Source organism: Dreissena polymorpha, chromosome 3 (assembly GCF_020536995.1).
Source record: "Dreissena polymorpha isolate Duluth1 chromosome 3, UMN_Dpol_1.0, whole genome shotgun sequence".
In the NCBI taxonomy this organism is placed as follows: Eukaryota; Metazoa; Mollusca; class Bivalvia; order Myida; family Dreissenidae; genus Dreissena; species Dreissena polymorpha.
In genome coordinates, this window is record NC_068357.1 from 7132108 (window position 1) to 7204196 (window position 72089).

Genomic DNA, 72089 nt, shown 5'->3' on the forward strand with positions numbered 1-72089 from the left:
TAAGGCTACGATATTTTCTTTTTACAGAAAGTCTCTTCATAGCCAAAATCTAGTAGTGGCGGACAGCGTCGTCCTTGCTCAGTATGGGACGACACTTTACGCACATGCATTAAATCCCTTTATCACAGAGCATGGTCCATGTTTTAACTTGCCGATTTATTAAAAAAAAATCTTAAATACTAATTAATAATCAAACTGTTTATTATAAATACGTTATTTTGAAAATATTTTGACATAATGCTCTGTTTAATTATATAACATATCGCGAAAAAGTAAACAACATAAACAGAATAAGTAATAATTATGCAGTCATTATTTGTGCAAAAGTATAAGCAAAATATGCAAGAATAAAGAAACGTTTTGAACAATAAATAATTTGAACATACTTGTTCTTCTATGTATAAACAAATAACGTTTAAACGTGCACAATATGTACATGGCCCACGGAGCCTTACACAAAGTATTTTAACACTGTTAAATACCCGAACTTGTTTCCTACCCACAAATCACCGTCGCTATCGATAGTCAACGAGAATGGGGAGCTGGTGCCCATAAATATTGATCGACGCTCAATTTCCGTGTCCATGATAAGAAACCCGCGGAACCTTCCGATAGGATCCAACACGTGTACGGTATGATTGGTATAGTCCACGCAGAGTATCTGGCCGAAACGGTCGCACCGGATCGATTCTGGGGCGAACCGATGGCGCGTAGAAAGACTAGGGCCCGAATATTCCGATTTCAATGAGCCATCTTGGTGGAATATCACGATACAGCCCTTGTTTCGATCCGAGACGCAAATTTCGTCGTTGTCGTTTACAGTTATTCTACACGGTTGCAATAGATTGTCTCCGCATGGTATTACAGTCTTTGATCCTGAGGAGACGTCCAACCGCACAATTTTGTTCTTATCGTTGGCTTTTCTATGCATATTCTCAACCTCGCATATAAAAACCTCGTTTTGACTGTTTGAGAAAATCCCTCTGGGAATAAGAGCCGTTTCGAACGTTCGCAGCACAACAAAATCGTGACTTAGCACTTTGATACATTTCTGCAAGTGGCAAGACACGGCGTAGCCTTCTTTCAACGTACAGATGCAGTCCATTTTACTTTCCATATCCACCGATTTCTTTATAGTTCCATCTTTGTTTACAAGGTAAATAAGGGGACCCCATTGCCATACCACTAAAACTTCGCCATTTTCCGCGCGACACATGGTGGTAACGCATCGGGCACTTATCCCATCGGGCCGAAAAGATGTTATTCTTTTAACTTCTATTCGCCAAGGCACGATATCCTTAGAATAAATGCCCAAAATTTCTTCTGGAGTCAATATCACATCATTTTTCACTTCTGGAATGGAAGTTATTTGTGATATAGAACGTTCGGAAAGGCATTCTGGTAAAGAAATTTCAACATCGCGAATTGATTTCACCATAGATGTACAATCCGATATTAAACCTTCGCTATTTAAAGATGCAACCAAGCGTTCGGAAGTTAATATGCATGACTTTGCGGTTGATATAAAACTGTTAAATTCCTGTATTTTGGTTTCCATTCGCGCTAATTCGGTATCATGGTCTAGTTTGATATAATTTAATAAATCATCGACCATACCCATGTCATCTTCGGACAGCATTTGAGCTCGGGTAAACAACTCTTTTGAGATTTCTAAATAATGAGAATGAGACCGGTCAATATTATGTTGTAAATCATGAATAACTATACTTGCGTAGCGTAGAAGGTTTTTCAATTTCTCCAGCTCTTTGTCGATTCTCTTTGAAGTTAAACAAATCGCCTTCTTTGTAGTTATAACATTATGTTCCTGGTGCGTATGTTCGCATTCCGGACGTATTATCCGCTCACATTCAAGGCAATAGCGATCCGAAAGTAGATCACTGTGAAGGTCATGGCCACTGGGAAAAGATATTGTATCGATACTTAATTTTACCTCAGTTTCATATTCACTCGATTTTCGTCTGCTACCACCACACTCTTGATTTCCATTTGAATGACCGTTATCCATAATTCCAATTATATCAAACTTGATTTTTGTCTTCATAGTAATCTATTTATATATTCATTCATGGTTTAATCAACACTAGCTTACTCTACAACGAACCTGATGCAAGCTCGGTACTTCACTGTGTATTTTCGTTTCGCTTTCAACACTCGATCATCTTAAGAAGCATTCGAACGAATGTTTTGCTCGTTATCAACTCGTTTATGATACGCATATACATGGTTTAAATATCCACAATACATAAACGCGGTTAGTTTTTTTTAACTCTCATTCGTGTTTAATAAAACATCTCGATTTAATTTATTTACGTTTTATTTCTTACAGTTATTTCTTCACCATTACTTCATTGTTTGGCAAACAATATATTATTCAACGATATACGCAGTGTTTATCATCAAACTATTTTGCTAAAGCCAATTGCCGTACTAAGAATCTGCGATATCGATTCTTAATGCAGAGTGATTCTGTACTTGCTTATAAGACTAAATATATGTGGGCGACACATCGATCTGTTGTTGAATATACACTCCCAGCAGTTAGATCCATACATGATCTGGAAAGAAACAAAAGCGGAGTTCACTGCAAGGTTAATAGAGACATATTGAAATAAATAAACTCATTAAAAGTTTGAACAAACTCCAAATTGACATACTCCTTTTCAATCACATTTTTCATGTATTCATAATCGCCAAACTGATCATCATCATCATCATCATCATCATCATCATCATCATCATCACCATCACCATCATCGTCATCGTCATCGTCATCATCATCGCCATCATCATCATCATCATCATCATCATCATCATCATCATCATCATCATCATCATCATCATCATCACCATCACCGTCACCGTCACCGTCATCGTCATCGTCATCGCCATCGTCATCATCATCATCATCATCACCATCATCATCATCATCATCATCATCATCATCATCATCATCATCATCAACATCACTATCATCATCATCATCATCATCGTCATCATCATCATCATCATCATCATCATCATCATCATCATCATCATCATCATCATCATCATCATCACCATCACTATCATCATCATCATTATCGTCATCGTCATCGTCGTCGTCGTCGTCGTTCTAAGCATAATCATCATCATCACCATCATCATCATCATCATCATCATCATCATCATCATCATCATCATCATCATCAATCATCGTCATCATCATCATCATCATCATCATCATCATCATCATCATCATCATCATAAAAATCACACAAAAACACCAGCGATATCAAAAGTTATTGTTATTTTATATTTTTAAATAATTAATATATTACACATCATTTGAATACATGCTCGATTCATCAATCTGAAATGATACTCAACGACAAGTCCCGGGGGGGGGGGTAACTTCCTATATACGGGTATATAGGGGTGTGCCGATTTTATGGGGTGTGTTTTTCGACTAAAATTATAGATATGGGTATGATTTTGAGCATCTTAGTATAGATATGGGTATTGAAATCAGAAATTTGCTTGTATATAAATGCATTTAGATTTGAAAGTATCAGTATCACAATGGGTATGATAAATGTCATTTTTGTATATAAATGGGTATCAAAAAGTAAATTTCAGAAGCGGGAAAGATATAATAGCAAATTCAATAAGTATACTGTCCTGATATTAAAGAGATTAAAATTCTAGTATGAAATGTGTCCACTTTATCAAATTCTAGTATTTTAATGGGTCCAATTTATCAAACTTCTTGTATTGAAATGGGTCCAATTTCTCAAAGCGGGTATATACGATCTTGTCAAATATTTATTAATTAATATACAATGTGTAAAAAAACTTATTAAACATATATTTCAATATAAACTAAAATAAAATTTAAGAAGAACATGTGTCGAAAAATGCTAAATATGCTAGATATTTAATTCTGAAATCGAAAAAGGCTGTACAGCCGAATTCGCCAGCATGTATATCATGCATGTACGATGTGAATCTAAATTTAGTTTAACGGTTCATTTGAAATTCTTGCAGCGATATCGATTCATAAGACACACGAACACTTAATTAAAAGACGAATGCATCGGTTATTGTAGGAAAATATTACGAATTATCTTTGTCACAATCGGCTCGGGGCGCTAATTTGTATTTGCTGCATTTTATGAAATTCGTCTTAAATGTATCATTTTTCTTGCATATTGTGTGTTATTATAACATATTTGTATCAATATATTACAATTCAACACATATAAAAATCGTATAATCTCGCTTCAATGGTATCGTATACAAATGGGTATGCTTTTTCAAAAATCTTGTATCAAAATGGGTCTACTTTATCAGAGTTCCGGTATAAAAATGGGTCATATTTCGGAAGTTTTAGCGGGAGACCCCTACCCTAAAATTTGGGACGTTACCCCCCGGGCGAGAAGTGTTTGTTTCAACTTGTATTCATCCGTGCCGTTATTATATATTACAGATATTTTTGTTTTTCTAAACAAACTCTGCTTTCTTCTGCATTAAAATGCTATGTGATATCGATGCTATGTATATCAGCATATTGCATCGAAAGTGCGCAAGATTACTAGACAGCATCGCAGATCAGTAGCTACTTTGATTCAGATTTATTTACTTTACGCATTCGTTTCATTCACGTATTTACCTCCGTCATGATAATCTTCTTCTTTATCGTATGCATAATTATCACCATAACTATATCTTCGACGCACACCCGTCCGGTAATTATCGATAACTGAAACTAAAATAAGTCTTGTCCCAGGTATTGTATTATGTCACAATTGCTTTCTCTACAAATGCCTACAAATACATGGGCACTTTCATTCCAACGGAAATGACGTCATCATTGCGTCATTAAATATCGCGGCAATAATTCCGCGTCCGCATGTTGATGCGATGCTGACGAGGATCTGGGTGCGTATTTAGTCCTGTCATATTTTGCGTGAGAGTTGTTTCTTTTTAAAATTAACAACTCTATGCACAGACATATATTTATTTTATTAATTTAAACGTATCTTTCATATTTTGGAATTATTATTGACGTAATGGATTAGAAATAAATGTGTTTTTTCAAAGAGGCTGAAATACACTTGTATTTTGTAAATTTGTTGTAATTATCGTGTTTTTGTGTGTGTTAACTTTAGTTTTATATGCTTCATCAAACGACAAGTAACACTTTCTCGCTTGTTGTGTTTAGTGATTAGATATATGCTAAAATGATTTTATTTATGCCTTTATATTGAACTTTTTCTTATGAGTTTTGTTCAGTGCACACATTTTATGCAGACGCCATGGTGCTGTATGTATTTTCACATTGTTAAATACTGCAAATCGCTAAATATTTGAGATTTGTTTACTTATTTTTGGTTTTGATCAATATTTTGTGCCTAGACAAGTTGAATAATAAATATAATAACTGGTTATTGTCATATGATAACATATTAATATCGGACTCGGATTCCATGTGTCGTTATCCCCTTTGTGACCATGCATTCTCTACGGGCAATGGTGTTACATACTCGCTACATGCTATTCGATAATAATATAATTAATAAATATTATACTTAGAATATTGACGTGTTTATCCGTAAACAAACAACGAATGTTTAACTTAATGCACATGAATTCTCCATGTAATTGCCAGCAAATCGAAACATCCACGCTACAATCAATTTGATTTCCGTTTGATACAACGATATTATTAGGAAAATCTCGACTAACAGTTAATGCTATAATTATAGAAATACTTCATCAATCGCATGTTGAAGTTAAATGTCCATACATATGTTAACTACGAATATGGCGTGCGAGCGTGCACAAGGGAAGAAAGTACATTCTTTAGAAAGCTTTATCAATATACGGTCAGGTATTAGCAGCATAACTCACGAGCACTATAACAGCACTTGGTGTCTTTTAGAGGAATTGTAGAAATATCAACTCATGTATTTTCAAACAGCATGAGAACATGAGAAATTTCAGTTTTACATTATTAATCACGCTACTTCAACCTCTTAAACTGGTCATCCCAGTTTCTTCTAATTTTGTTATAAATATTTCATCTTAAGAGGCTAGTACAAACAGCTCGCGTATATTTATAAATAAATAATTTTAGCTTTAAGCATGTTTTTAAGTGTACATGTATATAATAATGAAAGACGATGTCAGGGGGTCATACTAAATGATATCTCTAATTACATCAATACCTCAATTGTGAAAAAAGTACTAGTATACATGTCAGTAACATTATACATTTCTATCTGAGTATCTTCAGGATAGAAACTGAAACATAGAACCACTTAAAATGTACCTAAATACCTTGCTTTGATAAAAGAAATGTTACCATTTTAAGCATGGATTACTTTCAAGATAAAACTATACACAAACAACAAGTTTATACTCTTCAGACTTAAAAATTTAATGATAAGAGAAAATGTAAAAAGGCGATCGTTAATTTAGTTTAGCATGCTTGCTGAAAACGGCGGACGAATCTGCCTGTTTGGTCATACTCATTGTATTGTTCGCCTTCATTAACAACACATGTGTGAAATTGAGTCTTGTTCTGAGAAAACTGGGCTAATGCATGTGCGTAAAGTGGCGTCCCAGATTAGCCTGTGTCCGCACAGGAAATCCAGTTCCTCTTTTGCAACGTCGTATATAGAACAAAAAATATCGTTATTTGCTGAATATCTTTACTTTGTCGTATTTCGAATTACTACAGAACACGCAATCCAAGTCAGAAATACAATACCCCCATAACAGCTTAATAAATACATACCCATTAATTTAGCATATTATTCAAGGGTCCAAAAAACGGCTCGAATACAAGTAAAGCTCTCGTGACAACAATTATTGCGATTCTTCCCAGAGGATTTCGTTCAAAAGCCTCTTATGTCTCCGAGATTACTGAGAAATGGAAGATGTATGAGACCTTTCTGAGCCCAGGGATATCAATGAATGAATTAACCTTTTGCATGCTGGGAAATTTGTCGTCTGCTAAAATGCTGCTGAGTTTCTAAAAGCATTTTCTTCGATATTTTCAAAGAATACTATCAGAATAGCAAACAGTTTGGATCCAGATGAGACGCCACGTTCTGTGGCGTCTCATCTGGATCCAAACTGTTTGCAAAGGCCTTCAAAATTCGGTTCCCGCACTGAAAGAGTTAACAGCTACGCTATATTTGCATCACTTGGTATTCAATTACGCTCTTTCAAATACGGTAGTAAAAATAGTTGGATTACTCATGATCCCTATGCTTTAATTAAAGAAAAAAATGCTTCTTCATCGATTAAAAGCGGACGATATTCGAGAACAAAGTTTAGGACAAATACGCATATGTGATGATCAATCGTGTAAAGTGCCTTTTTAAAATCTAATCTTACTTTTATTTATTTAAAACAGTATTAATTAGTAGTTTTTATAGGTCCCTTTAAACTACAGAATACCACATATCCAACTTAAACGACTGCTATTATAAAAATATGACTTATGTCCAATGTTTAATTGCAAATGGTGGTTTAATGTGTCAAGTTCAATGTGAACGAACCATACTTAGCATTTTATTTAACCATTTAACAAGTGTTTCAGACTAAACCATTTGAATAAGTTCGGATGGATGCTCATGGTTTTTATTCTCATGAAATCGGGGGGGGGGGGTACGAAATGTATACTGTGCCATCTCTATGGCTGCACATGCGTGGTACACACATAATTAATTCGATGTTTAGTATATGTACTTGTTTATTTAGTTTATTAATAATATAATACCAAAATAATGCATACACGTTGATTTGTATAAGTGATGAAACAAGGTATAACATATTTTGAACATAAAGTTGTGTTGTAAATTGCTGCACGTATCAATAGCAACGAATTTCCTTGATGGCAAATTCAAACATTCAAAACATTTAGTCATCGTAATAATAAATTGATGAAATATTAAAGTGATGCAAATGAGAAGCGATGGAATCAGTTGGAGAAGTTCTATTATGCTCGATATATGTTGTGACAATACAATGATAGCTTATATTAATTATTAAAAGTATCATGTATTTCATTCAGGCAATAGCTTTTAATGAAATGGTCGATAGTTCAAGCCAATTTCGAGAAATCTGTTTGTTTAGGTTTTCGTTTAAAATGAAGCTCTATAGTTTAACAGTTTTTACAGTTAGCAATTGAAACTATTTAATGACGAATTAAAAAAAAAGCCAAAATGTGTGTACACGTCCCTTTACCATCTGAACTTATTTTATATTAGCCACAGAAACATGTTTGTGTATATAACAGAACTTACACAAAATTGTGTTATATTTAACGGTAGAGCCTCATAATCAAGTTCAGTTATATAACAATAAATACTAGAAAACAGAAAAAACACTGTATGATAAAGTTCCGACTTATATTATGCTGAAAACAGGCCTCGTTTGCAATCGAAAATCGATTGTGCTTGTCATTGAAAATGGATTTCTATTGTAGTTGATAGGCAAAACTGAAAATCGATTTCAGTTTAAATCGATTTTCGATTGCAAAAATGTTTTGTGAACACGAGGCCGGTTATAACAACATTTCGCAGTGGTTTCCCATTGTTCGATGGATACAAGAAAAACAACTGTCCTGAGTGCGAATTTTATAACGTTGGATTACAGCCCTTTGTTCATCTTTGTAAAGTAGTCGCATTATTGTTTTGATGTAATACTTGAACATATTTGCGTTCTGAAAAGGTTTTTAATACTGTTTTACATTGATTAATTTACATGAAAAAATCCCTCGTGAACAGTAATGATGCAAAATTGTTAAATTAAAATAAAAACTTAACTATAGCACACAAATTAGCCATTCTTTGATGTGATCGTCTGATACATTGTTTTGCATCAAATATGAAAGTGAAATAAGAAATCTAGTGTGTAATCATTTATGTTGGCGGTGGAGGAGTATAGATAATTGTTTATTTGAACTCTCTATTATGTTGTCAATGAGAACGTTACTTGACAATATTATTTATCTGTTGGTTACTATAGTTAAAATCACGAGTTTACACTTCAATTTTTATCTGAATGGTCTTAAATTTTGTGAGCGCCGCTGTGGTTTGTGCGACTCTGGCAAGTATTTCAAGCTTTGAGCTGCATCTTGCATCTGTGTTGATTGCTCCCAGGTATTTGAAGGTGTTTACGGTTTCTAGCTTCTCGCCACATACCATGACGTTAGTGCTGATGCCGTTGGTGTTGTTGGTCATCAGTATTTTTTTTTTTGCACTAGGTACTTATAAATCAAAACGGGTTATATTTGGAATGTAAATTAATATAGTAGAAAATAATGTAGAACAAGTTTGTCCAAATCAAGTGGCTGGCAACGCCCAGTGGTAAAATTTTATATACTGACATATTCTTTAAAAACAAAACGTGCATATTTATTTGGTAGGTTTTATGTCCCTGTGGTCGATTTGGCTACGCCATGGCTCGTGGTGAATTGCGCTGTGGTCATTAAAATAGCAATAACATTTAAAAAAAACACCCTCGATGAAACTACAAGACCCCCCCATGTTTGATATTTGATAAATGACATCAGATAGTTCATTGGAATAGGTTGGTCAAATCATGCTCCGATTAAAACAAGTCACGGTCAATAGGCCACTCGATTTATATAGATTTTAATTGCAAAATAACTTTAAATATTCTTGCCTAAATCCAGGGGACCAAGGAATATTACCTTTGGCAATTGATATAGTCGTATTGTAGATTTGAAATTAGTTTGCTGAAAATTGTTAGATGACCCTTGTGTTAAAATTTACTAAGCCCGGAGAGATAAATGTTTAAAATTACTATATAGCAACATCAGTTGATACATTTTCTGTCCTTTAAACACGATGCCTTTACATTTAATGTGTGACATCAAATAGTGGTCCTATACAGAGTTTGTTCGAAGTATGTCCTTGTACTCAAAGGACACGGCGCACGCGTCACATGATTTATATTTACGCATGTAGAACATTAGTTTGAATATCTTTTCCACGACGAGACGGATCAGAACTGTAATATTTGGTTTGCAGCACTCGAGGTTGTCCTCCAGCATGTTTGCTCATATTTTGTCCCTGTGATTAAAACTGGTTGCAATCGCAATTACATACTGTTTAAGCAAAATAAATTAGAAAGTTATCTATAAAGTTTGTGCAAATGTTACTTCTGTGGTAATAACTCGTCGCGACCTGGGGATTGAATGCTTTAAATAGTATAAAAGCACAATGAATGTAAAATAGCTCGGTTGAATGTACAAGGCCAAGTAACATTCATTTATAATGTCCTTTACCAGTTTTATTTAAATTGTAACCATGAGGAAAATTGTCAACGGAAGTATTTCAAATAGTGTATGTATATATGTCTTGAGCAAACGTATGTCAAATATCACCTTCTAAAGAATATTACTCGGTAGCGAATCAATTACATGTAATATGGTTTAATTTTGTAAACTTGGGTGCAGTAAATAATATTTGAAGATAAATATATGTGATTCATATTGTGTATATTTCAACAAACCCTAATGATTTTACATTGATTACTAATCGTGATGATTTTTACTGGAATAAGGCAAAGATCGAAATAAACAACATATGACGAATTGCGAACAAAAAAAGAACTGTCCCTGTTTGATTAGTTTTTCGCTCTTTCTTTGATGTTTACACGTCCGAAGACTAACCTGATGTTAAAAATGTTCCTGAAAATCTCTCCGACATAATGTACCGTGCTGATGATTGAACATCCAGGTAATTAGAGGAAAATCTGTTCTGCGTCATGAAAATAAATGTTGGCAGTTTTTGAAGGAGAAATGTTTATACTGGCTTCAACTTGTTTCTGAGGAATGTTTGTTTGCTATACAATCAGTGACAGATCATCCGGTGTATGTTCAATACCGGTGCAGTATTTTATTCGTCTGAGGTTCAAGGATATTCCAGAAAATCCAGAACGCATAACAAATAATACATATAATGAGAGTTCTACGAGTTGTGTGAACCTAATCAAAATAATGCAGATACCTTTAGTAGATTAGGAAATAGAGTTAAACACCATACACTTTTCTTATTAAGCTTTTAGGTTCTGGCTGATTTTTTTTCTTATCCCATATTGATCATAGTTAATTTACCTTAACTATAATACGCGAGAGCATATACCTAGTTTGCATACGATCGACGATTTACATCCGAATCGCAAACGCAAGATAGGTATTTATTTATATAATATGATCGCAAATTAACATAAATGATATATCGCATTGCTATCGATTTAATTATACAATATGCATATGAAGTTTTCCGTCGATGGTCAAAACGTAAATATTGGTTGACACTGTTCCCCTATCGCACAGATGTTTCACAGTTCCTGTTCGGGTTTCCGAAACATTTTTGCAAAAATGTTCTTAGATTTTACAAACGCATATATGTATCATATAAATATATATCTTGGTATCAAAATAATCAATTGTTTATAGACGCCACGAATAACGACTTCACTTGATAACGTCACAATGAAACGCATTGCATTGACGTCATGACATATGCTACGTTCCTGATTTAAAATATTAGCTATATTTGTTAACCCTTTGCATGCTGGGAAATTTGTCATCTGCTAAAATGTCGTCTGCTAAATTTCTAAAATTAGCATTTTTTTCGATTTTTTTCAAATAATTCTATCAGAATAGCAAACAGTTTGGATCCTGATGAGACGCCACGTTTTGTGGTGTCTCATCTGGATCCAAACTGTTTGCACAGGCCTTCAAAAATCGGTTCCCGCACTGAAAGGGTTAAGTATGTTGTTTTTTTTGACGTGCGTGTTATCTTAAAAGAACAAAGACTTTGAAATGTTACACAATTGCAAAACGGTACTAAATGGCCATAAATTATAGTTACGCAATAATAAGTGTCAAGTAAAAACATTTATGTTGAGTTGCTCAAAATATTAACGAGCATATAAGCAAACGGCTGTCAACTTATGTGTTCTCAATTTTGGATAAAGGCATTTGCTCAAATGAATTAGTTCTATCTTAATCTATGCTTTTATTGTAGAATCTAAAGTAAAATCAATGTTTTTGCTAAAGGTTTGATAAGTTTGTTCCTGATAATCTTAATTTTCGTGATGTCTGACGTTATCAGACTTTTAGTCTAACTGGAAGAAAACGTTTTGAGCACTCATGCAGCTGCTATATTTTAGTTGGAAAAGCATTCCTTAAATTGTTGTGATTGCGAGTGTTTTTTAAGCCATAAATTGTAAAATGCTTCTACATAAAAATGTTTATAAACTTAATCGGTCATGTATTTAGAAAACAATTTATTTTAAACTTATTTGCAAAATACAGTATGCAAATACATAATAAATTCATTTACAAATAAGCCAAAAAGCAAATAGCAAAGCTATAAAGAAAGTCTTTTTTAAACAAAAAAATGGCAAAAGTGTATACCTTGAAAAAAGTCGATCTTAATACTGATTTCAAACAATGTCTTTAAAGACAGCAACAATAACAGTTTATACCAATTACTTGTTAATGTAAATGCAATAGCTTAAACGCAAAACGTGCGTTATACCGATGCGCCCAGTTTTAACACGGACAATACAATCAATAAAATAATATAAATGTTCCAGAAAAGTATTAAAATGCGACGTGAAACCACACAATTCAAACTGCAATAAATACGTAATAACTGCACAAACACAATTTGTAAAGAAATTTGAAAGTGAAAAAAAAGAATATCACACGCAAGTGTATAAATAAAAAATGAAAATCAAATAAATCGTCTCAAAAATCTAACATGATTGCCCAATACGGGGTAATAAATGAGGTAATAAAGAGCACAATAATTAACGTTCTCGCATTTTCGTTTCAATTACATTTATTAAAGCAAGCTTGATTTATCTGATAACGAAAACAAACTTCTTAATATTTTAAATGCATTCAGAAGAAGATATTTAGTCCGAAACAAAATATGGAGCTCGCGTTTAAACTTATTAACCTTGTATCTTAAGTTGTTGAACTAATATAGTATCTTAATCTTCCATCAAACATTCCATTTCTGCAAACTTGTTGATGCATTTTATCATATCCTGCACCAGTTCGTGTTCCGGGAATCCCAGACGACGCCAGTTGGAAACGTCCACGGTATCCGTGACCTCCGAATGCTCGCCCATGGTTCCACGAGCCTGGCACTTCATCGATCGCGCCAGCTCGTCGATCTTCTGAAATCCAATGTTCTTGATAAGCTTCGGCACCCTGCAGTGGACAGAGGCTCTAAGGCCCGTTCCTATGTTACTAGGGCAGCATGTGATCATCCCAAGTATAGGATCGCTAATGAAGACGTCCTTCACATCGTACTTTTTCTTCAGGTATTGCTCGATCGCTACAGCGCCCCTGTGGAGACGACGTAGAACTCCCTTTATGTCGCCGCTCTGCTCCATACTAATGATTCTAAGGTGATCACCTTCGTTGATCCAGAGAAAGAACTTCTTGTCGTTGGAACAAAATATGCCGCTGCCATGTGGCCAAAAGCGATGGTATCCAGACGCGGCTTGCATTTTGTCTTTGCCTTTAAACAGGAAATGATCATCGATAAGCTTTTGTCTCTCTTCCTTGGTCATCGTCGTGTGCCTGAAAAAGGTTCCTCCTAAATCTTTATATTCATCTCTACTGGACATTTCTTTAAAAATAGCTTCCATTGAATCTGAAATTTCCATTCTCGTTCTCAGAGATCCGCTTGTGTTTAGCGGAAACATGGCCAGATTGCGGGCGCAACGTATCCTAGTGGAAACAATGATAGACTTGGCTTCGTCCGTCAAATCAACCTTGATGTGTTCCGGATCCATACTTGTGACATGTTTCATCGAGCCATCTAGCTTGTATCCAACATGGTACTTTTCTATGACCGGATAAAACAGATCTTTAAAGACTTTGTACGAATCCAAATCACCCGCATGGCAGCCAACGAACGAGTCGGGGAAGCAGACTCCCGTATTGATTGCCCGAGCAATGGTCCAACCACTGCTTGACTGAACGTTTTTAAGCTTGTCGAACAAAGCCTTACTCATGGTTTGAGCCAAAAGTGAATGCTTTGGTTGCTTCTTGTACTCGTCAAAGACCTTCGGCCAGTTGTTCTCGGCTAGATCGTCGTTCAAGATGAGGTGGAAATATGGGTCAATCGATGCATCCTCTTTTGCCATTGACTGCGTCACAGTGCCTGCTAATTCAGAAGATTCCATTTGTCTTCAGTGTACGATGCTTACGATCTTACTGAAAATACATTTAAAAAAATACATACTTAATATATCTTATTTCATGGCATTAAGTTATCAGTAAACGAGCATATGTTGACCTACCCCTTTTCTTTGTACAATAAATATCCTTGACTTATACAAACCGTACGCATTTGATGGACTTACTAACAGCACTGGTGATGCAGTAATAATACAGGATGATTATGACCACAAACACAGAGTACTACCCCATGCAATAACATGCGACGCTATGCTTTATTCGTTATACATCTCAAACAATAAACCGTGATTGAGAACGCTAAGTATAACATATACCACTGTAACCGCTCAATAATTTGCTTTCAAAACTGTTGCAATCGAATAACAAATTATGATAAGCTTCAAAATGGTGTTTTGTTGAAGAATACATAACTACGCTTATGTAATCATTTTCAAAGAATGATAAAACGCTTAGTACAATGTAAAAGAAAAACAAGTTTAGATTTAGTAAATCAAAGGATGATCACACAGTATATTTTAAACGTAATCGATTGAATGGTAAATCCGTGTCTATTTACATATACTTTATCATATCTGTTCTATACACATGTTCTAGAACCAGCTATTTATTGATCACTGTATATAGAGAACACTATGGTAGTGTGCTTGTGTACTTAAATTTATCCCCCTCGTCTCAGAAAGGCTTACAAGGCTCGGCAAGCATCGCCATGTAAACCTGTCTTCACTCGTGTGATAAATTTAAGTACACAATCACACTTACATAGTATTCTATTTGACCTACAATATTATTTTATTTAATTAATTCCTGATGCAATCAAAATAGTAGTCTTTAATTGGTAAAATAAAAGCAAAAACACATTAAATTGACTGAATCTGACATTGCGTAGTAATATTAATTGTGATCTTTCCCGTTTACGGAATTCTAAATAGTCCTTAAGAATTCCACGCAAAAGAAAAGTAACGAGACAAAATATCACTATACGATTCGATTCAAATTTAATTAGCGTTCAAAATGTTACACACTCAAGTAGAACACAGTTAATTTTTGTTTCAACACTGTAAAATACCAACACACAAAAATGGCTGCTATCTTGAAATTTACAAAATGTGTATACACCTAGGCCTACGTGAAGCATGATTCAGCATTTATCACCGCCGATATTGTTAATTTTAGTCTATAAACAACTCTTCTTTTTACACACTTTTTACTAACTGACATAAAAAAGTAAAACATCTATTATTATTATCTATGATTGTTCTACTCACCGAAGTTTAATTTGCTTTCACGACTAGTAAAAATTCTGGACACATTTCTTCATCGCCATCCATGTTATTCATTTTAAAGCACTGGGTGTAAGCAGGCACTTCTTTGTGGAGATACATTATTTGATCGACTGACAAAGGAACGACTTATTCATCCAAGAAATTACCATTTTAATTCAACATCGATTTCCTTCGAAAAGTTAAAGAACAAGTCACTGACACTTTTCTTAAATTTAATCCATCAATTGTTCAACAAAACATCGCGTTATTCGAGTACATTCGCCATTTTAACGAAATCGAAAATGCAGACTCGCCAGTTTCATTCCAGTTTCATATCCAAACAATGTTATTCAAATTCATAATATTATAATCCATCGTAAAACACACACACACACACTTGTTAACTCGTTAAACGACTGCGGACCCAATGACCTGAATGACGCAATCAGGGGTGAAAGGCCAAAAAAGCCTCTCTATGTACATGTTCTAAAAATATCTGTGGGATAAACCTTATCTAAAAATATCCGTGGATAAAACTTTATCTTTTCTGCATGGGTCCTATTATGTTATATAAAGTCATTTAGCTGTAGGATCAAACATTTGCCTTGACTGATGATCGATTAGGCAAAGCGGAATTCAACAGCTTAATGGATAACAAAGACGCTTCTGCTGTTACTAGGAAAGAATCTTTGATCAACTTACTCTTTTCAGATACATCAGATTTATTTTCATCACACGAAGTATTCCTTTAATAAATCTATACAGGATTGTACGTACGATATATGCATCTCAAATGTGTCCATTGTTTATATTTGCAATTTAATGTTATAAACAGCTACACGTTATACTCTTATGTTCAAGTTATATTATGAGCATCTAACGGTATATAGGCGGCTATCGCAACCGTTGTTTATTTTTGGTGTTTTCACTTCATATATACTTATATTTGTTGATGCAGCATCAACATACTCAAACAATATCCCGGAAAGAGAAAAATAATCCATTTGATTTACAAAAATAATCCATTTGATTATCAACCGTATTTTCGTTTTGACAACTGACGACAGAAATGATTCGATGTACGATATGAGTCTAAATGCAGTTTTTATCCATATTTGTTCATACGACACAAAGACACAATTTTGTTTTACGGTTCATTTTGGCTTAGAGGACTGGGTGAGTCATGTAAAATATTCAAATTAATATATTATTTTATAAACAACTGGTAGCAAGATTAGTTTTAGATAATTGGTCAGTTAACACATTTTAACTAATTCCTTTGACCTATTAATCTTTTCAGCTTAATTCAACAGTGAAAAATGCTCATACTATCACTTTAAGTTACATAAAAGGTTATGTTTTCTCTAAATTCTGTATACATTAGGACGAAGTATCTTCTTGTCTTTTTATGTCATACTAAACATCGTGTTGACTCAGATGTAAAATGTTGCGGTGGTTCATTTATGATCGCTTTATATGCAAACACCATGTTAGCTATGAGTTAGTTGTTCTCAAAAAACAAACAACAATATTATCGTCTTTATGCGTGTTTTATAATTAAACGTAACTAACCCAATTATTTGCTTGTAATAGCGTGACGATTAAAAACCAATAGTTATGTGCATGTTTACACTTACATTGAAAAGTTAGAACTACAAGGATGTCCCCCCTTGAACAGTAGGGAATCATATTTAAGAGGGCTCTCGGCGGTTGTCGTTTACTCAGGCTACTTGTTTACAAGCGCGTCGCAGATGTAAATATTTGCATCTTATTTTCATTAATTTGCTGTCCACAAACCGTAAAAAGGGAAGGTGAATTATTCAAGTATGAACCCCACTGATGCAGCTGTGATTCATGATCAGTCTACATGTGATGTTTAAGGGATTGATATCTTAAATTTTGTGTTTGCTCCACTGGAATGCTTAAATGTTGATGTTCTGACAAAAACAGACTAATCAATTATATGTATCCATCGTATGTACTAAATACATACATCTACCAAGTGATCTTTGAACATGAAAACAAGTTTAAACGACCAGTTCAAACCAACAAAGCTTTTCAAGAAACCATCCAATGCCGGACTCTTTTCTTCTTGCATGTTTTTAACTTCGACAAATTGTTGACAATTGGTAACCTGTCATAACTAAATGACCTCGTATTGATAACCAAACTGTTTTTACAAAGAATCGGCGTTGAAATCAATATTGAGCTGGCTGACTTAAAATTAAATAATAGTGCATAGTCACAAACTGACCTAAATACCTTTACACTGCTTTGTCTGAGGCATAGCAGCCATGCCAATGATTAGCATCACGGGCAAATAAGATAGAAGTAAATGAATACATACTCGCGAAAAGTATGTCTTGTACATCTACAGTTTATGGTTATTACATATTTTAATTTGCAAGTAAGTCGCTTGAGAAATAATGCACGCCACAAATTTAGGACATCTTATACTTATGCAACAAAATGTCTCATGCAAGGGAACATAACCCAGGAAAGTGTGTCACACTATGCATGTAAATTGAGTGTTGTACATCTACCTCTACAATTTCAATCGTTACAAATCTGTAAAATCGTATAATTTTATAAGGACAGACCGACAACCCTACAACACTACGATCCGACTGGCAGACATACAGCGTTACTCCGATAAACTCAAATGTCAAGCTTTGTGCGATAGATATATTGTTTGAAAACCCGATACAACGCATACAAATATATATATTTCAAGTTCATAACAACCAGATGTTCAATGAAATAAAGAGTTTCTTTACTAATTTCAATATTTTTGGTTAATTATTCATTTGCAAACGACATGTACATTGATGTGAACCACCACCTTATCAATCTGTGCAGGTCTCTTAATACGACACAAAAACACAGTTTTTGGTCCGATTAAACGTGTCGGAATAAATGTGTTCGTTTTCAATATCATTGTGATTTGCAACAATTGATGTATGGTTTCATTAAGTAAGCTGAATTAATGTTATATAAGCAGTAAGATTCGTCGTTCATAGTCATGTTTTTGCTTACGAGTGATAAAATAACATGTTGACATTAAAAAAGTATATGCTATCGTTTAACAAAGCAGCAGAGTCGTTTAAATGAATACACTTAAAACATACATCGAGAGAAAAAATGGAAGAGCGTATAGCTCAGTCAACGTGTTAAAGAGATATAATGTTTGTAAACGATTCGCCCTGACAGAAACGTTATACTAAACGAAAGCTCCCGGTACGTCACTATCGGTCAAACCGACAATGTACTCTAGGCAAAACGAGATGCGAAACTAACTGACATGATCTCTTAACACTAGCCCCGCAGACATGTTTCCTGCATGTATCAAGGTAAATGTTCTATTCATGAATATTGCGCGCGTTCCTCGACCATGCCAGTAATAGTTAATACTGATTTTTCCGTTACCAACTATTTTACTCGCGTTTACCACGAATTATTTTAGATTTAGAAGGATATTGCTTTATTTTTTTCTGAATATCGTATATACAATTTGATGTTTAACACATTTTTTAGTATTTTATAAACACATGTAACCTTATAAAAAGATATGTCAGGAACATGTACTTGTATTTGGTAAATTGATTTAAGTGTGCTATTCAAATCGAGTTTATTAAATGTTTTGTATAAACCTGTAATTTCGAACCACATTTACCTTATCATTGTGTACTACCTTTTTATTTCAATTACGATGTAATAAGGTATATGTGTATTTACACGTGCGTGTTTTGTGATTATTCTTGGGCTCAGTGTACGATAAGAATTGGGATATTATTTCAACCGGTTTAAACCCCGAATGCTTTACATTGACCATTCGGAGGCGATGACCCAAGCTTTAATCATTATTTTGTTAAATTTCACCTTAAATGTATTGTCTTAAATTGTTTAGTAATTTGGTCATTAAACGTGAATAACAAGGTTAGTGGACAATAAACGTTCCCCCCATAACGTGTCTGTAGTTTCAATATTTCTATATGTTCAAATTTTACAGAAGACCGTAAATGTGTTTGTTTGGATGTACTAATAGTTCTCAAAAAACATAGGCGTTCGATGCAATATAACGAAACTAAATATATTTAAACCCAAACTTAAAAAATGTCAGAACCTTTGAACTTCTGTCGCCTATGGGTCCCGTTTCAATCGTTTGATGATGTCTACTATGGCAGCAAATTGAATCAAACAAACCACATAGAGCTTTGAGTTACAGTACTTTGTCACGACAAATACAACTCACAGTGATACAATTGTGAATAACGAAAATGCATGTTTAATGTTTACTTACGAAAACTTGTTTTGATGTGTCATAAAACAGTAAACCAGTGCGAACTTCGGTAAAATCACAGTGTAATTGAAGAGCATAACACATTATTAAACGCACATATTTTCATCCCTATTTTGTATATGGTATATGTGAGTATGCGCGCTTTGCTATTCATGAAACATATATGTCAGAACCATTTGTTGCAGAAACCCTTGAACCGGCAGTAAACGTTTTGATCACTCACCCAACGGGTATGATTTGCTACTGCGTGTATTTTTATGTTATAGCAAGTGTTATTATTAAGTCATTAATTGTAAAATGCTTCCAAACACTAAGTTTAACAGATTGGATCGCAATAAAACACGATTTTTAAGTCTTAATGCATGTGTTCTGGTTTAAAGTATATTATACAATATTTACCCGTAACTGCGGTGATAATAATCCAATAATACAATGCACAACGTGCATGTTTACATAACAGGTTTAAGTTTTAACAACAATAATATTCCGCCATATAACAGGCGTTTATCATTTTCAAGATGTTGACATTAAAGCGGCTGTCGGCAGATGTCGTATAATAATGCAACGAGCTTATCAGGGCCTCACAGAATGCTTTTATCGTTAATTCTTTCATTGGTTGACCATGGTGTTTGCTTCACCATTTAATAAAGTGGTACAATTTCAAAATTTGATCGTCATACTAATTTAGTAAATATATTGACTTTCAACTGTGTAAAGGTAATAACCCTTTAGTATGTTGTGTAGCACAGTGTTCGCCTAACCACCACTGGGTATGTTTTGTAGCACTGTGTACACATTGCCACCGCTGAGTATGTTTTGTAGCTCAGTGTACACTCAGCCACCATTAAATATGCATTATTGTTTCGATGTAATACTTGAACATATTTGTGCTTTGAATATGTTTTAATACTGTTTTCTTTTGATAAATTTGCATAAACAATATCAATCGTGAACAGTAACAATGCAAAATTGTTAAATTTAATTAAAAACACTTAAATAGGCACACCAAATTGCCATTGATTGATGTGATCGTCAGATACATTATTTGGTATCAAATATGAAAGTGCAATAAGAAATCTAGTGTTTATTCATTTATGTTGGAGTGGGGGCGAATCAATAAGTATTTATTTGTACTCTCTGTCAATATATTTTTGTTGTCAATGAGAACATTAATTGACAGTTTTGTTTATTAACATAAATCATTGAGGACGTACATACACATCAATACTTATTATGACAACACCTTAGCACGCCGTGTGTCGTTCGGTGTCGTTTTGGTCCGCTTAATTTGTTGGTTACTAGAGTTAATATCACGAGTTAACACTTCAATTCTTTTCTGAAACCACAAAGCTCGGAGGTATAATACTTAATATGTAGCATCGTTTTGAGGCGCTCTAGTAAGTTTGTTTACATTATACCCCAGGGGTCACATTATTGATTTGGCATCCTTCACCACCTTCACATAACCCGTAGTCTGGATGCCCGTTGGGACACCACAGGTGACCTGGCAACCAGCTTTCTCCATTATGTTTGTCTTGCAGACAGTCACAATGCTTCGCTAAGCCTCAAACCAGTCCATTTTGAGAAGTTATCATCCAATCGTTTCCTATGTCAGCCTCTCTTCCGCCCTCCCTGTACAGCGCCTTGTAGAATTGTTTCGCCTAAAGTTAACGTTTTTTTCTTACTGGTCGGCAGATCTTTTTGGGGCCAGATGATTTTCATGGCTCTGTTGCGGACTTCCATGTTGGTGATGCAGTCTTTGTATGAGATGCCGAGGAGTCTTCGGAAGCATCTCATTGCCACATTCCAGTGGCCCACCTCCTCTTCAATATGCTTTGAGTGTTCATCAATCCCAGGCGTACACGAATATGGGTATGACTAGGGTGCGCATCAGCATGTTTTTGAGTTTTGGGTTATGGGTCTGTTTGCCAAATGGTCTTGAGTTTTGTGAGCACCGCTGTGGTTTGTGCGACTCTGGTCAGTATTTTAGGTTTGGATCCTGCATCTGTGTTGATTTCCGTTGGTGTTGTTGGTCATCAGTAAGGTCTTTCTACACTAGGTACTTATAAATCAAAACGGGTTATATTTGGAATGTAAATAAATATAGTAGAAAATAAGGTAGTACAAGTTTGTTCAAATCAAGTTTCTGGTCACGTTCAGGGGTAGAATGATATATACTGACATCTACTTTGACAACACTAAATGCATATTTATTTGGTAGGTTTTATGTCCCTGTGGTCGATTTGTCCGTGCCATTGGTCGTGGTGAGTTGCGCTGTGGTCACTAAAATAGCAATAACATTAAAAACGCCTTTGAAACTACAATACCCTCATGTTTGATATTTAATAAATGACATCAGATAGTTCCTTGAAATAGGTTGATCAAATCATGATCCGATGGTTGAAACTAGCCACGCTCCAGAGGTAACTCGATTTATATAGACTTAAATTGCAAAATAACTTTAAATATTCTTTCCCAAATTCAGGGGACCAATGATTACCTTTGGCATGTGATATAGTCGTATTGTTAATTTTAACTAAGTTGATTGTATATTGGTTATAAATGACCACTGGGTTAAAATTAAAGTTTCTTATTAGCAACATAATTTTATAAATTGTCTGTTCTTAAGCACGATGCCTTGACATTTCATGTGTGACTCCAAATAGTGGCCCTATACAGAGTTTGTACGAAGTATGTCCTTGTAGTCAAAGGACACGGCGCACGCGTCACATGATTTATATTTACTCATGTAGAACATAAGTTTGACAATCTATTCCGCGACAAGACGGATCAGAACTGTAATATTTGGTTTGTACATCGCGAGGTTGGCCTCCAGCATGTTTGCTCAAATTATGTCCCTGTGATTAAAACTGGCTTCAATTGCAAGCGTCACCTTCATGTTAATATACACTTGTGATCAAAATAAATTAGAAAGTTATCCATTCTGAAATTACTAGGTCCAGTGATCAATAGAATTTTACAACAAATGGTCGACCTCTATAAAGTTTATGCAAAGTTTACGTCTGCGGTCATAACTCGCCGCGCCCTGTGGGCAAACATTTTGTTTGAAGGTACAAGGCGTAGACATTAAGATTTTGTATATAGCATGCATTTTAACATGTCCTTTTCCAATTATACTCATACCCATGGGTTACAAATTGCCTTGGGAGAGATTTCAAAAGGTGTATATAGATGCTTTAAGCTAACTTATTTTATATAGCAATTTCTCAAGAATATTACTTCGTTGAGCGAATCAATTCATATGGTTTTATTGTGCAAACTTGCTTGCATTATATAATATTTGATAATAAATATATGTTCTTCGAATTATGTATATTTCAACAAACCCTTATGCTTTTTGTATCAATTACTAATCGAAATCATTTTCTACTGGAATATGGCAAAGATATAAAAAAAAAACATATGCCGAATTGTGAAACAAAGAATTTTCTCTGTTTTACTAGTTTTCCATTTACCATCCGCTCTCCCGGTGATGTTTACAAGACCGAAGTCTGACCTGATGTTGAAATATTTTCTGAAAATCTATCCGACATAATGTACCATGCTGATGATTGAACATCCAGGTAATCAGTGAAAAATCTATTCTGCGTCTTGAAAATAAATCTTGGCAGTTTTTGAAGGAGAAATGTTTATACTGGCTTCAACTTTTTTCTGAGGAACGTTTGTTTGCTTGACAATCCGTTACAGATCATCCGGTGTATGTTCAATACCGGTGCAGTATTTTATTCTGAGGTTCAAGGATATTCCAGAGAATCCAGAACGCATAACAATAATACACATAATGAGAGTTCTACGAGTTGTGTGAACCTAATCAAAATAATGCACATACCTTTCGCATATTAGGCACTAGAGTTAAACAACAGACAATCTTCTAATTAAGCTATTAGGTTCTTCTGTCGGAAAAGTTTCTTATCACATAATGAGTATAGTTACTTCACCTAAACTATAATGAGTAACAGCATATGCCTAGTAAGCATAAGATCGACGATTTATATCAGAATCGCAAACGCAAGATTAGTATCTGTTAATATAATCAATAAACAAAAATGATATTTCGTCATTTTTTCGATTTAATTAAACAATACGCATATGAAGTTTTTCCGTCGATGGTCAACATAAATATTGGTTTAGACTGTTCCCCTTTCACACTGGTGTTGCACAGTCCTGTCCGGGTTTCCGAAACACATGTTCTTGTACACGCGACAAAGAAATATGTCTATAGGTATCAAATTAATCTATTTTTTTTAAGATGATACAAATAACGCCTACACAAAATAACGACATCATGAAACGCATCACAATGATGTTTTCTTATCTTTAATATTAGCTCTCTTTGTTAAGTATGCCGTTTCGTTTACGAGCTAGTTATCTTAAAAGAACAACGACTTTGTAATGCTACACAACTGCAAAACGGATAAAAAACGAATGGGCAATACATTATAGTTACGCAATAATAAGTGTCAACCAATAAAAACATCCATGTTGAGTGGCTCAAAACATAAATGACCATTTAAGCAAACGGCTTTCAACTTATGTGTTCTCAATTTCGGATCAAGGAATTTGCTCAAACGAGCTAGTTCTAGTTTAAGCTATGCTTTCATTGTAAACATAAGAATACCTCAATATTTTTTCCAAAGGTTCCATACAAATGTTCCTTATACTATTAATTTCCGTGAGGTATTAAGTTATCAGGCTTTTAGTCTAACTGGAAGAAAACGTTTTGAGCACTCACGCACCTGCTATGTTTTAGTTCGGAAAGCATTCCTTACATTTTTGTGATTACGAGTGCTATTATTAAGCAATAAATTGTAAAATGCTTCCAGACACAAATGTTTATAGATTGGATCGGTCATATATTCAGAAAACACTTTATTTCAAACTTTGCAAAATATGCAAACAAATGATAAATTAATTGACAAATAAGCCAAAAAGCAAACAGCAAAGCTATAGAAAAAGTCTTTTTTAAACAACAAATGGCAAAAGTGTATATCTTGAAAAAGTCAATCTGAATACTGATTTCAAACAGTGTCTTCAAAGACAGCAACAATAACAGTTTATACCAATTACTTGTTAACGTAAATGCTATAGCTTAAACGCAAAACGTGCGTTATACCGATGCGCCCAGTTTTAACACGAACAATACAATCAATAAAATAATATAAATGTTCCAGAAAAGTATTAAAATGCGACGTGAAACCACACAATTCAAACTGCAATAAATACGTAATAACTGCACAAACACAATTTGTAAAGAAATTTGAAAGTGAAAAAAAGAATATCACACGCAAGTGTATAATAAAAAATGTAAAACAAAATAAATCGTCTCAAAAATCTAACATGATTGTCAACACGTTAACGCACGATTTACCCAACAAGGGATAATAAATAAGATCATAAAGAGCATAATAATTAACGTTCCTCATGTATTCGTTTGAATAAAATGAATCAAAGAAAGCTTGATTTATCTGATCACGAAAACAAACTGCTTAACTTTATAAATGCATTCAGAAGAATCTATTTAGTCCGTACCAAAATATGAAGATCGCGTATAAACTTATTATTGACCTTGTATCTTAAGTTGTTGAACTAATATAGTATCTTAATCTTCCATCGAACATTCCATTTCTGCAAACTTGTTGATGCATTTTATCATATCCTGCACCAGTTCGTGTTCCGGGAATCCCAGACGACGCCAGTTGGAAACGTCCACGGTATCCGTGACCTCCGAATGCTCGCCCATGGTTCCACGAGCCTGGCACTTCATCGATCGCGCCAGCTCGTCGATCTTCTGGAATCCAATTTTCTTGATAAGCTTTGGCACCCTGCAGTGGACAGAGGCTCTAAGGCCCGTTCCTAGGTTACTAGGGCAGCACGTGATCATTCCAAGTATAGGGTCGCTCATGAAGACGTCCTTCACATCGTACTTTTTCTTCAGGTAGTGCTCGATCGCTACAGCGCCCCTGTGGAGACGACGCAGAACTCCCTTTATGTCGCCGCTCTGCTCCATACTTATGATTCTAAGGTGATCACCTTCGTTGATCCAGAGCAAGAACTTTTTGTCGTTAGAACAAAATATGCCTCTACCGTGGGGCCAAAAGCGATGGTATCCAGACGCGGCTTGCATTTTGTCTTTGCCTTTAAACAGGAAATGGTCATCGATAAGCTTTTGTTCCTCTTCCTTGGTCATCGTCGTGTGCCTGAAAAAGGTTCCTCCTAAATCTTTATATTCATCGCTGCTTGACATTTCTTTAAAAATGGCTTCCATTGAATCTGAAATTTCCATTCTCGTTTTCAGAGATCCGCTTGTGTTCAGCGGAAACATGGCCAGATTTCGGGCGCAACGTATCCTCGTGGAAACAATGATAGACTTTGCTTCGTCCGTCAAATCCACCTTGATGTGTTCTGGATCCATACTTGTGACGTGTTTCATCGAGCCATCTAGCTTGTATCCCACGTGGTACTTTTCTATGACAGGATAAAACAGATCCTTGAAGACTTTGTACGAATCCAAATCACCAGCGTGGCAGCCAACGAACGAGTCGGGGTAGCAGACTCCCGTATTGATTGCCCGAGCAATGGTCCAACCACTGCTTGACTGAACGTTTTTAAGCTTGTCGAACAAAGCCTTACTCATGGTTTGAGCCATAAGTGAATGCTTTGGTTGCTTCTTGTACTCGTCCAAGACTTTCGGCCAGTTGTTCTCGGCCAGATCGTCGTTCAAGATGAGGTGGAAATATGGGTCAATCGATGCATCCTCCTTTGCCATTGACTGCGTCACAGTGCCTGCTAATTCAGAAGATTCCATTTTTCTTCAGTGAGCGATGCTTACGATATAACTGAAAATATAAAAGAACATACTTGAAATATCTTATTTCATGGCATGAATTTATCAGTAAACAAGTATACATTGACCCACCCCTTTTTGTTTGTACAAAAACTATCGTTTATGTATGTTGAATAAAACAAACCGTGCGCCTGTGATGGACTCTAACTAACAGCACTGGTGATGAAGTAATAATTCAAGATTATTATAACCATAAACACACATTACTTTCCCATGCAATAACATGCGATGTCCGGCTTTATTCCGTATACATCTAAATTGTAAACCGTGATTAAGAACGCTTTGTTTTACATGTACCACTATAACTGCTGCGGACTGCCCAGGCTAATCTGGGACGACACTTTACGCACATGCATTATGCCCAGTTTTCTCAGAACGCGACTTAAATTATCAACATCTTTAAAATGGGGTTTTGTTTAAGAATACATAACTTCGCTCATGTTATCATTTACAAAGAATGACAAAACGCGAAATAGAATGTATAACAAAAACACGTTTAGATTTAGTCAATTAAATGATCCTTACACAGTATATTTTAAACGTGAACGATTGAATGGTAAATCCGTGTCTATTTGCATATTCTATAGCATATCTATTGTATACACATGTTCTATAACCAGCTATGTATTGATCACTGCACCACTTTTGCCTTGACCGATGATCGATAAAGCACAGCAGACTTCAACAGCCTATTGGCGTGGATAACATAGACGCTTCTGCTATTACTAGTAAAGAATCTGCGATTAACCCATTTATGCCTAGCGTCTAGAAAAAAAGGCCTTGGCAAACGTCGTAGACCCAGATGAGACGCCGCAAGGAATTTCTGTGTGAAATATTCTATATATAGAAATAAATATACTAGACATCCCTAATTTTGGAAATAAATTGATCCAATTTAGAAGGATGGGAGAGTCCACTAGGCATGAATGGGTAAACTTACTTCATTCAGAAATATCAAATATCTTATGATTTATTTTCCTCGCAAGAAGTTTTCCTATAATAAATGTATACAGGATTGTACGTACTATATGTGCATCTCAAATGTATCAATTGTTTATATTTGCAATTTAATGTTATAAACAGCTTATTGTTATACTCTTATGTTCAATTACATAAAAGACGCAGTTTTCCTAGTTCTGTATACATAAGGACGAACTATCTTCTTGTCTTTTATGTCATACTAAACATCGTGTTGACTCAGATGTAAAATTTTGCGGTGGTTCATTTATGATCGCTTTATATGCAAATACCATGTTAGCTATAAGTAAGCTGTTCTAAAAAAAATCAAACAATATGAACGTCTTTATTCATGTATATAAATTTAATGTATTATACACAAATATTTACCTGTAATAGCGCGAAGATTAAAATTCAATAGATATGTACACGTTTACACTAACATTTAAACGTTGAAATTACAAGGATGTTTCCCCTTAAATAGCAGACGATCATATTTAAGATGTGAACATGTGGCTCTCGGCGGTTATCGTTTAAAGGGGCCGTTTAACAGATTTTGGCATGTATTGAAGCATGTCATTAAATGCTTTATATTGATAAATTTAAACACTTGACCTAAAAATCTCCAGTAAAAAAACAAGAATACAATTTTTTTTTAAAGGAAAAAAGTAACTATCAACAGGGCTCGAACCACTGACCCCTGGAGTCCCGAAGTAAAAAGTCTTCCGCCTAGACAACCCGACCATCCATGCTCATGCTTAGAGCGGATGCATTTTTTACCTATATAAGCAATCCTCGTAGTTTCCCAAAATATAACTACAACAACAGAACTTTCCAAATTATTCAATCGTTTAGCGTCGCACGACGCTTTATAATGTTCAGGTTTTAAAATCGTCAAAAGATGCATATGATGGATATTTAAGAGCATGGTAAATGGTCAGTATTACTATTTCCTCAAAAATATCATTAAAAAAAACGAAAATTTGCGAATCTGAAACAACTTTTTAAATTGTGTCGATTTACCAAAACGTTAAACGGCCCCCTTTAATAAGGCTACTTGTTTACCAGCGCGTCACAGATGTAAATTTTTGCATCGTATATTCATTAATTTGCTGTCGACAAACCGTAAAAAGCGAAGTTGAATTATTCAAGTGTGAACCCTACTGAGGCAGCTGTGATTCATGAGTAGTGTACACGCGAGGTTTAAGGGATTGACAACCTAAATATGTGTTTATTCAACTAACATGCTTAAATGTTGATGTTCTAAAGCAGGCAATCAGTAGAAAATCAAACAAATGATATATATATACATCGTGCGTACTAAATATATACATCTACCAAGCGATATTTGACGATCAAAACCAGTGTGAACGACCAGTTTAAACCAACAAAACTTTTAAACGACCCTTCAAATATGGGGATCTTTTCTACATGCATGTTTTGAGCTGCGTCAAATTGTTAACAATTGGTCACCTGCCATAACTAAATGACCTCGTATTGATAACCAAACTGTTTTTAAAAAGAATCGGCGTTGAAATCAATATTAAGCTTGCTTACTTTAAATTAAATAATAGTGCGTTGTCACAAAGTGATTAAAATACCTCATCACTGCTTTGTCTGATGCATAGAAGCCATGCCAATGGTTAACATCAAGGCCAAATACGATAGAAATTAATGAATAAATACGCGCGAAAATTGTGTCTTGCACATCCACATTTCATGACTATTACATATTTTAATTTGCAATTCAGTTGCTTGAGAAATGATGCACTCCACAAATTTAGGGCATCTTATGCGTATGCAACAAAATGTCGAATGTAAGGGCATATAACCCAGGAAAGTGTGTCACACTAGGCATGAAAGTTGAGTGTTGTACATCTACATCTACAAATTCAATTGTTACAAATATGTAGAAACATATAACATTTTATGTGGACAGACCGACAACACTACGAACCGACCGACAGACGTACAGCGTTACTCCGATAAACCCAAATGTCACGTTTTTATGCGATAGAATTATTTGTTTGAAAACCAGATAAAAACGAATAAAAAATATATTTTAAGTTCATAAGAACCAGATATTCAATGAAATAAAGAGTGTCATTACTAATTCAAATATTTTTTTTTTACTTTTCATTTGCAAAAGTCATGTACATTGATGTGAACCACCACCTTATCATGCTGTGCAGGTCTCTTAATACGACACAAAGATACAGTCTTTGGTCCGATTAAACGTGTCGGAATAAATGTGTTCGTTTTCAATATCATTGTCATTTGCAACAACCGATGTAGGGTTTCGTTAAGTAAGTTGAATTAATGTTATATAAGCAATACAATTCGTCGTTCATAGTAATGTGTTTGCTTACGAGTGATAAAATAACATGTTGACATAAAAAAGTATTGAGCGTTCGTTTAACACATCAGCAGTTTCGTTTAAATTAATACATTTCAACACACATCTAGAGAAAAAATTGAAAAGCGTATAGCTCCGTCAAAGTGTTAACCCTTTGCATGCTGGGAAATTTGTCGTCTGCTAAAATGTCGTCTGCTGAATTTCTAAAATTAGCATTTTCTTCGATTATTTTTCAAAGAATACTATCAGAATAGCAAACAGTTTGGATCCAGATGAGACGCCACGTTCTGTGGCGTCTCATCTTGATCCAAACTGTTTGCAAAGGCCTTCAAAATTCGGTTCCCGCACTGAAAGAGTTAAAGAGATATAAATTTCAGAGGTCCAGATAAGATGCGTATTTGCGGAAAATACTCATGGAAAATATCCAAATACGCATAAATTAAACTATTGATGAGTGAAACAAATCATCATAAAAATTGGCATACTCATTTTGTGCAATTATCAGTTGGACCAACAGTGCCCCAATTCGGATTATTTGATCAGCCATTTCAAAATGCATGTTTATGTAAACATGAGTAGATGTTCTTTATTACTAATACATGTTTTCTGCATGTTCATGTATAAAAATGTTATAAAATACAATTTCAAAGACATTATTAGAAATATCTTTAAAAAGATATACAGCGTTGATGTGGTAATGTTTGCGACCAGTGAAAGGAGATGGAATGAAGCCACCATGTATTTTAATGAAGGTAGTCAGTGATAAGATAATATATTTTAATGTATTAACAAACAAGGGACAAAATTGTCACAAAACCAGGTTTTCATTGTGAAAAACAAATCTGATAAAGGGAGAAAACTCAAACTGAACTTTTGAAATGAACAAACAAAATTAACCCCCTTTGAAAGTTTGTTTTTAAAAAAAATCTATTTTTAGTCGTGGCGACCTTGACATTGGAGATATTGACGTGATTCTTTCGTGCGACACACCGTCCCATGATGGTTAACAAATGTGCCAAATGATTTTAAAATCTCACAATGATTGACATAGTTATGGCCAGGACAAGCTAATTTATGGCCATTTTTGACCTTTGAACTCAAAGTGTGACCTTGACCTTGGAGATATCGACGTAATTATTTCGCGCGACACACCGTCCAATGATGGTGAACAAATGTGCCAAATGATTTTAAAATCTGACAATGAACGACATAGTTATGGCCCGGACAAGCTTGTTCCGCCCGCCCGCCAGCCAGCCCGCCAGCCCGCCAGCCCGCCCGCATTCGCCAATCTAATAACCAGTTTTTTCCTTCGGAAAACCTGGTTAATAAAAATAAAGAACAAGAAGAGGGGAAATTGTATATTTTATTGTCAATAAGTATTGTAATGACTAGGTTTTCATAATTGAACGTGTAATACATTAGTTTCAATAGGAAAAGTAAACATATTCGCCACTGAAATACTGTGAACATAATGTTGAAATGAAATAAAAGATAATGTGTTATAATGTGTACAGATGTTAGTAAACGTAAAAGACTCAATATTGCAAGCATCATAGTGATATGATTTTTTTGTAGAAAAACAGAACTTTATATAAAAAATGAACAAAACAAAGTACAAAGAAACATATTTACACTAATAAACGCAAATATGGATAATAATAAATCAAAGACAGATATATTTCCAACACCTATATATTTCCTTAGTATCGCGGGCTACCGCCCCCATACCCCCGATTTGTCGATAGTGGTAATCAACTGCGTACCAGTAAAGTGCAATCTAGCCTGTTTTTGTAGTGTTTAGTCTGGCCGCTACAGCATGTAAACAATAGATTCTTTTAATTGTAGAGACATGTGATTAATGCTATACTGCTTCGTAAACTAAGGAGAAACGTTTCGATGTAATGTTTAGAGGATGTTTTGTATCATCACAGTTTTTAATTTATTGTAATGTACATGTAATTAACAATATATTCATATTTCAGTTCAAATGATATGCATCCAATGTTTTAGTCTGGGAACCAAACTACCGATGTCTACGCGAATTCTACGGTGATTTTTGTGTTATTAGCCAATGCACAATTCGGGTTTATTCATTTCGGACCTATCATGAATGAAAGTCAGCTAAGGCCAAAAGTAACATTAAACAGCTACGCCGAATAATCCCGCAAAACTCTTTGATTTTGAAATCTACTCATCAGATGAAAAATGTCATGAGTGAAATACTCTTTATCTAAAAAAAGAAATATCTGGAGCTCTGGCATATAATGTTTGAATACGATTCCCCCTGACAAAACCATTATACCATACGAAACCTCTGGGCACGTCACTTAACGGTCAAACTGACAATGTACCCTAGCCAAAACGAGATGCGAAACTAACTGACATGATCCCTTTACACTAGTCCCGCAGACATGTTTCCTGCAAGTATCAAGGTTAATTATCTATCCGTGAATATTGCGCGCGTGCCTCGACCATGCCAGTAATAGTTAATACTGATTTTCCGTTACCAACTATTTGACTCGCGTTTACTACGATTTTTTTTAGATTTAGCTAAGTATATTGCTTTAAGTATATCGATTTGTTTTTTATTTTTCTGATTTTCGTAAATAACATTTGAAGTTTAACATTTTTTTTATAAATACATGTAACCGTATAGAATGATATGTCATGAACATGTGCTTGTATTTGGTAAATTGATGTAATGTGCTAGTATAATCAATGTTATTAAATATTTTGTATAAACTATGTAATTTCAAACCGCAATTACCTTATTATTTTGTACTACCTTTTTATTTGAATTAAGATCTTATGAGGTATGTGTATTGACACATGCAAGTGCTTGATTGTGGGCTAAGTGTGAGGTAAATTTGGGATTACTTCAAGCGGTTTAAACCCCGAATGCTTTACATTGACCATTCCGAGGTGATGACACCAGCTTTAATCATGATTTTGTTAAATTTGGTATTGTATATTTTGTCTTGAATTGTTTATTCATTTGGTAATTTAACATGAATTAAAATGTTAGTGGACAATAAATGTTCCCCTCATAACGTGTCTGTAGTTTCAATATTTCTATTTATTCACGGTTTACAGAAGACCGTAAATGTATATGTTTGGCTGTACTAAGAGTTCTTCATAAACATCGGCTTTCGTTGCGATCTAACGACAATAATTATATTTTACCCAAACTTTCAAAATGTCAGAATCTTTACACTACAGTCACCTATGGGTTCTGTTATAATCTTTTGATGATGTTCACTATGACAGGAAATGGAATCAAACAAGTTACAGTACTTTGTCATGACAAATGCAACTTCAAGTGCTACAATTGTGAATAACGAAAATGCATGGTTAATGTTTACTTACGAAAACTTGTTTTGAGCTGTAAACACGTGAGCACTTCAGAATAATCATGGTATTATTGTAGAACATCGCATATTATTACACGCACACATTTCCGTCCTTTTTTTCAAATGGTGTTAACGACTACATTAAAATAAACTGATACAATTTCAAAATGTGAAGTGCACCACCAACGAGTATGTTTTGTAGCGTAGCTGTAAACGAATGCAAAATATATATCGTGTTTGCCTTATAAAGAATATCGTTCTTTTCAACCAAAGTTCAGGTAAAATATCTGTTTTCGATTTAAATCTAAAACTATCAAAATAAACTTGATTAAACTTGCAACAATAAAACAGACTGCAATCTACGTGCAACACCTTAGCGTAAGCAATAAGCAAACATTCATTTCGATAAGGATGGGGACTACATGATGCTTATATAAGGTTCATTTATCTTCTTTTTTTTTTTTTATTTAATGAACAGTGGTTATACAAGGATATGAATTTGAATACTAGTAGATTTCTGAAATAATTTGGAGCAATTGTGAAATAAAACTATTTGATTGTAAGCACAATACTTCAAGAATACATCAATTAGATCATATCTTAGAAACGTAATTGTTATCATCGATCATTGAGTAAACACTTGTCTGTAGTTTGTGATGGTCTATCTTAGTATGATATATTAATGAAACATGTATGTCAGAACCATTTGCTGCAGAAACCCTTGAACCGACAGTAAACGTTTTGATCACTCATCCAGCGGGTATGATTTGCTACTTCGTGTATTTTTATGTTATAGCAAGTGTTATTGTTAAGTCATAAATTGTAAAATGCTTTCAAACATAAAGTTTAACACTTTGAATCGCAATAAAAAGCGATATTAAAATCTTATTTCATGTGTTCTGATTTAAAGTATATTGTACAAATCTTTACCCGTAACAGCGCGATGATAATAATCCAATAATACAATGTGCAACGTGCACGTTTACATAAAGAGTTCAAGTTTTAACTACAATAATATTCCGCCATAAAACAGGCGATGATCATTTTCAAGATAACTATGATGTGGACATTTAAGCGGCTCTCGGCAGATGTCGTGTAAAAATACAACGAGCTTATCAGGGCCTCACAAAATGCTTGTATCGTTAATTCTTAAATTGGCTTGTCATGGTGTTTGTTTTACCATTTAATGAAGTGGTACAATTTCAAAATTTTGACAGAATACTTATTTACTAAATGTATTGAATTTCAACGGTGTGAACGCAATAACATTGACTATGTTTTGCAGCACTGTGTACGCCTAGCCACCACTGAGTATGTTTTGTAGCACTGTTTACACGTATCCACCAATGAGTATGTTTTGAAGCACTGTTTACACGTAGCGGCCACTAGTATGTTTTGAAGCACTGTGTACACGTAACTACAACTGAATATGTTTTGTAGCACTGTGTACAGTTAGCCACCATTGAATATGCTTTGTAGTGTTTGACGTCTGTGCCACAATCTGTATCGACAATTTAAAGGCATGCGAAAGATATTCGTGTTGTCAGACACGAGTGATCTATTTTCGATAAAATTATTATGCCATCGAAATAAACTGGATTATACTCGCAACAATAAAACCAACTACAATCTGCATGTACGAACCATGCGTAACCGTAAAGTTATCATTCATTGTGGTAGTAAGGGATCACGGTTAGGGATGTATACAATAATGAAAACATATCTTTTAACAAACGTCGTTGCTTGTATTTATCATTTTCTACGAAATCGGCAGCTGTTACAGTTATTGTTAGTATGTAATGGTCCTTCTAAGTATTGGCGCTTGGTATCGATGAAACATTTAGCTCAGAACAATGTGCACTGAGAACTCTAGAACACGTAATTATTTGCCTTCTAGCCAAGCTTAATTCAATTAACGAAACCTCTTAATTGTGCAGTCCGTAAACATTGTGCAAGTCCCATTTGCTTCGTTCTTAGATTCCTACGCTGTTAAACGAAATAAATGCTAATTTCTTAGTGAACAAAGATCATTACAAGAAAGTACAACGATATCAAAAGAACCGTGTTGATACTTAATACCATATGTTTCTACTCTTTTGAATATAAACATTTCGATTTACGACGCTGACATGGCTTAGTTATGTTCAGACATCGATAGAGTCAGGACTGGGTGATGCTGGTATTCATTCCGATATACAATCAATCAATTAGTTATACGCATGTGTTTACCCATTTATGCCTAGCGTCTAGAAAAAAAGGCCTTGGCATGATGCGGCGTCTCATCTGGGCCTGCGCTGCATGCTTAAAGGAATTTCTGTAAGAAATATTCTAAATATAGAAATTAATAAACTAGACATCCTAATTTTAGAAATAAATTGACCCAATTTAGAAGGTGGGGAGAGTCCACTAGGCACAAATGGGTTAATGAACGGTATTATGCAAACCGACTAATTGACACACTTGCTATCCGATTGACCTGTTACTAACGTACGTAGTTCACCAAAATAAGTTTATATTTCAGTATAACACATAATAACATATGGTTGCGGATCGCAATCGTTTGACTGAAAATCCTTTGATAAACAATTTAATACAATGTAAGATACTAAACTCTTCCCAAACATTTAATATTGAAGACGGTATGCGTATTGGTTGCATATTAAACCGATTCATTTAGGTTATAGCCGCAACACTAACGATTAAGAATTATTAATATAAATAAGATAAGACACTTTTTGTTGAACTAATAAAAGCGGCGGTTTTGACCAACTTATTCCTGAGATTTTTATTGATTGTAAAGAGATTATATCTCCTGTCCTATGTAAATTGTTTAATTATATTCACAGTACAAGTTCATATCTATATTCATGGTCTTTAGGCGTTATTGTCCCCGTGCCTAAGAAAGGAGATAAGAACGATGTCATTAACTACAGGGGAATAACTCTCACTAGTATTTGTTTCTAAAATATTTTCCATATTGCTAGACAGAAGAGTACGTAAAGGGCTTGAAAACAATAATAAACTTAGTGTTTTTCAATTTGGTTTTAGAAACGAAAAGAGTACTATAGATTGTATTTTTGTGCTAAATGCAGTGATAAATAGAGTAGTTTATCGAGAAAACCGGCAGCTGTATTGTGCCTTTGTTGATTTTAAAAAAGCATTCGATCTCGTTTATAGGAACGGAATTTTGTACAAACTGCTGCAGCATAACATATCATCTAAATTTGTTAAAATGATTAAGTCAATATATGGTTGCGTTAAATCATGCGTTAAACAAGTAATGTAAGTAGTGGTTCGTGTACACTGTGTAGTAGCACACGTATAGAAAAATCAGTGTAATCACACATTTAAAACTGGCGCTTCTCTTTCAGAATTCTTTGATAGTCATTCTGGTGTAAAACAGGTTGAGCCTTTATCACCATTATTATTTATATTGTTCGTAAATGATATATATGGACTATTTGTATAATGATTCTTACTGAATATGTAAATGTCGACAACATAAAATTATTTTCGTTGCTATTTGCTGACGATACCGCTTTATTTTTTTACTCAGCAACTGGACTCCATCGTCTTTTAGATAGGTTGCATGAATAGTGAATCGAATGGGGAATATCTGTGAACACAAGCAAGACTGTTGTTATGTTTTTTATAAAGGCAATGTAATTAAAAATATTGATGTTAAACATAATGATATTAAGCTAGAGGAAGTAAATAAATTTACTTATCTCGGTGTGACATTGTCCTCAAACGGTAATTTTTTAAAGCGCAGGAAGCCTTATCGAAACAAGCGTCTAGAGCAATGTTTTCCTTAAATAAACTTTTTTCTTAAATTTCATTCAGTATTGCTGACAAAATACGTCTTTTTGATGCTATAATATTGCCAATATTGACCTACGGTACTGAGATTTGGGGATTTCATCCCAGCCCGGATATAGAGAAAGTCCATCTAAAATTCCTTAAACAGACATTGTCTATTCGACCACAAACTACGTCTGCGGCAGTGTATGGCGAGCTGGGTCGTTTTCCTTAGAGTGTATACAAAAGATGCGTATCATTAAATTTTGGTACAAAATAAAGCAGAAACCAGATTCCTTACTTAATAAATTGTTGCTAGATTTCGATGATGCTAATTCGCATATTACTAACTGGGGTATTAAACTCAAGATATTGCTCCAGGATTTAGGATTGCCTTTTTGTATTATAAATCTGATTTAACCACTAGTGATGTTAATTGTATTTGTCAGCGTACAAAGGATATCAGTTTACAAACATGGGTTAGCGATATTGATAACTTGCCTTAACTTGATACGTATCGTTTATTCAAATCAAATTTTGATTTCGAAAACTATTTAGATATTGTGGTAAATGATAGGGATAGAATTTGTTTGACTAGACTTCGCTGTTATGCACACTCACTATTCATTGAAGAAGGTAGATATAGAAATATTCCAAGAAATGAACGAGTATGTACGATGTAATATGGGATGTAATTGAGAATGAATACCATTTTTTGTTAATTTGTCCATTGTATAGAGATTTAAGAAAAATATTGTTACCTTAATATTATCTACGCTGGTCCTCTATTATAAAATTTAAGCAACTGATGTCTACTTCGAATAGAACAACATTAATAAACTTGGCTAAATTTACTCGAATTTAGTTTAATTTAAGATCTAGTCACAATTAGTATTCTATATGTATATATTTTTGTTTATTGTTGTTGGTTTTTTTTGGCAACATTCGCACAACCATTAGTCATTATATCATGTCCATCATATACACCATACTTTTCATCACAATTGTTGTATATGCATTTATTCACACCGTCATTACATGTATTATGTATGTTGTTTGGCTATGTACAAATGTATTTGCCAATAAAATTGACTTGACTTGACTTGACTAATAAAACAACGTTTGACGTATAAAACAGTGGTCATATGATACTAGATTTGCCAGTTATACACTATTAAGACATATTGCAATTATTTACGATTTTTTATGTTTTTCGAAATAAACATCTCTGGTAAATGAATATCATGCATTTAAAATATATGAATAAATAATCTTGAATACAAGATACATAATTGTTCATTTTTAATATGGATTTTAACCATAAAAACAACAACAGCAACGCGGAGATGCTGAGGGGGACTCATAAATGGCTTTTGCGTTCAATTTAATGTCAAATAACTTCTATTTTATAACTCGATTCATTATTGATTTAAACAATTCTAAAGTATAAATAAAAATTAGTTACAAAAAAAACTGATCGAATATTGAAACACATTTTGACATAATTAAAAATGCACTTGAGGTTATGCATTGTTAACATGAGGTCAACAGCACTATATCACGATGCGAAATTTCAATTATAAGTCATGCATTTAAGACATTTTTACGATGCCATACCTTGAATCAGAACCAAGGTCTTCCGTTACCGAGTAACCTTTCCCGTATTAAGTCCGTGCAAAAAAATAATATGGCTTAATAATGAAACATATAACGCAAATGATTCTTACTTTTAATTATAAACTCCGAATGTATATTTATGTATCTAAAAATAAGATCCTACTAGAAAATGACGCTTGTTCTAGCCCGGATATAAATTCATCAATGCTTTCAGCGTAGCAGTGGCTGCTATATACTAGCTGTCAATATTTCAAGTTACCAGATGCTAAATATACTTAGCTTACAGAGGCTCGTATGCCTCGATCAAGCTTGATGGATTTCTCTCCGGAACGTTTCTCCACATAACACGTTTGAACAGCAAGCAGTGTGTAATGTGATAACAGTTTACGACTTATGAATACCTTGAATAAAATGCTGAATCGCGAAAACACCAATTAATATATAATGAAAACCCAGAAACAGTGTAATTATAAATGGAGCAAAATCGCTATAAAGCCCATGTCGGAAAAGCAACATTAAATTGATTAATCATATATGCATAGGGTTCCACGCATCCAAGCATTCGTTTAGTATATTGCCTGGTAATATTAAGCATTCATAATAGGGTCATATAATAAAGACCAAATGCATCTATTATTGGCCTTCGTCATCAGTTTTTAGTACCAGTCCATAAATACAAACTACGCCGAAACAAATGTGACCAATACCGTTTTTGCCTTAACCCTTTGCATGCTGGGAAATTTGTCGTCTGCTAAAATGTCGCCTGCAGAATTTCTAAAATTAACATTTTTTTCGATTTTTTTTTCAAAGAATACTAACAGAATAGCAAACTGTTTGGATCCTGATGAGACGCCACGTTCTGTGGCGTCTCATCTGGATCCAAACTGTTTGCAAAGGTCTTCAAAATCCGGTTCCAGCACTGGAAGAGCTAAGGAATCGTCCGTACAATATTTAGACTGTACGGCCGCCTTGACAATGCGAGGCCTAAGTTGATACTATAAATGTTATTTATGGTGAGTGCCTGTCTTTCCCAAGTGCTTTGTGTATGTATCGGAACTATTTCTAACAAACTTATCCATTTTATTCTAAAACATATATGTCGGCAAACTAATGTGAAAACTGGTTCACATATTCAGTTCATTAATTGACGCCAAAACACGGATTTCTTATTATCTTATTCGCAAGGGATAACAGACAAATGAACGAAAAAAACGTCATACAGAGTAAATATCAAGATGTTCGAACATGGTACATCATTTTCATTTCAGTTCACATTATTTCTATTTTAACTAAATCTTGTTCCAATATGTTATAATCAGGACTTCAATACATTAAAATGTTGTTGTCCTACCCGAAACTCTTGAGAATGACAATTAGCGTCTATCACATGAAAATAAAAAATAAATGAACATCGGCTTTGTATTTTAATAATAACAAGGGACAAAATTGTCACAAAACCAGGTTTTCATTGTGAAAAAAAAAATCTGATAAAGGGAGAAAACTCAAACTAAACTTTTGAAATGAACAAACAAAATTAACCCCCTTTGTAAGTTTGTTTTTAAAAAAATCTATTTTTAGTCGTGGCGACCTTGACATTGGAGATATTGACGTGATTCTTTCGTGCGACACACCGTCCCATGATGGTGAACAAATGTGCCAAATGATTTTAAAATCTCACAATGAATGACATAGTTATGGCCAGGACAAGCTCATGTATGGCCATTTTTGACCTTTGAACTCAAAGTGTGACCTTGACCTTGGAGATATCGACGTAATTATTTCGCGCGACACACCGTCCAATGACGGTGAACAAATGTGCCAAATGATTTTAAAATCTGACAATGAACGACATAGTTATGGCCCGGACAAGCTTGTTCCGCCCGCCCGCCAGCCCGCCAGCTTGCCAGCCAGCCAGCCAGCCAGCCCGCCCGCATTCGCCAATCTAATAACCAGTTTTTTCCTTCGGAAAACCTGGTTAATAATAATAATAACGCAATATTGTTTGTCCGTAATACAGTTGATATTATACCATTTTAATTGATCAATGAAAGCATGCTTTCCTAATTCTAGTGGGCAATGCTTCTTATTAACAGTATGGCCTTACCACATGTTATTAGTTTTAGAAAAAAAAAATCGAATGTGCTAATTTTCTGAAGATTGAGGTAGCTTAGCTATCTCCAATATTTGCAATTAAACTTTACTTCTTGTGTTAAGTAATTATAGTGTTTTAAATTACAGATGTTAAGCTATATAAACCACTCGCATTTTAATAGAACCTTGCAAAACACAATGAAATTGTTATTGATTGTACTATGAACCAATGTGCCATAAAAAAATCAAACCATAAAGATGTGACGGCAATCATACAAAGTTTAAAGACCTCACAGGGATAAAAGAAAAAAATACTACCCGTGTCTGGCTTTATTATCAAGGTAAACATTGCTACCCAATATTCGCTTAATCATCAGTATCTATTTAACAAAATCAAACAAAACACCAATTCTTTGACATGATAAACGATCTTTTTGCGCCTCATTGTATTTCAGAAATAAAATAGATTGCAATGATTTGTTGCAGTGAGAAGTTATAAGTATTTTGATACACGTCCAAAATATGTATTAATCCTCTTTAACCTTGGAAATCGCTGATACAGTTAAACATGCACCCGTTCATGTACAAGGGGCGTTTAAATTTGAAACAAAAACTTTAACAAGATAACGCAAGTGACTCAGTCGTAGCTTGCCTTATCAATTGAGCCGCGTTCTGACAAACCTCGACATAATGCATGTGCGTGAAGTGTCGTCCCAGATTAGCCTGTGCAGTCCGCACAGGCTAATCAGGGACGACACTTTCCGCTTAAATTGGATTTTTACTAAGAAGAGACTTCATTTAAACGAAAAATGTCATAAAAGCGGAAAATGTCGTTCCTGATTAGCCTGTGCGGACTGCACAGGCTAATCTGGGACGACACTTTACGCACATGCATTATGCCCAGTTTCCTCAGAACGCGACTCAATTTATCAATCATCTTTAGGCGAGGAAAAAAAAGTATTTATTTTCAATGCTATATTTCGTTGTATAAAGTGCCTACGCCATTTATATAACACATTTTATTGAAACTATAAAATGATGTTGTAAAAAGGAAATAGGCGTTGAACAGACAAATGCATGATACAACAAGATGGTAAAATAACCAAAGCACAAAACATTCACATGTTTTGATACGAACAGTTTCACCTTAAATAAATTAACTTTAGGAAAATCGGACACACGATTAGTCATACACAGAAATAACATGCGCTTTAATCAACTGCACTGTCATGCGTGTTGGTCGAGTATATATTAATGAAACTTAAATGAAAACATGCATAATTACGATGACAATTGTTGGTAACAAAGGGCCTTATATAATTCATCGATGCATCAAGGAGTAATTTGGTGTTTCTTCGTCTCCATGCTTAACTCTTGTTTGTATAAATCTGACATATCTGGACGCCATAGTTATTTGCGTGAATAAGCCCGTTGATGCAATATTTAAACCAGAACAAACAAAACAAAACAATGAATAAGTCTGCGAAACGTTTTAACAACCTTTCTAAAGAATACATGTAGTTCTTTTATTACATTATACATAAAAAGAATAATCAACGATTGATTTCCATGAATGGAACTATATAAAAAATGTATGGTCTAATCCGGGGTTAAAGTGGTATCGGATTATTAAGATGTAATTGAAACGAATTATAACAACTTAATGTTAACTAATTGCACAAATGACGGCGAGAGATTATTCAAATCTGATGTGATATTTGTTTTCGATTGTGCAATTATATATTTTAATCAAGTTTATTTCAAGCCTGCATAGAAATCCGATAACAGCGCATTTGAAGTTTGTATTTTAAATGTTTACTTGACATGAAATATTGATATAAGATTTGAAGTCTCTGCGTGCACAACTATATATGACCGCGTCATGCAAACTGGGTCTGAGAACCTATGCGGCAAACGGAGCGCCAGACCAGCCAGCAGACCTTCGCTGTCTGGTCAGGAGCAACGATGTCCGCTATTAAAAGCACACAATGTGTATAGGTCTTATCGGTGGAAATGGTAGCTCCTGACAAGTACCCACGTATTCACAGGCTTGTCTAGAGCTACTCTGGCCTCATGTGGCATAAGACCCATTTTCGCATTTGTAACCAAGACTCCTATCGCTGTGTGTAGTCCAAACGAGTTTTGTTTCTTCCATAAAATTCGATTAAACGTATGATAGGAAATCTGAATTAAAAAAACAACAACATTCATATACAAATTAAAAATGTATTTATGTCACATTTGATGTAAGTAAAATGACATGAAGAATAAAAGCATGATGAGACAAAATCAATATGATACAAACACATACTATTATTTAGTAATAACGTTAGCTAACACACCTGGGTTGCTAATATGTGTTCACTCTAAAAGTGGCGAGTATGTACCAAATACAGATATTGCTAGTGGTGGTCAGAAATGAATACATGATTTCAATGGAATCATATAAAATACAAAGTCATCTAACATCGGTTATGCAGATAAGAACCGTAGGCATAATCACAGCCAACGCGATTTTGAAATCTATGGACGAAACACAAACATTTTCCGATAAAAGAATTAACAGTGTATTTTATGTTATCAATTTTTGTTTTCTATTCGCCTTTATACACACAAAAATTCTTTGAACATCATCGTTACAGATTGTATATACCTTACACGTGGAACGTGTAGCGCCAACGTTGCAAAAACGTACATAATTAAACCGTATACAAAACACTAGTTGTTTCAAAATGTGGAAAATAGTTATCAGCAGGAGAAGCAACCCGTTTACCCAAATGCTCAATTCATATTGATTGGCAATTGTAATATAAATAAGTTACAACTAAAACGAAGAAGAATTGACTGTATTTAATAATGTCGATCATCATTAGACTATGTCAACGTATTTTTGTTAAATATAACTTTCAAATAAAAAGGCAACCTACCTTCTGCAGATACCGATCACAATAATTGATCTAAGCGTTTAGTTTTCCCACTGTTCGTTCCAGTAATGAAACCTAACTATTGATTTAACTGATCCTGCACGTACAAAGTTTCAATCGACCTCAGTTGGTCGACAATCTCATACGAAATGTAAAATGCACCATTATCTCGCTTGTCTTTAAGTTAATATATTTAATGTAAAAACGTTCAGTTTCGCGGTCGTCTAATTTTTGCGCTCTAAGCGCTACAGCAATTACCCAAATTTACGCCACCAAAACATGTACCATTTAAATATTTGCGTTCAATACCGTCAAATACTTGCCAAGCGTTTCACTGTTCAATCGATACAGCTCGTTTTAACCGCTTACAGCGGCTTATTTAAATATCATAATACAAAAAAACATAATCTTGATTGGGAATATAAAGGCACAATGAATACTCATACGCCAATACACAATATTGATTAGGCGTGAAAAGCATGGAACCATGGTATAAAGTTAAAACGTTTACATAATTAGTTGAACCCCAATGTGTGTGTGTATATTAATACACATCAGTAAAAGAGCAAGTATGTATTATTTTGGGCGGTATCGCCTCACCCCCACCCCCCCTTACATTTTTAATTGACCATTCCAGTGCGGTGAATCCACCTGTTGTCATTATGTACATAATCGTATTGTTTGTAATGCTTATGTTGTATGGGCTGATGGTCGATTGTCTTCAATGAAGAAACATAACACGACTATCTTTGTTGATAATCTTTCTGGAGTTTCATAATTCCCATTATACATTTTAAATATTTACATTTAAAATAAATTTAAAACACCGAATAACAATGTATATCGATATCTCTGTAGTGAAGGGTTGTTCAGAATGAAACTATTCTCGGTTTGATAAATACGGTATAGTATGGTTTAATACGTGTTATTTAGAAGAGAGATTATGGTAATGGTTTAGCGCGTATAATGCACGGGTTTTGTGTGCATGTTTTAGCGCGAAAGCGCACGAGCTTTTCGTTTTGGGGTATATATGATTTGCACATCTAGTGAGACGCCATTCGAGGTTGTTTTTGACAGGCAAACGTTATGGAGCAAGAAAACGAAAGGGTGATAACCCCGCCCGCCCGCCCTTAATGAACATATGTATGGTTAAATAATTGGTTACATTGCTTGTATGTTTATAATTTTGCTATTATAAAGTCTATGTTTAGTATATTTTCAGTTCGGTTTTTAGTCCATGTGAGATGGGATCTTAACACGAACCGATTCCTTTACTGGGAAAGACGATGGGTGTATTTTCATTTAAGTCTGAAGCAGCTAAGTTTTCTTGATTATTTTGACTCATTTTTTACTTAATATTGTGTTTGAATGAGGTACTTTAAGTTATGGGTGTCATGTTTTTCGAGACTCTCACTTCCTGGAAATAGTACCTCCAGCATACTTATTGAAATATTGGTATGTTTAAACGTAGGTGTTATTATTTTTTGTTGTCGTTCGTAATGAACGTTTAATTTTAAAGACATTGTTATTGTACGATTACTTAATATTTTCATTTTGGTGTGACTGGTTAGATGTTGAAGTCGGTTTAATATAGCTGTTAAATTCGTCATATGCATTTATATATTTCTCGGAATATTTATGATTTATCAACATTCTTTTTAGATGCTTTATGGATTTTATGGTTTGAGTGATTTGTTTGTTTCTTGTTGATGTCCGGGGTGTGTGCGGGATGCTTTTGATGTTTGTTTGTTATGTTAATTTGCGCAATGAAATTGATAATGTTTTAATTACATTTTTAACTAAAGAATACTTAATGTTTACAGTATCATAATAGCTGCTTATTTGTAGATTTCTCTAAATTAGAGGTTTCGGGAGGTGATGAAGGCACCTAGACACCGGTCTCGAGCCATGGGTCCTCATACGTCCCCCTGCCATTAAAAGAAAAAATAAGAAAACAAAAATGGCAGCAGGGTTGCGTATCCCGCTCGCGGTTTTACCTGAATCGTTTATTACTACTGATTATTGTATTGGGTGTACATGAAGTCATGTGCACTTCTCTTGATTGGTGGTGGTGGATGAATCTTGCAGATATTAGCAGCTTCTTTGAACAAATTAATGTTTCACATTTGTTTATTTATAATAGTTAAGCAAGTTAGCGTGATTGATGGGCATTGGGGGCGTCCTGTGTGCACTTTGGGCATCGGCGGGGATCAGTTTATTCAAACAGTAACTCTTTATTTGAGATATATACTTGACGTCTAATTGTTATGAATACATTTGCACTTTTTCACATGACACACATGTGCATGTGAAGTATTCATAATTACATGCCCTACAGCATTTAAATAGTATCGTTTCAGTTCTGTATACACCTGAACAAAGATGTTACACCGTTTCCAGTCGTCTCGAGACTCATCAACTGAGCGGTGCCGTTGAATCTGAATCTGAATCTGAATGGATACGTTGAAGTGACCAAGTTTGGCTTTTATTCAACGGGGAGTGCGCATGAAATTAATACGAGCCTGGCAAATGTCCCACTTTTGCCGATATTGCGGCCTTAAAGCACTCAATAGATGTTGAGTTCACTGTGCTTTCACTGAGTAAGTTCCAGTCAAGGATAGTTCGCGGAAAGAAAGAGTATTTAAATTTATCACTGTTTGTGTGTAATGGCTGGTAGCACTTAGAGTTATTGTTCACCGATTTTAACACTATATTGTCGTGGACGTAATCTTCAAACTTCTTAGCTCTAATAGTGCGTTTCGGTCTAAGTCGATGCAAATAGTGATCAACGTTTATAGCCGGTACGTGCCCTTCCACTACCTTGTACAAGAACGTCAATCTTTGGTGGCGTCGCCTCTCTTGTAGTGTGGGAAGGTTTAGATCGTCAAGTATGGCTGTTACACATCCTTCTTGTCTGGATTTGTAATCTCTGGTGATAAAGCGAGCCGCAGATCGTTGGACTCTCTCTAGCTTGTCTATGTCACCTTGCTGGTATGGGTCCCACACTACACTCCCATACTCCAGTTTAGAGCGAATAAGCGCTTGGTACGCGGTCTTCCGGCAGTTTTGGGGGCAGTATCTGAGGTTGCGTCTCAGGAAGCCTAGTGTAGAGTTGGCCCGTTTAGTTATGTTTGAGATGTGGGTTTTCCATTTCATGTCGTTGGAGAAAGTTATTCATAAAAATGGGTTTTCTTGCACATTTTTGAGAATTGTGTTGCCAATGGTGTAGAAAAATGAGGATTTCGTTTTTCAGCTGAGGAGATAACATTTCTTAGAGTTGAACCGCATTCCCCAGTTTTGGGCCCATATTTGTAAATTCTCAAGGACTTCTTGTAAGATTCGGTGGTCTTTGATTGAATTGATGGCTCTATACAGTAGGCAGTCGTCTGCGAACAGCCGGATGTTTGGATTTCACCCTTTCTGGTAGGTCGTTGATATGGCAAAGAAACAGCAGGGGCCCTAACACTGTGCCTTGAGGTACGCCAGATCCTACAGCAACATTACGGGATTTCTCTCCTTCAAACAAGACGCACATTTCCCGTTGTGTGAGGAAGTGGGATATCCAGTTGTGTATTGGACCGCGGATGCCGTAGTGTTCAAGCTTCAGCAGAAGGCGTTGGTGGGGCACGGTGTCAAAGGCCTTACTGAAATCTAGGATGATGGTGTCAACCTGTTTGTTCTGGTCATGGTATCCGAGTAGGTCATGGGCTGTGACAACAAGTTGGGTTTCACAAGAGTATCCTGAGCGGAAGCCATGATTTAGGTTTGTTAATACTTTGTGTTTGTCCAAGTGGTTTAATATGTGACGACAGATGATATGCTCCAATAGCTTGGAGAGCACGCATGTGAGTGATACCGGTCTGTAGTTTTCTGGCGAGTGGCGATCTCCATTCTTAAAGACTGGGGCAATATGTGCGTCTCGCCAATCCTTTGGAAGTTCGCCTGTGTCTACTGACCTCTGAAAGATGGCAGCAATGGCTGGCGTTGCCTCTATAGCACAGGCTTGCAGTACTCTGTTTGGAAGTTCATCTGGTCCAGCTGCTTTCCGGGCATTGATGTTTTTCAGCAGCTTGAGAACACCATCCTCACTTATGTGTAGTGGAGGTATGTCGTCATTTACCCGCTTTGTTAGTTGCGGAGTTGGCTGGTTTGTGTCGTCCTTGGTGAAAACAGACTGGAACTGATTTACTAGTATTTCTGCCTTGCTTTTACTGTCTGTGATGAGGTGTCCATGCTCACGTAGAGGAGCTGTTCCAATGTTATCCTCTTTCCTGGACTTGACGTTATTCCAGAAGGGTTTTGGAGGCCCTCTTCTATTATTTGGTTAATGTGATTCCATTCAGCTTTGTGCATAGCTCTCTTTGTTTCCTTTTGGCATTTTCTGTAGTTAGCCCAATTGTTAGATTTCTTTGCCTTTTTGTAGAGTCTGGCTTTGCGTTTCAGTTTACGTTTGATGTTTCTGGAAATCCATGGAGCCAAATTATTTGAAGATCTCATTTTAGATGGTATATTAGAATGGATAGCTGATGTGAGTTTGGATTTAAATGTATTCCAGAGTTGATGAACGTTGTTGTTGTTATTATAGAGCTGTACTACTTGTCTTGATATGTCTGTGATGTCGGCCTTCAGTTGGTCCCAGTTCGCCTTAGAAAAAGTGAAGCATCGTCTTGGTTTTTGCTTAATATAATAGGGATTTGTGTCCGAATCAGTTACAACAATATCGTGATCAGATATCCCGGGGGTGTTGGCAGTAGACTTGATTAATGATGGGTTGGTGGTGAAAATGAGATCAAGGAGGCTGTTTTCTCTGGTGGGCTTGTCATGCACTTGAGTGAGGTTGTAGTCGGTTGATAGGTCGAGTAGAGCTTGCTGTACGTCTCTGTCCTGGGCTTCCCTACGTACCGATAGACTTCCCCAGTCAATATCAGGGCAATTGAAATCACCAGCTATGATGGTTAGCCGTTCCTTGTCACTCATAGCCATCTCTATTGATTTCCGTAGTTCGTTTACATCTGTCATGTTTCTGTGAGGCATGTAGAAAGATGATACTAGTAGTTTCTTATTGTTTTTTAGCTTGATTTGGACCCATTCAATCTCACAGTTGGTGACTAATTCCGCTTTTTCTTCAGTGACAAGGTCTTCATGGACAAGAACGAATACTCCACCCCCAAGCGTTCCTCTGTCATTTCTGTATGCCTTTTAATGGGCAGGAAAAACCTCGCTGGATTGTATGGCGTCTGTTGCAGTTGGTTTCCCTGGTTTGAAACCTTTTAGCCATGACTCTGTGCCACAGACTATATCAGGTTTGATGTAGTGGAGAGCTGCTTTAAGTTCTGAGCTTTTGCTTCCGCAAACACTGCGACAGTTGATGTTCATGATGCGAAGGTTTCGTTTCTACGAGACAAGGAACAAGGATGAACTGTTGGTTATTGATTGGGTAGTTGAAGAGGAGCGTTGTTGTCTTGATAAGCAGGGTCTAACTGTAGGGCTGCTGGAATGCATAGGACTGAATGTGGTGCCCGATGTGAATGAGTCTATTGTAGAATCAATGTTTGACATTGATTGAGGTCTATATCCATTGCACATACAACATATACGGGCGTCAGAAGAATTGTTTTTTACATTTATATGTTGAAAGTCCTGTCAAATACAAGCACTCACTCCTATTTTGTCTTTGGTTTATTATTTGTTTGATAATGATAATGATGAAGATATGGGTTATAAAGATGATGAGCTTTTAATAGTATTTTGAGAATAGAGAATAATAAATTTACTCATAACTATGAGTAAGTTATTTTATACGTTGAGCTAAAACGTGTTTCATTTTCTGGACTTTGCTAAACGAAACCTCATAATAAGTCGAGTATTATGATGAACAAAAGCTGAACAGACTTCGTGGCCATACCCTATATATGCCGTGCTCTGTGAAAAAGGGGTTTAATGCATGTACGAAAAATGTCGTCCCAGATTAGCCTGTGCAGTCCGCAAAGGCTAATCAGGGACGATACTTTCCGCCTTAACTGGATTTTTGCTTTGTAGATACTTTCTTTAAACAGAAAATATCATAACAGCGGAAAGTGCCGTTCCTGATTAGCCTGTGTGGACTGCACAGGCTAATCAAGGAAGACACTACGCACATGTATTAAACCCCCTTTTTACAGAGCACGGCACAATATCTTTATGTTGTGTCTGAATGTGGCACATAGATTTACATCATATTTCGAGACCTAACACACAAAGACTTCACATGCATACAAATGTTGCGAGCAAACACGAAAATTTAAATATTTCCATGTCTACAACGATTAAAATATTTTGTCTTTGATAGGTTAAGGGTTCGACAAAGTTTTAATTAAGGCTATTAAAAATGTCGCTCACAAAATAGGAGAGATTAGTATCGAGCTCTGATTACTTTCTTTTGCATTTATACTCGAAGAAAAAAATCCGTGACTTATTTAAACGGCATTTGTTTGTCTATTTTAAATAAACAGAACAGAACAGACATTTTATTCAGTCTTATACATAAGGAAATCGTCTCAATACATACAGTATATAAGTTAGTATGTCACGTATTCAATACATTTAAGTTCAATATAAATGAAAAAATAATACAAATAAAAAATGCATATAGTAAACTTTCAAAACATAGAATGACAGAAAGATGTGTGGGTGATACCGGTTATATGGTATAATGAGTTAATGAATTGTTAATAACAAATGCTTCTTTTATATATTTCCACAGCTTGACAAGTTCATTGAAGTCAGAAATTGGTGATACTTCAAGAGTCTTTTCTCATATTTTGGCATGTATTGAAGTTTGTCATTAAATGTTATATATTGATAAATGTTGACATTGGATCTAAAAAGCTCCAGTAAAAACAATACAAGAATAACATTAAAGAAAGAAAAAAAGCAACCGTCAACTGAGCTCGGACCACTGACCCCTTCAGAGCAAGTCTATCGCTTAGACCACTCGGCCATCCGTGCTCATATATATATATCCTCGTAATATCACAAAATAAAACGACAGCAACTGAAATCTTCATATTAATAAATCGTTTCGCGTTGCAACACTTTATAATCTTCAGGTTTTTTAATCGTCAAAAGATGCATATAATTACTATTTTAGAGCATGGTTAATGTTCAGTATTACTGTTTCCTCACACAAATCATAACTACAACGAACATTTGCGAATCTGAAACTCTTTTTAATATTGTCAATTTACCAAAACGTGAAAATGCCCCTTTACACACAAATGAATTAACATATACATAAAGATTTAGGTATTTTTGTCGTAAAACACTATAACATGGACAAATACAAACGAAGTGGAACTAATCTTCAATATCTCTATTATTGCAACACAGACAGTATCTTTCCTTACGTGGACTATTATTGCGGGTATACCTTCCTGTTTGGATTCTCAGTGGTTGTACAGAAATTCTTAACTTAACAAAATGAATACACAAATTCCTTGGTAACCACTCCAAATAATGTTCGTATACTATTGTAGAGTTTAAAAACTCTATACATGTCCAATAGAGGGCTGTCTATTAGTGTTCCATACCATTCTTGTTTAAATGCATCTATAAATCTAATTATTAATTTATTATAATATTAGACGAGAATGTGTTCAATTTGTTCGCCCAATACAAGTTGTGCTTCGCCAATAAATGTCGGAACTCGCCTAATACGAGAAAAAGGCGGCCAATATGGAAAAAACACGGCCAATACGGAAAGGGGTCGGCCAATACGAGATTCAGCCAATCAGAAACCAGGAAAAACTCGGCCTTATATGAGAATCTAAAATGTCGACAATTTTGGACGCCATTTTGAAGTACTAGGCTTAGTGTTGGTGCAAAACACAGGTGGTTAGCGTGTGGCTATGATATTAATTAGTAAAAACATCATTTTGAATGATAAATAATCATATCATATCGAAAAATTAAATTTTATGAAAAAAAATCACTATCAAATATATAATTATAACAAGGTATGCAACTCAAAATCACCCCAAAACGGGGTGCATCGCTTTGAACAGCCATATCTTCATCAATTGTACAGCGATTTTCACGATCTCGGTCTTATTCAACGCAGAAATGAATTTCCTTTCTGGAAATGTATATGTCTTGCAATATTTTTACAAATGCTGGGTCAACTTTTAAGAAATAACACGACACACAACTCGCAAATAATTTAAATGACTGCTTATTGTATTCTTTGGTTTAAATAATTTCCAAAAATTTTCAATGTCAGTCACTTTTGTAAGGTATGTACATCCTTTCTTTTTCCGTATTAAATCTTTATATAGTTTCTTATTACGACAAAGCTTTGATCTATCAGCATATGAATTATTCAAATTAAACCACTTTAAGGCATCTATATATAAACGACGTGCAGACTTGCAATCACTATCGAACCAATCAGCATGATTTAAACTACCGTATTTTTCGTGCATGTACTTCGGTTTATTACTAAACATATATGAATGTGAAAATGCATATTGCATTCATTTGGGACAATAGCTCTTGCAAGGGTGCTACACAAAGTTAATAGAAAAACGAGTAAAACAGTTGTCTTAAAAACTACAATGCAGAAACGAGCCACCATTAATATCCGATTAAGTCGATGTTTTGATCAATCTGATACGGGTCTTAGGAAAATTACATCAACTTATAGGGCGAATAATGCATATGGGTGAACTATTTACTTATGTTAATTTTTAAAGAATTTATTTTATCAATTAACAAAATAAAGGCCACAATCGTTTGCCCTAAACCGCTTCTACTCGGAGTCAGCCCTTTACTTGTGTTAGAGAAGTTTAACGAAATAAAAATATGGAGAACTGGTTGCCATAACAAAAATGTAAAGGGTAAGGTATATTATGCACGCAGCATTTCAAATGCATCTGATTTTGTTAGGCCAAAGCCGTTCCTATCCGACCAATCAGAAGCAAGTAAAAGTACGGTTATATATCCAGCACGCCAGACGCTATGTGTTGGTTTGTATGATTTTCGATTTCATCTTGTCAAAATACTCAACCGCTTATTTTCGTGTTTTTTTTTAAATTATAATTGAATTTGCTTGGCCTACTTATTGAACAAATGTGCAACTTTAAAACATAGTTGTGTGGCGTGAATGTTATATATTGTGCTGTGTCTTGCTTCAGATGGCGACTGATGTGTTTGAAGGGTACATATTCAAGGGTACAATTCTAATATCAAATGCTATCGTATGTAACCGATAATATATTTTCTGTAAATCGCAATTTATTCATATCGATGTTTTATATAATTGTCTTTCTACTTAAAGAGCCAGCACAATAAGCAAAAAAAAAATCTCAGGATCAACCTTAATAACATCTTGTCGAAAATTAAAACTAACATATTTTACAAGAACTCATTACTTGGACTTAAAAGTCTTCATCGAATACCAGTTTGTTTTCAGAAAAACAATCACCCATCGCTTGTGTATCATTTTTTACGCGTGTATGACAAAACCCAAGAACATACGCAAAAATGTATTTCGAAGAAAGATCAATTTTAAAAGACAGAAAATATATTTATTATCATGATAATGTCACATGAATGAGGTTAACACGTAGTAATCACATAATATCGTAGTTTAATAATTGCAGCAGTAATTACATTACTCAGTGCCTAATTTCTTTGTATAATAAGTGTATACTACATATATATGACATTTTCTCTTCTTTTAAAGCATTTTGAACAAAACGTGACTATTTTTCGTAAAACTTTATGTTTGAGCTAATAAACGGTTCATTAAACTTGTACATATTTGGACGGTGTCTATTATACGTTTGAATGAATGTTTTCCTAAAACAATCATACTAACGGCCTTTATGAACAAAGGAATGTTCGTACTCGATGTAATTGAAATTGGATAAAACACATTTGGGTTGATCTCAGACGATGTTATGGTGTTACTGACATCCTCGTTAATTATCTACTGGTCTCGAAATCTGGTGTCGTAATCTGTTTTAAGTAACGGAATAAAAACAACAGTGTTCATATATTCAGGGAACGGCTATGCATCGGTAAAACAAGTTTGGCCCCTATACTTTCGATTACATATTGTTTGCATTATTTTTGCATTAAATATCGTATCTCTGAAACAGTGCAACGTGTTTAAAATACGGTTTCCCTTTTTGCAGTATAATAGGTAAAAAGGGGGGCAAGCGAGTTGCAGTCCATGTTCATTTTCCTTGCTGACGATGCTATAGTCTTTTCATGCAATACGAAAACAACAGTTTATACTGGATGATATTTTAACAACCGTTACATATATGCGTCTTAATACTTAAACAAAACGACCTCTGAAATTGACTATAATGTATTTTTTTACATTTCCACGCGAAAAGAAACTTCCTTTAAATATATATGTATACATATATTTAGAAATTTGCATCGTACAGAACAAAAGGTAAAGCATCATATTGATCCTTCTCTTAATCACTATGCAATATATTCATCTAAGTGTCATCAGTACTTTGCGAGAAATCACAGGTTTCTTTGTTGTGGACAGACAGACACGACTGGCAGAGGGGACACTTATAGTCCTCTCCCGTGAAATTGATTTTAGTGACAGAATCAAAACTCGCTTGAAATTTTGGTAAACTGGTTATGATTCTTATCTGCGTTTTTCGTTCGTATTAAGTGAACTCTTTTTGGCACAAAACACTTTCTATTTATTGTGCCTTATTGGGATTTCTTTCATGAAAAATAGATGGCTTGAACAAAATGGTATCCGTATAAGGATTATAAATATAAGTCGATAGCCTGTTCCCATGTAGTTGATTTCTCAGAATAAACACTTTCTTTGACGAATACGGAATCGTTATGTAACTTACTATTTCTGTTTAAATTTTCTTGCTCGCAATACAACAAAGACAGTTTAGTAGTTTGTATTCGACCAAAAATATATGTTCAGCGTATGTATATATAACACCTTTTCACGCTAAAAACACACATATATCTCAAATTATATTACAAATTATATAAAGTTCACATACTGAATATTTTAATTTATTTATTTTTCTAAACGAAGTACATCACTGTAAACTTTGTGCAAAGCGTGTTAACGCATAGTATTACATGCACAGTAACGTTCATATGTGTAAGATATACATATCACAATCTACTTATTATAAATCCTTATGACTCCATCTACTGCGATAACACATGTTAACCCTTTGCATGCTGGGAAATTTGTCGTCTGCTTAAATGTCGTCTGCAGAATTTCTAAAATTAGCATTTTCTTCATTTTTTTTCAAAGAATACTATCAGAATAGCAAACAGTTTGGATCCAGATGAGACGCCACGTTCTGTGGCGTCTCATCTGGATCCAAACTGTTTGCAAAGGCCTTTAAAATTCAGCTCCAGCGCTTTAAGGGTTAATAAATTATGGTTACATTAAGAACAATGAGTATCACATAAGAGCTTGCTCATAAACAAATACACATGTCTTGTATTAAAAAAATGAAAACATGAAATGAAAAAGCACTCAATAACTTGACAAAGAAAACATAGTGAAACTTGTATATCAGTGATAATGAAAAGTCACAATCCTGCATAATCAATACAACCTGTTGTCATCTAATATAATACTATCTGGACCGGTCTCTTCGAAACCCGGGATTAATGCATGTGCGTAAAATATCGTCCTAGATTAAACTTTGCAGTCCGTAAAATTTGGGAAGCGGACAACCACAACGAGTGAGGCCTGGTATCGCTCGTTGTCGTTCTCCGCTTCCCGTAAAATTTAATCAGGAACGAAACTTTCCACCCTATCTGAATCATCGCTTGAAAGATACCCTCTTTAACAGAAACATTTTAGAAAAGCGGTGTCGTTTTGATAAGCCAAATCGGACTGCACAGGCATTGATTAATATTTTATTTATTTGATTCGTTTAAGTAGCTATGGCAATGCAAATATATTTATATTGCACTATGATTAATCAATATAATTAGAAACCTTCACGCGATGGCATATTAAATAAAACAATAAATACACAGTGGGTCATTGATAAAAAAAAGAGTACATAACACTATCAGGAGATCAAACAGATATGTACCACGGCATGTTATGCGATGTATACTAGTCGTGGTGCTGTACCACGGCATGTTATGCGATGTATACTAGTCGTGGTGCTGTACCACGGCATGTTATGCGATGTATACTAGTCGTGGTGCTGTACCACGGCATGTTATGCGATGTATAGCAGTCGTGGTGCTGTACCACGGCATGTTATGCGATGTATAGCAGTCGTGGTGCTGTACCACGGCATGTTATGCGATGTATACTAGTCGTGGTGCTGTACCACGGCATGTTATGCGATGTATAGCAGTCGTGTTGCTGTAATTGATATGGTGTTGGAGAGCGTTCTTCGGATCTTTCCAAGTACTGATTCTTCACAGGAAACAAACCCGATAGTGTCTCTTTTAGCAAATGGCATCCATTACAATAGTGTTAAAATGAAATGTTTATACTGCGTTACGAGTAAGTGTTTTTCAAAATATAAATAACAAAAAAAAATGAGTTTAAATGACTCAAACAAATATGATACAAGTATAAATATATTATATGTACAATCAGAATTATGACCATTTTAATAGAGCTAGTTCATAAAGATGTAACATGAGATAAACTTTTCATAATAATTATGCATTCGTATGAAGAATGTTTACTAAATACCACTCTTAAACCGACCGTCCTTTGCTTCTATACAAAATGTTTCGATACTGTGGCAAGTTTTCACTAATTGCTCATTTATTTGTACACCGACATCCCGATTACAACTTTCATTAACAATGACGAATCATAACCTTTATTTTTACAGGAATTCCATCTTTGTTTAATGGTTCAAATTATGTAGTTGTCATGCAAAAATATTCATTATTGTACTGTGTCAGTATCAGAATACACACGTGGGAACTGTTCAAACTTAGATGTGTCAATGACATTTGAGTTCTAGTTCGACACACGGAGTTTAACTCAACCCCTTCAGTTGTCACTATTTCAAATTCATCCAAAATTACAAACTTAACACCAATTACACCAATTTGTATACGTTCACTGTTAATCACGGGCAACCCAAGAGACAGCGAAGGAAAATGATTGGGCGATATGACAGATCCATTCACATTCAATTTTCTTTTGGGAAAACTTTATTTTTAATTGGCTCAAAATCTTCTTGCTAACAACCCAAACGCCTTATTGGGTCCACTTCATCTCATAAAGCACACGTTTAATTTCAACTATGTTTGCTGGACTAACATAGATGAGTAAGCGAAGTCGATTTTTGTCAAAGCGTGTCGAAAAGAACACGTATAATACACTATTTAAATAGTTGTGTCCTCGACGATACAAACATTGGAAGACGCACTCCTGAGGCTATGTTCCCTTTTTGGAACGAGTTTATGATTATAACACTTCATTATCGTCTCCATTTCGACATCGTTTGCAGCATTGCCAGTCTAGCATCCAATTTAAACTCAAGATGAAAGCCTGCAATAATACTAATTTACATACATGAATTCTAACATGATACGGCATTTTAAACTAATGACATTCATTTTCTCCGATACTTATTTACCGATCAAACCACTATGGGACGTGAGTTGGGCTTATTGACGAGTGTACAATTTGCTCAAACAAAACAGTAAGTATTTTAAGCGTGGTATATATAAGTGTGAACGATTAATTAGCTTCATATTTTATATTGTGAAAATAATACCGTTACACCAACGTGAACTTAACGCATAAAAAGACACTTTGCTATACACATTGAATACAATGAAATGTTGAATTTGTAAAACTGATATTTTTTTAGGTGCAAACACTTTACAATGTAGGCGAATCAAATGGTTAAAATTGAAAGCATCTCAAAGTATTGCTCGATTTTCTAATTGTCGCATTCATGTATTCAATAGCAACCGCCTTTTACGATTGGGCTGTATATGTATGTATCGCATAATGAAAACGTGTTGTACCATAAACAAACACAGTCCCGCTGAAAACGTGGTCATCAATTCAAAGCCGACAGTATCCAGAAGTACACCACCGACAGACGGACCAATAAAGTCACTGAAATGTGAAATACCTTATCTATACCGTCATTGCGTCTTATATTAATGAGCATTCGTTGTAAAATTGCTTGCAAAGTTTAATCGACTGATAATGACAATTCTAATGTGGGTGCATTTGTTTCAATCTGGAAGTGAATACCATTCGGTGTCAGAATGCAAAGTTCAAACTTCTGATTTACAATTCTAATATGAGTGCATTTGTTTTAATTTTAGAAAATGTGCTTTGCCGATTGTACTTAAACCATCCGCTTACAATTTCCTGAGAGAGTACACGCGAATGTCTCCGAAATGTATACGTAAAGTTATAGATATGTATTTATATAAGCAAATAGGTATGCAAGAACACAACTATTGTTAAGAAATGTAACAGTCTGAAAATGAAAATATTTTATTCCGAATTAATTTAAAAGCATGGTAGTTAAATACATTTTTTGAATGTAAATACCATTTTTTTGTTTAAGTAAGTTAATGAAACATAATTGAAATTACATAGTTGTGTAGCCAAAATGTGTGAACTTCATTGGCATTTATTATGGTGTTCTTGCTTTACTTAATATACGTTATTCAAATTATACAAGTCATTTATATTAACAGAACTTAAGCTATTGTGATGTTACCAGTAAATGGATAAAACTACATAATTAGCTACCGGATACAAATACAACAGCGGCGTCAGTAAGTTATAATGTGTTGATTATATTGTTATGTAATGAAGATGTATATACACGAATGTTCCCATGTTCATAAATGTATGTATAGTAATTCCTTCTCAGATATTTACTACATGCACTAATGGATAAAACAGGTTTTACAATCATAAGGTAATATCTTCAAATTTCCTTATAAACCAAGGCGCGTGCATTTATTACAGGGAACTGCGGAAAACGAAGTACCAGCTTAGATGCATAGACTATTACGCGTTAATTACCACTTACTCGCAGTTAAATGTGCACTAAGCAAATAGGTTTGGGTTTTGGTTGGATCGTATTATTCAGAAAATCCGTATTGAAGATAATTGAACGTCTATAGATATGCTGGTGGTATTTGTCGACGCATTTTAGCTACGTGTGGTAACACTTGAGGGAGGCATTCGCACGGTTCTTGACTGGATTTACTGAGAATGCTGACTTTGTAAATCCATGGCGCTGATGCAGCACTTCGCAAAGGATTCTGATAAAGCAGTAAGTACCACTTTACAAATTGATGTTGTCTCCTCCATGTAAATATTCATATATCATTAGGATGAACAAGAATAAAAAACATAAGACGCAAGTCACGAACCTGAGTAATTATGTATTTAATCACATCAAAAAAACTTATGACATACACATATATAAACATGCCTATCAAGTTCACAGCTTACCCGAGTGAATAGACAGACATCCAGACCCCCGCCACCATGCTGTAGGTGCTGGTCGTGTCCTCAAAACCGGAATCTCTGAAAACGAGATTTTTTTACATTCAATTTTAGTATTAAAGCAATAAACATTTAGAGGTCGCAATAATAAATCAACAAACTATAACCGCTTAATAAAATTTGTTATTACATACATTTCCAATCCGTCTTTTTCACCTCAATGTTCAACAATAATGACTTCGTTAATCATAGAAAAATTAGAAATGAGCTAACTTGCGATTTTATATTGACGTTTGTTTTGTAAATAATTTTGTCCCTCTGATGTTTCTTTTATAAGTACCCATAGAGATAAAGAACTTGTGTTAAAATTTAATATTCCATCATGTAGTTGTCGCCCTTGTACTTTATCCGACAAATTTCTCCATAATCCAAAGAGTAAGTATATTGTGATTGACTCGGTCCACAGATCTGTGATTATGAGTTACCTTTATGAATATGTAATAAAACATACTTTTAAGAGTAGTGAAGCCTTAATAGTTATAGGTATACATTGAAAGTAATTACTAGATTATAAACTTAAATAACACATTTGTTTTACGCCTTACAATTATAAAATGGTACGTTTGTTTAAAGTAAATTCATAAGTAAAATTTCTCTAACCATAAATATAATACAATGACATCATCGTAACATTTTACCGATAACAATCAGTTTTACTGATTACAATCCGTATCATTTCGCCTCAAATTGCAACTAATATATCTTGGACAGTAGGTTAGGGTTTTAAAACGTTATTGGTCTTAACCCTTTGCATGCTGGGAAATTTGTCGTCTGCTTAAATGTTGTCTGCAGAATTTCTAAAATTAGCATTTTCTTCGATTTTTTCAAAGAATACTATCAGAACAGCAAACAGTTTGGATCCTGATGAGACGCCACGTTCTGTGGCGTCTCATCTGGATCCAAACTGTTTGCAAAGGCCTTTAAAATCCGGTCCCCGCACTGAAAGGGTTAAATTGACTTTTGAATGGCGTATCAAGCTGACAGACGGACTAAAAGTACTCACTGGGCAACTGTGAGGAGCATGTCAAACGTTGGGACACTGGACAGACTCGCCGAAACACCCATGATCACCAAGGCAACTATTACCAACCACAGACCGCTGCAATATCAAGAACATAGCGATATTTATTTGTTTTGTTAGCTTAGGAGTAAAATATTGAAAACAAAGTGATATACATCATTATTTATATACGTATTTAGAATTAAACACAATACAGCCCCTATCAAGCAGTCAAAAAATATCGACAGAAAACTCCGTATCATGCTGCTCGCTATTAATGCGATTCCGTATTATTATACTAGACGGACTTCTTGTTAGGATGTTATGTCGGCATTGTACAGCATACATACGCTAGAAAAGGGACTGTGCTTGAATATTTTCATAAACAAAACGCAACTCAACAGTATAAAATGAAAAGAACATGTGCTTTTTCCTACCCAGAAGAGATGAAATTTACATGAAAATAAAGTTCATAAAATACAAGGAACGGGAGAAAGCATACCTAGACCCTTCAGCAATGCCGAGCAGAGGCGATGGACCAATCAGCAACGAGCCTAAACACGCGCCTAAAAATCCCAGAATCAGCAGGGGTCTTTCATCGCTCTTAAAATGAACGACATATGACGTTATTTATTTTATTTAAGGCTATGAACTATTTAGTTTACTGACGTTAACTATGTCATCCATTAAAAGCATTACTATATCTCGCTAAACTGTCATAATCATGATTATGTAAACCAGATAAAAAGGAATATCTACTTAATAACGTTAATGGAGGAAGTAAATTCTCAAAGCATTTGCATGAACAAAACTCAGTATGAATTAAGGAAGGGACCTATACAAACATATGTTTGTATAGGTCACTGATTAAGGATAAAACTCAAGAGTATAATTGCTACTGATAAAGTTCGCACGCAGCATGTTATTGTTGGCGAGCGATACCAAAAGTAATACTTTATGCGGCCATGTTCCCCTACCTCCGATTCAAGTAATGCAGTTCACAGTTACTTGGATGTCCACATAGAACGAGTTAATCAGAACGAGAGAATTTTAACTGACCGCCGCTATATGACTGACATTCTGTTGAAAACGGCGAAACAATCATCCTTAACAAACAAACAGACATTCCAAACAGTACAGCCACACCCGCTGTACTTGGACACAGAACTCACCCAGTTTTCTCATACACATTTATGGGGGTCACATTTTTCTAATCTTCAGTAAGTTATTATGTAAGATTGACAGCTATATACAGAAGTTAACACACAGAGAAAAAAAAACTTATCTGCATTACTCACCACTTTATCCGACAACCATCCCCACAGCGGCGAGGACGCGGCGTACGTTGCCGCCATGACGAGAAACAGCACGCCAATCACTTCCGGTGACAGCTTGAACTATATAGCGATAACCGGATAAATGTTATACATTGTCAGCACCATCATCGTCAGAAAAATCAAAGCAAACCGCCATAAAGTAACTGAAGAACTAGGCGTAAGGGGGAGCAGCAGTAAAATGTGTTAAAACAGCAGCGACAACAGCAACACACATATTTTAACAATATAATTCAACATAATCAGTGAAGGTTAAAGCAGCAGAAGTTTCTTGTTTTCACTTTTATGATCCTCGTAACCATCAATATCACCAATAATACCAATATCATTGACAGCATCGTCGACAATCATCAGCAGTAACATCAGCATTATAAACGTCACCACTATTAAAATCACCATATTAATCCCAATTATAATCATCCTAACTGTCATCAGCATCAGCGGCAGCAGCAGCATAATCATTATCATTATACTCGTGAAAAAAGTTATAAATTTCATCATCATCAAAATAATGAACAAAAAGTTAGTAGATGCCTCAGTAATGTTCAATTATTGTCAAAATAACCTTAATTATCTGCAAAATCTTTGTGTGAACGTGTGAGGGGGCAGGGGGAATTATATGGTCCGACGTACCTTTCTGAGGAAGGGCTCCAGGGTGGGGTCCAGTATTGCCCACATGACGGTGCTGCTGACCACACATAGACAGATCAGGAAGGCCCCGGTCTGACACAGAAGACCCCTTGGAAGGCTCTTACTTGTCGCATCTTCCGGGAGCGTGTGAAGCTCTGAAAGAAAAGTGATTGATACATATTTGAGCCTCGCACTGGGAAAGCGGTTTAAATGCATGAGCGTACTGTGTCAGCTCAGATTAGCCTATTTCCTTAACCCTTTGCATGCTGGGAAATTTGCCGTCTGCTAAAATGTCGTCTGCTGAATTTCTAAAATTAACATTTTCTTCGAGTTTTTTCAAAGAATACTATCAAAATAGCAAACAGTTTGGATCCTGATGAGACGCCACGTTCTGTGGCGTCTCATCTGGATCCAAACTGTTTGCGAAGGCCTTTAAAATCCGGTTCCAGCGCTAAAAGGGTTAACTGTTTTTTGCTTAGAAGAGACTTCCGTTTTACGAAAAATTCCCGTTACAGCGAAAAGCGTCCTACCTGATTAGCCAGTGCGGACTGCAAAGGTGTTTGCACATTATTATACGCTAAATGCACCGTTGTATGAACTGTTTCATTAAACATGTTCTTGTTTTATACATTTATATGATTTGTATTACTTTATAGTGGTTTTAAATAATAATAAAATTAACATAAAATATAGGTATCTCCCATGTAGGGCTTAAAGGAACTATAAGCATTTATATACATCGAGTTCCTGTCTGTTTCTTGTGCGAGCACTTCGATTTTAAAACGCCGTAACGTTACCTGACGCCGAGGAGGGCACCGAGTACGCCACCAGTGGTATGGACAGCATGGCCAGGCCGCCGACAGAGACGAACGGCAGGATGAACCCTCCAAGCTGGAAACATAAGTGCGAGAAATGTCATATATGATCAAAAACAAATGCACACATTTACGTATTGCATTCATTGTTTAATCAAATTACTACTTTTTAAGGTTTTACCAAATTACTCATAACAATTGCATGCCAACGATTTTCTCGGAATGCCCTTTCTAAGTCGCCGTGGACATTAATGGGCGTATAAAACTTTGTGATGTAATTGCTTATTCAATACGCATAATAATAAGGACAATACTTCAAAAACCAAACGTTTAAGTTATGGCCATACATGATTACTTGCTCCAGTATCGGCCAAAAAAAAAGATGTATTGCAGCCTTTTTCTACTGCTCTCATTGGTCCGATAGACAAACCCTTTCCAAAAGCCACGTGTGCATATTTTCCCATTCAGAGCAAAAAAATCCAAATTGGATTTTTTTCCTAAACAATTAGAGCAAAAATACTATCAAATAATCTAAACAGCTGGTTTTTAGATTGACCTTTCATCTGGAATCACTATATTTACCATTGACAATGTTTTTTTACAAAAGGAGAGTACTCCGCTTGCCATGTTATTCAATATATTACAACAAACAAAAACAAATTGTTGTTTATTCAAACAATCCAATTAAAACAAGTTATATGGAGATTGTTTTGTTTTTATACATATGTGTGTAAGATAAAAGACGGATTTCAATATTAAAAGGTAAAGTTTAATATTCTCACATGTTTTCACGACTGTTTTGGGTTATACACAATTTTAGTAACAAGTCATTTAATTATAATCATGCAGATACACGATTGTTCCACGATTTTGAGTTAGATTAGTAACTATGACCAGATTTGGTGTTGATCATGTAGAAATATACGAAAACATAAATATATTAATGGAAGTGAGATAACGATGTGCCAACAATGCCTCGTGTGCATACCACCAACGTATAACTTTTTCACACTATATTTTGCTATATTTTTCCACATTTAGTACATTCCGTGTTTAATTTCCAAATGTAGAAAATGTACTTTTTCCAAACTTTTCACACTGTATTGAATCTTATTGACGCGCAGGTTAACTTTCAATGATCATCGAGGTTATCCAACTACTCCAAGGAAAGGTAAACACGGATAAGCTACCTCAGGCAAGTAAAAGCGTATGCTTAACCCGTCAAATAGTTTATTTACAATATGCATTTTCATAAAATATAACATATTCTCGTCCATTTGTCAAACACCACTACATAACTGTGTTATCAACAAAATCAAGCGGTATTCGAAAGCTCGCGTTGTTTGCTATCGAAATCGATATGCCGGGCATACCACCATGCAGAGCCCAGTATAGATACATACCCCAAATAGCACGCCGCCAATTGCTGGTCCAGACACAAGTCCTATCCCAACGAAGATCTCACCGATGCCCTGAAACAAAACAGCTATATCTAAAGAGTATGGTATGTGAACACGAAATTCATGAATATCGTTTATACATTTTCTTGTTTGAGCCTCTATCATAATAAATAATCTTTTTGATATAAATATGCCATCATCATTATTAAAAATTTAAAAGCTTATCACACTTTCCGTGGAAAGCTTACACGGCTTAAAATGTCACACAGAACATAGTCATGCGAGTAACTGTCAACTGTCTTAAAGATGCTGAAAGATTGTGAAAGCTGGTCTGGAGCTACACTTGCCGCATGTGGCAAAGGACACATTCAAGTATGCCGCGGTTTTTTAAAGCCGCGATTGACACGAATTTTTAATTGATTTTAACGATGGTGACTAGTCAAGCAAAGCTTTATCTGACCCATTATTGCTTCATATTTCATCGGTGAATAACAAAACAGTTTTCGTCATCCACGCATTTCGTTAAAAAATAAGCAAGCAATATCTTTTAAAAAGATATTCGGCGCCTATCCTAACTTTAGAATGAAGCTAAAAATAACGTTTTAAAATAATTAAAATTGAAAACAAAGGTTTAATCGTTGTTGTAGTTTTTCACTTGTAATTCGCATATACACCACATGAAATCCGTGTTATAAAGTGCACTTATATTCAAACCACACACTATTGTTCGTATATTATAATTCAATAAATTATTATAAATTATAAATTATACTACGGGGGATCGCATGATATGATTTATCACATATCTTATTATGAGTTTATTTCTTCATCATCGAAATAAATGGTATGTTTTAATATTTTATTAACACGCAGTTTTCTTTCGACACATTCAAATCAGACTTTCAGAGCTGCGTCATGCGAAAATTGGTCTTATGGCGTTTCGGCCAGCGTAGCTCAAGCCCAGTCTGAGCGATTGCGGAGTCTGACCAGAAGCTGCGCTGTCCGCTATAAAATCACGCAAGGTTTCGTCTTCTTATTCGGTATCTGTTGGCCAGACTGCGAGATGCGCAGTTTGTGCTATAGCTATGCTGGTCCCGCATGGCATGAGACACATTTTCGCACGATGCGGGTCTTAAAAAATATCATAGCTTCTTGTAAATGGAACAAGTAAGCACAATACTTTTCGATAGAAAATTTAAGTCAAACTGTGTTATTTATAGAGAACTGGCAAATTTCGGTAGCCTTTTCAGGATTTCAGGAACGATTTCCAGACGGATTGACCGAGTAAGACAAGCATTTGTGGTTAGATAATTAAACGATTACCGTCTTATCATGTTACTTTACTGTTTCGGAAGTTTTTATTTTCTTATCTTGACATCAATACTGTGTTATAGTCCAAAGGTCTTCCAATTACGATTTGGTGACCGAGTATTGACTCGGAAATTCTGCGAGATGGATTTTGACGCGCAATTTAAACTGAGCCAAAATTTGCGTCTATGAGTCGGACGAACGTGGTGTGGAATTTCTAATACTGAACAATATTACACCCTTTACGCAGTACACAGACGCAGTGATGTGGCCGAAGTTCTGGCGGATTTCTCTTTGAGTCAGCCAATGAAATATTCGAATGTATTCATATATGTCTGCTGGCATTATGTAAAGGTCATTTAAGGTGAAAAGCTGGGTTAAACAGCTATGCCGGAAAACAACTTTAATCAAACAGAAAGGCTCAGCAAAGGACGTGTTTGTATTTTGGCAAGAACTTATTCTTACATTGGATAAATAACCACGTCACTCCGGTAAGTCTTCGACAAATCTACAGTCAACACAATTGTGTGATCATTCTCCGTATAAAAATGAACAATAGGCTTTCTGACTCGAAAACATAATGTAAAAAACAGCCTATTGATCGGTTAGAAAAGAATATTACAACACAGTTTTGTCTAAAACGCTGTGTACGTACGAACATGGTAGAGACGTTGTCAGGGAAAGTATGGATGAGCAGCGTAAAGGAGGCCGTTGATGCGCACGCAGTACCGACGGACTTGAACACTTGGAGACAGAACGCCAACGCTATGAAGGCGCCGTTACCGTGGTCTGTGGGAACGTACGTCAAGGCCCTAACGTTCAAAGAGACCAGCGTCTTTATATGTACCGAAATAAGTGGTCTGTTTTTGAAAACTAGATTATATTTAAATAATATGGTATTTCGAACTGCTAAATAATTGAACTAATTGAACTGATATGCGTTAACGCCAAAAAAAAAGTAAATACACATCAATCCGATTCTCTTGCAGTTCGAAATAGCCTATCTGCTGATAAATGCCACGTTGATAATGTTTTCACTATTTACTTCTTCAAACAAAAACATGTATTGGCAAAAGAATCGTAAACCTTTTTTAAACAAAAGGAAAGAATTACAGTTGTATGTGATATATATAAATATAACATACAAACTTATTCGAATTATTATATGCCTAATCTTAATAACGTGAATGTTAAAATATAAATACATGCAAATACATGAGCCCACTCAGGGAAAAAGGAATAAATGCATGTGCGTCAAGTATTGTCACAGATAAGCCAGTGCAGTCCTAACAGGCTATTCCGTGACGATAAATTCCGCAATTATGGAGGTTTTTCCCTTTAAAGGAAGTCTCTTCTAAGTGGAAATCCAGTTTAGGAAGATTGTGTCATCCCTGATATGTCAGTGCGGTCTGCCCGGTTTTCCAAAAGCGGGGCTCATTATGAGAATGCTCAATCCGTATTCTACATGAAAATAGTTTTAGTTGATGCGGCAGTGGTGCAGTGGATATGATGTCCGACTAGCGATCACGGGTTCGATCCCTACAGAGCGAGCGTTCTTGGTAAAGTCCCTGGATACAGACTCAATAGCGTTTCAGATAAGCCTTAGGCTGTCTATGCAATCGGGCTAAAACAAATAGATTCAACAGTAAAATAGTTGTATAAGTTATTCGTATAATATATGCTTCGTTAAAAAAAAACACTTGTGTTTTATGCATACAAACGTATACGCACATACAGTATATTTAAATTCGGAAAATACTTCATGATCCTACCAACCCAAAGAGAACGGTACAGCCACTGAAGAGGAACATGCCGGCGAGGAACATGAACTTGACACCAGTATGCGGGATCTAGAGCAGGACACGGGACAAGGGTTTCACAATATAATCATGCTCACTTCACGTCCAATTAATTAAAGGAACCTTTCAAAGTTTGAAACCAAATGAACATTTTTACACACAAAAAATGTCATGATCCAAAAAGAAATGTGTGCTTACTATTTAAATAAGAAAACAAGCTAAAAAAACTCATGAATTCAAAAAATGTTAAAATTATCGGTTTATTTGCCGATAATCATGCTTCGAAATCGGAATAATTATACTGTAAATCAAACGCTTTTATTCCCATTATTTGGAAAATACTTGTATAATTAACATAGCATTCAATATACGAACTTTATAGTCAGATATTAAGTGGTCTAGTGGTAGCTCGTAAGCTTTCGCTCCAGAAGGTCACGGAGTCGAATCCCAGTGAGGGAAAAATAATTCATTTAACTTTTGTATTGCTTCTTTTATTATTATTTTAGACAATTTCAAGTATTATTTTGTTTGCAAAACATCTGTGAACAAATCCTGTTAAGAACACTTTTGAGTACAGACATACAAAGACACATAACAGAACCCTAAACGAAGCCAAAAATCAAAGCATTGTATATTTGAGCCGCATTGTATATTTGAGCCGTGCTCTGTGAACAAATGGTTTAATGCATGAGCGTAAAGTTTCGACCCAAATTAGCCTGTGCAGTCAGCACCGGCTAATCAGGGGCGACTAAACTTGATTTTTGCAAGAAGGGACTTTCTTCAAACGAAAAATATCAATAGCGGAAAGTGTCGTCCCTGATTAGCCTGTGCGGATTACACAGGCTAATCTGGGCCGACACTAAACGCATATGCATTAAACCCTTTTTTCGCAGAGCACGGTCCATTTTTATTTGGACGTATTTATAACATCGAGATTATACTCCACTAAAGTTATTAATTATTCAAAAAGCAACCATTTTTCCTTCTGGTGCGTGACGTTTACACGGTCTATGTTAAAGCGGGTATATACGATCTTGTCAAATATTTAGTAATAAATATAAAATGTGTAAAAAACTTATTATACATATATTTCAATATAAACTAAAATAAAAGTTAAGAAAAACATGTGTCGAAAAATGCTAAATAAGCCAGATATTTAATTCTGAAATCGAAAAAGGCTGTACAGCCGAATTCGCCAGCATGTATATCATGCATGTACTATGTGAATCTAAATTTAGTTTAACGGTTCATTTGAAATTTCTGCAGCGATATCGATTCATACGACACATGAACACTTACAAAAAAGACGAATGCGTCGGTTATTGTAGGAAAATAATTACGAATTATCTTCGTCACAATCGGCTCGGGGCGCTAATTTGTATTTGCTGTATTTTATGAAATTTGTCTTAAATGTATCATTTTTCTCGCATAGTGTGTGTTATTATAACATATTTGTATCAATATTTTACAATTCAGCACATATAAAAATCGTATATACCCGCTTTAAGTATTTTTAACCGATGAACAATGAGAATTTCTTCTAAAATATTAAATGCATCATAAGACTTTATGAAGGCAGATTACTAGAATGTACAGACCCTTAAACAAATAAGCAGCAGAAGCGAGTGTACAACGTTTAAAAATGTGACGAGGTGGTATTTTATAATTAAGTAGCACGTTGTGTCCACCATACTGACACAAAATCGAAACGACTTCTACGTAAGTATATTTACCAATTTTCCGATGAAGGGCGAGACAAGGAACTGCACGAATGGAGAGGTGCCAAAAATCCATCCCGACAGAGTATCACTTACCCCTTTACTTAATGCCTGAAAGCAAAATAGATGGCGACTATTAGTTTAGTGTATTATATTTTTATATTGTCACACATAAAAATTATCGTCTATGAACCGAATATCGAACAACAGAAGTCTCGACTATGAGCTGAAGTATATTAAAGTTCATCTCTCCGATCACGTTAGAAAATAAATGTAATGTGGCAATATATATGTTTATCGATTCATAAATTTAATCTTATTTCCGTCTGTCGCGATAAAAAAGTTGATTTCTACAAACTACGAAAACGCAGTCAGACAACGTCGGATCCGATTTTCGGAGATAAACGCATTTAAGTTATCGGTTACAAAAAGTATGGAACCGGAATAAAACCATTTTATTCTTAAGGCTTAATGAACTCTTAGACTTTCTTACGAGCAACTTGTGGCCTCTTCAATTACTTTCTATGAAACTAAATTAAAAACCGTTGCTTAGTGAGTGAAAAAAAAGGATTGTACAAACATAATTTAGCAATATACATTTGCATGTAAATTTCAGACGAGAAAATGTGAACATGTATAATTTCTTTATAGTCTCTGGCAAGCACAATAGTAATTAATGGGCGCATATATATTATTTAGCTTTGAAATTAGGGATTAAGAAAAACAATACTCTAATTCACTGACAAAGGCTGCCTCTCATTATGTCACTATATATTCATATTAATATAAAGTTCATAAAGGAAACTGTACAACAAAATACAACGCATTCAGAATTAGTGAAGGATATGGCCAACTGATTTGTCTGACCAAACTAGCCATTGACCAGGTAACATATGAATGGGAAAGGATTTATTTTAGTTGGAGCCTTTTTTTAAAACTCATTCTTATAGAGACATAAATAATGAAAACCTAGTTATATTTCTAACATAAGTATGGTTGACATATATACTCTCATACTCTAAAACGTTCACATTATTAAATTACCAAATTATTTTTTTGTAAGAAAAAAAGACAACATAAAATAACAAACGTATAACTATGGCGTGTCGAACGTTTCAAAATTCAATGTTTCCATACTTATGTGGTATATTTAAATATGTATGTTCTATATTTCCATTTTTGTGTGATATAGTTGCATATATATGTTGTATAAATTAATACATATGTTGTAAAATCCGATATATGTATTGCATAACAAATATATGTTGTATAATTTCATATTTATGTTCGATATTTTCATATATATGTTCTAAAAGTTCATATATGTATGCAATATTTTGATATATATATATATATATGGTATAATTCTAATATTTGTGTTGCATAATTTTCAAAATATTTGTGTGTTCTAAACTTTCATATGTGTGTGCAATAACTCCATACGTTTGTTGTAAAAATTTCATATATATGTCCTATAATTTGCATCATGGGAATTTTTTAACGGGTATGACTAAAAGGCGGATATGGCTTTTTCGAGCGTTCAGTGCGTCTAAGTGTCTTCTTCACGAGTGAACCGTCACGATGAGTTCTATTTTTCACATTAAACAGGCGTCCATTATCCCAGCAGCAGGCTTATTCGGCCTTGGCCTAACACCTGGGTCTATTCGGCTTCAGCCTTATTCGGACCAAAATCAGAGGGGCTTATTCGACCCTTTTTTTAATTTGACATGTTCTTTTAACCTTATCGTTTTCTCCAGCTCGAAGGCGCTCACATGATAAGCACTTTTTTTACGAAATTCTACCAACTAAACTGATCGCACAAATTCCGATCTATTCTCGTAAAGTTTACTAAACCATATACCGCCATAAGATATTATAAAATCGTTTTTAAATTGTTAATGACTTAAATATTAATTAAATTGTTTCTGTGAAGTTTCCTGCAAAAGCCTTCACCTCCGAGGTTAAATTCCACAAGGATGATTGTGATTCCGTCAAATGAAATCTTTTTTTTTTTCAAATCGGTATGATTGAATAGCGGGAAGTGCCCCTTTCAAAACAGGGTTTTCTATAAACGGAAAGGGCCTCATATGTTTTATTTTGAATATTTTCCAATAGATACAACAGAAATGTACTAATAATTTAAATAAATAACTCATACAATATTATTGAAATTTCTGCTTAAATATTTATGAGTCATTTACCGTCCACTTAAAGCCCTTTACGCGGGATTTAGCCATCTTCGCTTATCAGTCACGCCTGTTCAAAATATTTCCCATGATGCAAATTATGGAGCATATATATGAAAAATTTTCAACAAACATATGGAATTATCGCACACAAATATGACAGTTTATAACACACACATATTTTGAAAATTATACAACACAGATGTCAGAATTAAACCATATATATATCAAAATATTGCTTACATATGTGAACTTTTAGAACATACATATGAAAATATCGAACATAAATATGAAATTATACAACATATATTTGTTATGCAATACACATTTCGGATTTTACCATATACATATGAATTTATACAACATATTATTATATATGCGATTATACCACACAAAAATGTAAATATACAACATATATACAAATTTACCACATACATATGGAATCATTGAATTTTGCAACGTTTGACACGCCATATACAACATAAGATGCTTTTATAATTTCAAAGCATACACCAGATTAAGAACAATCACGCGCATATTAACACTATCTCAAACGCAACTCATGCATAATTTATGTCTCC

At 34.9% G+C, this 72089-nt stretch overlaps 3 protein-coding genes across 8 annotated transcripts in view; all 3 read right to left on the reverse strand.

Moving 5' to 3' along the window:
- Positions 1–222: 222 nt before the first annotated feature.
- LOC127872853 (uncharacterized) lies at positions 223–4844 on the reverse strand. Of its 2 annotated transcripts, XM_052416289.1 has the most exons (3): positions 4670–4844; positions 1729–2576; positions 223–1353 (listed from the first exon to the last, which is right to left on the reverse strand). In XM_052416289.1, the coding sequence occupies exons 2-3, from the start codon at positions 2060–2062 to the stop codon at positions 452–454; spliced, it is 1236 nt and encodes a 411-aa protein (XP_052272249.1). In that variant the 5' UTR covers positions 2063–2576; positions 4670–4844; the 3' UTR covers positions 223–451. The 2 variants fall into 2 exon arrangements, with proteins under 2 accessions (XP_052272249.1, XP_052272248.1); XM_052416288.1 differs by having other exon boundaries at positions 223–2576.
- Positions 4845–12789: 7945 nt separating this feature from the next.
- LOC127872856 (arginine kinase-like) lies at positions 12790–43959 on the reverse strand. Of its 5 annotated transcripts, XM_052416296.1 has the most exons (3): positions 43796–43959; positions 25713–26691; positions 12790–13308 (listed from the first exon to the last, which is right to left on the reverse strand). In XM_052416296.1, the coding sequence occupies exons 2-3, from the start codon at positions 26658–26660 to the stop codon at positions 13051–13053; spliced, it is 1206 nt and encodes a 401-aa protein (XP_052272256.1). In that variant the 5' UTR covers positions 26661–26691; positions 43796–43959; the 3' UTR covers positions 12790–13050. The 5 variants fall into 5 exon arrangements, with proteins under 5 accessions (XP_052272256.1, XP_052272255.1, XP_052272259.1 ...); XM_052416295.1 differs by lacking the exon at positions 12790–13308 and having other exon boundaries at positions 24708–26691; XM_052416299.1 differs by lacking the exons at positions 12790–13308; positions 43796–43959 and adding an exon at positions 38778–38801 and having other exon boundaries at positions 24708–26691.
- Positions 43960–54825: 10866 nt separating this feature from the next.
- LOC127873290 (MFS-type transporter SLC18B1-like) overlaps positions 54826–72089 on the reverse strand; it is a 19688-nt gene continuing 2424 nt past the window's right edge. Inside the window, exons 2-13 of the mRNA XM_052417074.1 lie at positions 69338–69433; positions 67582–67655; positions 66461–66617; positions 64501–64569; positions 63080–63173; positions 62286–62437; positions 61617–61715; positions 60821–60921; positions 60322–60417; positions 59265–59339; positions 57806–57899; positions 54826–57320 (exon numbers count right to left, since the gene is read on the reverse strand). Coding sequence (XP_052273034.1) covers positions 57237–57320; positions 57806–57899; positions 59265–59339; positions 60322–60417; positions 60821–60921; positions 61617–61715; positions 62286–62437; positions 63080–63173; positions 64501–64569; positions 66461–66617; positions 67582–67655; positions 69338–69433 — 1191 coding nt within the window. The 3' untranslated portion in view covers positions 54826–57236. The remainder of the gene's footprint in view (positions 57321–57805; positions 57900–59264; positions 59340–60321; positions 60418–60820; positions 60922–61616; positions 61716–62285; positions 62438–63079; positions 63174–64500; positions 64570–66460; positions 66618–67581; positions 67656–69337; positions 69434–72089) is intronic.

Excerpts from the sequence above, each read along its gene's own strand:
- LOC127872853 (XM_052416288.1), bottom strand. The coding sequence starts at position 2,062 with ATGAAGACAAAAATCAAGTTTGATATAATTGGAATTATGGATAACGGT.
- LOC127872856 (XM_052416296.1), bottom strand. The coding sequence starts at position 26,660 with ATGGAATCTTCTGAATTAGCAGGCACTGTGACGCAGTCAATGGCAAAG. Across the intron at positions 13,309-25,712 it reads TCACGTGCTGCCCTAGTAAC|ATAGGAACGGGCCTTAGAGC; the intron begins CTAGGAACGGGC and ends TGCCCTAGTAAC.